Source organism: Hippoglossus hippoglossus, chromosome 2 (genome assembly GCF_009819705.1).
Source record: "Hippoglossus hippoglossus isolate fHipHip1 chromosome 2, fHipHip1.pri, whole genome shotgun sequence".
Taxonomy (NCBI): Eukaryota; Metazoa; Chordata; class Actinopteri; order Pleuronectiformes; family Pleuronectidae; genus Hippoglossus; species Hippoglossus hippoglossus.
In genome coordinates, this window is record NC_047152.1 from 2,352,704 (window position 1) to 2,424,792 (window position 72,089).

The 72,089-nt window shown below is 40.4% G+C and overlaps 3 protein-coding genes across 3 annotated transcripts in view; 2 read left to right on the top strand and 1 right to left on the bottom strand.

Moving 5' to 3' along the window:
* Positions 1 to 1,501: 1,501 nt before the first annotated feature.
* prkx (protein kinase X-linked) lies at positions 1,502 to 28,696 on the top strand. The gene is made up of 9 exons (XM_034611739.1): positions 1,502 to 2,261; positions 6,965 to 7,133; positions 8,400 to 8,663; positions 15,047 to 15,166; positions 19,854 to 19,949; positions 22,107 to 22,164; positions 25,083 to 25,160; positions 25,748 to 27,330; positions 27,361 to 28,696. The coding sequence occupies exons 1-8, from the start codon at positions 2,114 to 2,116 to the stop codon at positions 25,871 to 25,873; spliced, it is 1,059 nt and encodes a 352-aa protein (XP_034467630.1). The 5' UTR covers positions 1,502 to 2,113; the 3' UTR covers positions 25,874 to 27,330; positions 27,361 to 28,696.
* A 9,842-nt stretch (positions 28,697 to 38,538) lies between these two features.
* Positions 38,539 to 59,774, top strand: mxra5a (matrix-remodelling associated 5a). The gene is made up of 9 exons (XM_034614202.1): positions 38,539 to 38,608; positions 46,515 to 46,658; positions 48,041 to 48,245; positions 48,513 to 48,642; positions 49,536 to 49,926; positions 50,115 to 54,020; positions 55,678 to 56,596; positions 56,711 to 57,037; positions 57,544 to 59,774. Exons 1-9 carry the CDS (start codon positions 38,539 to 38,541, stop codon positions 59,132 to 59,134), a joined length of 7,683 nt encoding a protein of 2,560 aa, XP_034470093.1. The 3' UTR covers positions 59,135 to 59,774.
* Positions 59,775 to 64,635: 4,861 nt separating this feature from the next.
* The window catches only part of gyg2 (glycogenin 2), a 9,350-nt gene continuing 1,896 nt past the window's right edge, over positions 64,636 to 72,089 (bottom strand). The window contains exons 3-10 of the mRNA XM_034613776.1: positions 71,886 to 72,024; positions 71,539 to 71,713; positions 69,895 to 70,057; positions 69,012 to 69,138; positions 68,081 to 68,264; positions 66,744 to 66,860; positions 64,989 to 65,108; positions 64,636 to 64,779 (exon numbers count right to left, since the gene is read on the bottom strand). Of these exons, the coding sequence (XP_034469667.1) occupies positions 64,654 to 64,779; positions 64,989 to 65,108; positions 66,744 to 66,860; positions 68,081 to 68,264; positions 69,012 to 69,138; positions 69,895 to 70,057; positions 71,539 to 71,713; positions 71,886 to 72,024 (1,151 nt within the window). The 3' untranslated portion in view covers positions 64,636 to 64,653. The remainder of the gene's footprint in view (positions 64,780 to 64,988; positions 65,109 to 66,743; positions 66,861 to 68,080; positions 68,265 to 69,011; positions 69,139 to 69,894; positions 70,058 to 71,538; positions 71,714 to 71,885; positions 72,025 to 72,089) is intronic.

The window sequence follows — 72,089 nt, forward strand, 5'->3', positions numbered from 1 at the left end:
CTACTTAAAAGAGACTTGCACTCTTTGGGATCGGTGTAAACTAACACTGAATTGAAATCGGCAAAAAGAAAGCCAGCGTTTAATCAATATTTTGAATAATCCACAGTGGACCATATTACTGTGTGTGATGTGAGATGTCAAACTCACAGAGAGTTATCACCGATTTTGCCGATACTCTCAATTCAAAACAGGTTTTTAGACTTTTTTTACTTCAATGTTTTGGTTTTATGGCTCAAAGCTTTACCATTCTGTTTCAGTTTCAAAGCTGTTATCAGCCTTTGTTGCAGCAGTAGCATCAATTGTTTTCCGGTTTTGGGAATAAGAATAAATTGAGCAAATCTCTCTGCAATCTGAGATTATTCTGATTATAAAATATCCTTTCTTCAGTGCAATGTTGATATTGAATTTTGAGGGGGGCACCAGAAGAAAGCTCATGAAGTATCCACATTTAATATGATTTATGTGCTGCGAAGCTTTATTCTTCTTGAAATACTTTGTCTATGCTTATTGATATTCTTGCTTTGATTAAAGGTTTACGCTACAACTATGTAGACTTCGCAAGTACTTACCTCAGTACTGCTCTGTAAGTATTGTCTTAATTGTCTATTCTACTAAATTTCTATTCTAATATTTTCCCTACATTTATTTGAAAACTGTGTGTACTTGTTCCTATATACTATATATATTTGTGTGTGTATTTATCGGTATTTATATAAATAGATAGATAGATAGATGGGTAGATGGGTAGATAGATAGATAGATAGATAGATGATAAATTAACAGGCAGCAATCAGATTAATCATTATTAAAGTAATAGGGTTATATAATATAGTTATAGATACATTTTCACCTAACAACTTAGTAACTAATTTAGAAAATATTACTAGATTAATCCATAATAAAATGTATTATTAGTTATACCAAACAGATGCCAACTTTTATAGTAATAATAATAATGGCTTGAATTTGTATAGCGCCTTTCAAGAGACCCAAGGATGCTTTACATGTGTCCGTGGGGACAAAAGAGAAGAGTAAACCTATTAGTAAACCTCCTTACCTATTAATGCTTAAGTAATAATATTTTAGTCAGTGGTATAGTATTATATAGTTCATATCATATTGCATATATTTAGTAGAGTATTAATTCAAGTTTTTTTTCTTTTGATAGTTTCAACACATTGGAGTAATTATACTTAGATAACCAGGTTCATACCACATTGTAGAAATTTCACAGTTTTAAAGTGTGAATTTGAAATGAGTCGGGGCGGTTAAGGTCCTGTCTCTGTTGTCACGCCCTTCAGCACACATGATTGGCTAATGTCCCGGGACGGCGTGGCTCTCATTGGCCACGTTTTGTCAACATGCAGCGCCTGTCTTCCAGCTGAGTCAAGACACAAATAGTCAAGTAAGGAAATACAGGAAGTGTACCATTGTCGCACAACACATGAATCTAAATCCCGAGTCCAGTCGCTGTTTTCATTATAAAACCATTGACTTATCTCCGTGTGGAAAACGCTCGTCCTGAATGGACACAGCGGCACTCTCTCGGAGTCTTTGATTTTCTCAGTCACGCCGGCTGATGTTTTATTTTGAAAACCGCGTGAAAACCGAGTCTCTCTTCCTGGTCGATGTGGACAGAAGGAGCCTGCTGGGTGAGGTCTGTTGTTGGAACTGGGGAGATCATGGAGAAAACCCCGAAAAGTTGAGAGCGAGAAGCCCGCGGGACTCGTGGCGTTAGGGCGTCTCTGAAAACCTCCTTTCACCCGAGGAGAGCTTCATGTGGACCCGGCTTTCGCACCTCGACTTCCCCACTAGCTGCCCATGGGTTGCTAGCTGCTAACGCTACATGCCGAAGCACCTGTCCCCAGCCTCTTTGTTTGAGTCACGTCGGCGGCTTCGGGTCCTCTTGTTGTCAGTCCTCTGAACTTGGTGTGGCAAATATCAGCTGTCCTTTCCCGGTCCCTCTGTCACCGCTGTCCTACCTGCCCCGCCGGCCGGATCCGGACAAAGAAGATGGACTGATTCCTGCCTCCGTCCGGAAATGCCTGACACGAACCCTGTGTGCGCCCCGTTGGATGTTATTAATAAACCCGGATACCCCCTCCAGTAAGGCATGGCGTCCTCTAAAGCAAAGGCAGGAGCCAACAGTGAGACCACCCCCCTGAAAGACAGCAAAAGCAGCAGCATCGGTCCACCCGGGGACGCGGGTCCCAATCACCGGACATACAGCCTGGATGACCTGGAGACCGTCGCCACAGTCGGTGAGCTACAACTCACAACACGTGCAAATGTTAGCAGGTTGGAGTGAACCTGGATACGTGGCAATGACCAGACTAATAAAGCATCTAAAAAGATATTCATATATATATATATTTATATCACTTTTCAAACTGCTTCCATTCGACAAACACCATCTGTAAAGATATATCGCTCTTTCTTTCTCTCTCTCTCTCTTTCACTCTCAATCTAATATATATACATGTATGACAGGGTATGAACCCATATGACAACACTATATTAATATAAGGCCAGCTTGGTAAATTGTGTCGTTTTAGGATATTGCAGTGATGGTATCCTTGTGGGGAAAGATACACAAACACACGTGTCTTAATCTGACACGTTGGCCTGATTAACTCTCCAATAATCCTAACCCCCCCCCCCCATAAAGTTTTTACCATCCTCAGGAAGAACTAACTATAATTCTGGTCTCATCCCAAATTCAGTGAAAGACTATGACTATTCAGTACAGCTGAAAGTCATGTTCCATAAGTCAGAGGCGTGGACCCCAGCCTGTCAGTGAGAAAGTCCTTGTTCAGGCACAGACTTGCCCTTCAGGGAGTTAGTCATTACTGTGCGATTTATCCACGTAATAAAAGTTTGAGTCACACCTACATCATCGGATTACTCAAGCATGCAATATGGTGAGGAAGAAAACAGACGCCTTAGTTTTCCTGTGCGAAAACAATGACTGTTCTAGCTATCATGGTTTTTATTTTAAATTTATTTTAACATGATTATGCAATCTACAATCTCCAACAGCCAGTTTGGAGCTGTCGGAGGTCTGTTTTCATGAGGTGAACTAAGCTAGGATAGTTTTGATATGTGTACTGAAATATGTCTGTCTACTAACTAAAATAAGTCCATAATATTAGCATACTTTGTATGGTTGAGTTGGCTCTGAGACAAACAAATGAATGATTAATGATAATGGTTGCGCTGTTATTGAGTATGAAACACTAAAATCTGGAATCTTAAATCTAGTGACTACAATAAACACCAACAATTTATAACTATGACTTCTTATCTTTTTTCATTCATCAATCGGGGGTTAGGGTTAGTTATTTTTAAAAAACAACAGAAAAATGAAATGCTCTCAACAAGGTTGCAAGCTGTGCTATTAAGACAAAAAAAATATCGCCTTAAAGGTTCAGTGTGTAAAATTTAGATCGGGAGCGGGTCCTCTCTATGGAGGCTGCCATGTTTTTTATAGCCGTCCAGTCTGGACATACTAAACACCTTTTGAGTTTTTATGACAACTGAAGGCTACCACAGGTTCACTTTCAACTTCACCACTAGATGTCACTAAATTCTACAGACCGAAACTTTAACTATAAGAAGTGAACGTTTGAACCAATGCTTTCTCACATGGGGCAGGAAGTGTAGCCTTATTTGATAATATATGGGTTGTAATTATGCTAATTAGCTCAAAAATGTACAGATAGCATTCATAATGTTTTGGCAGGTCATTTACACACTTCTGAAGTTAGACACATTTGTTGAATATGACATGTCATGTTTGCACAAAATGTATGATAAAAATACAAAAATCTTTTTGCCTGAAGCCCAATACTTCTTTGTGAATTCAGTTCAGGTAGAATTTCAGAAAAATCCCAAATTGTTCGTTTGATTTGTTCTTTGTTTACATTTTTCGAGGGATGCTGAATCATTGGATTACATCAATTTAAATAACAGCTGAAAAAACGGAGGTGTTTTTAAGCCTTGTAAATGGTGTAAATTGTCAGTGATAATATTAATTATAAAATGTATTAGTTATACAGTAACTTGCATTTTAATTTGTTATAACAAACATTCTTAGGAGGACCTTTTGTTACGTGTTTTTTAAGCATATTTGCTGTGTTAGAATACTTAAATACGTAAATAATTAATTTACAACTTAAATCATACACACGCAGAATAGCTTAATTGACAGTGTTATGCAAGTCATGAGATGTGTGGGTCTACCTTTGTACAGAGATCATTTTATGTTGACATTAAAAAGTTAAGAAAAAACGTGTATATATATATATTAAAATTTTCATTATTTCATTATTTTTATTATTTATCTATTTATATGTGTGATGCACCTTAAAGTTGTTTACAATCTGTGAGTCGAACAAGAAGAACAGAAGAACAATGACTTCAACATGTTTTCTCTTCAGGTTTATACCAACGTGATGTTGTCCTGCCGTGCCATGCGGTCAGCTTTGCACATTTTGCTCTTAACAGTCTTCTTTGCAGGCTTGACTTGTCTCTGCTGTATCGTTAGAGGAGTTTGTCTCTGCCATTTTACAAATGCTAACAATGTGCCCATAGACAGTGTGTAATGTCCATAACAACATACCTAATATTCATAATCGATTTATAATCAATAAATAGATTAGTTGTTGCAGCCCTAGTGTGACTTTTAAACCTATCTTAGGATCTTCTGAGAATTATTTTCTCTCAGTTTCTGGCTCTGGAAACCTTTTTAATACTTTATTTTGATATTCCCTCCAAATATGGTTTCAGTGCTAGATAGAGATGAGCTGAGTGAATCTGAGTTGCAGGCACCTCTCTAAGGAAACTGAAACACCAGAGACAAGCGACCTGGTTATTCATTCATGAGCACTTGCTGGCCAGTCAATGCTGAACCAAATGCTTCCCGAGGCTTCGACCATTGCCATGATAATGAAAGTCCAAATCAGTAATCAAATACTGTGTTTTAGTTTTTTTCTTACTGGGATTATTTAATGTATTACCCCAACAAATAGCCCATCCCATAAGAAATAGTAATTCAGTGTTGTATATTAAACATTAACATTACGGAAACAGGACAACAATAGTGTTAATGCTGATTCGGTAAGGATATTTTTAATCTTAACGATAGTGTCTCGCTGACATTGTTGAGACGTGACCAGAGGCCCAGATATGCCAAAGGAACATGTGCAATAAAGGTTTAATGAGTTCTGCAAGTCATCTGAAAACAGTTTTGCAGCTTAACTGCTCCCGATGTTAGTGCTACTTAACAAAATCAAAGTTAGTACAAAAGTATAAGTGTGATCTCCCAACTTTTAATTAAATGTATTTTTGTAAAAAGCAAAACTAAATCTCTGCGTGAACAGTACAGATATAACGTTATCTAAGGATACATCCTTTCAGTCTTTTACATTAGTAGAGTAGTGCTGTGTTATTGACAGTGTAATGGTGGCACATACTGATCTTAAAGGCCAAATGGTGATAGCTGAAATGATAGCAAGCACTAGAGTGATGACAGTGCATCCCTCAGACCTTTTTCATGAACAGTAGTAGTTGTATTTTGCAGCCAGATTTAACATTGTGATTTATCATCTGATGCTGTGTACTTATGGAGGACATCTCAATAGTATGCATTAGGTTACATGCAGCGCAACGAAGCCTTAACTTAATGTCTGCCAGGGAGGTGTGCAGCAGGGAACCACATTTATCCTGTGCTGTTGGGGGAAAGCTCCAGTCTTATGAGCCCCATATATAAATCCAATTTGCCCGGGCCATTTTGACTGATGAGAGGGATTTGCTGCCTAAAACAAATCAGCTAAAGCTCTTTATCTGTCCGCTGTTGTTTCATTGTCATTGAAATCATGAGGCAAATTCTGCACCACATGATTCATTTGCTGCTGTCACATGCCTATATGACCCGCAGAATATCAGTCAAAGTCAACTCGAACTGGAGTCCTCTTACAGCAAATACATTTTTTCATCCACATCCCAATCCGAAAACCTAACATTGGGATTTGGTGGTGTGCTTTGTGTGAATCTGTTACTCAAAGTTGCATCCTGCAAGTACACCGGGGAGTTTCAGAGTTGTGTGCGGCTTGGTTGTTTTGAGAGGGGTGTAAATCACTTACAGTATATTACTTTCTGAAATCAATGGTCTTTTTTTTGGGTTCAGTCTCATTTTCAGTCGCTTTTTTCCCTGCATGGATTCTCATAACAATTTTGACTTGGGTAATAACAATGAAGCAGACCTGTGTAACATAATTAAGTGTAAAAAGAGATTAGCTTCTTGTTTTTTTCTTCTACCCTTTGTGTTCAAATATATAAACTATGTAGTCCTTGTTTCGTGACAGGGTTGTTGAACAAGGTGAGGTTTTACAGCAGTTTAGTGCGCTGTTCTGAAAAGCAGTGGGGTTCGATACCTGAGAGTTAATTCTAAAGAAAAGTCATAGTGAACCTATGAGTTGTGTTGTGTATTTCCAGAGAAGGTTCATTGTAGGTAAAGCGGAGGAACCAGACAGTCAGCATTTCTTTAGGAAGTTGCAACAGTTCCGTGTCTGACTCAGAGTGGCTGTTATCATGACGCGAAAAATTGAAATTAATTTATCTTCTCACCACTAGGCTGATGAAGGGTTGGGTTAAGTGTTTGAGTCCACAAAACACTTTTGGAGTCTCAGGGGTAAGCAGGGTTGCAACCGAATCCAACACAATTTAACTAACTGTTGACTCCTTCTTCAGATGTAATAAACAACAGAAAAAAACACAACATGCCTCCATACTGCTTGTGTGGTGTCATCCAAGCGTCTAGAAGCCCTGATATTCAAATTCGAAACAGCGTAAGAATTGGAAGAACTTTAATTCAGTCATTTATTTTTTGCTTGCAGGGTTAGGGTTAGGGTGCTGTGGGTTCCTGTCACGGTGGCTAATGCCCCTCCCTCCTTCCCTTTCTCAGGCACAGGAACTTTTGGCCGAGTCTTCCTGGTCAAGGACAAGAAGAGCAGGGCCTTCTACGCCCTGAAGCAGATGAAGATCCCTGACGTGATCCGACTGAAGCAGGAGCAGCACGTCCACAATGAGAAGGAGGTGCTGACAGAGGTCAACCACCCTTTCCTCATCCGACTGTGAGTCCACAGGCAGTCTTACTCACCAAATCCCTGGGGCCCGGGGCCTGGGGTATAATCCATTGGGTGAACCTTTCCAAGGAAAAAGGTCAAAGTTCATTGTCTGCTGGGAATCCCAACACATATATGATAAAGGCAGATCCATACTTCTGAGTAATTCTAATGGATTGAGCTTAATTACATTGAGATATACTATATCAATTAGATATTAACACAATGTCTAAACAGATTATTTCAGTAAATCACAAATTATGCCACCAGTCATGATCCAAACAAGTTGAATCCCTCCGGCTCTCTAATGTTGTAGTATTCGTCCAGTTCAGCTCAGTAGCTGGTGGCATCACAATCACCTTATAGTCATCCCATAACTCAAAACCCTGTTTACTGTTTTTTAACGTTGTGCCTTTTGTTTTACACTGTATACACATCATTTTGACAAATGAAAATGATTGAATGAGTTTTTCCCAGCTTCCTCGCATGACAGATTTTTTTTACTTTCGGCTTTTCAGTTACTTTCATTTATTTGTTACTGTAAATATGTAAAAAGCATTTTAAGAGATGGCACAATGATGCTTCTGAACCAGATCACCTACCCTGCCTATAAAGGACATAAGTAGCTTGTGAAAACTAACCCAAGACCATTATAATACCAAGCAAAGTGACTTCTACAAAGTACAGAATTAATGGTCCAAATATAAATTAATACTACTAATAATTGAGCTCTTCAATTAAAAAGAAATAACAAAACATGTTTTCACATCAACATCATAAAACAGACTAAACTATGATGATTTTTCTGATGTTTGTTCTTGGGTGCATAATTCACCAATACTGTATATCTGTACCATATGTTAAGAAATACAACGGATTGCAGCGAAATTGCTTTAGAAAATAGAAAATGCAAAAGGAAGTATGGAGACAAATAGCAGTGGAGCCGTAATTGTCTTTGTGGCCAGCAGCCAGCACTAATGGAAAACACTGGAGCCTCCTCCATCTTCATCAGTGACAGAGCTCTCTTGTTTTTATTTCTCTGAAGTGCCCTTACAGCTGAAGTAGTTGTTACATACTGCTCCAAACCACACTGGGGGATAAAAGATACAGCCTCTGATTTTATCTGATTTCCTCAACTCAACAGACAGTACTTTAGCACTTGTAACCACCAATGGACATGTGGGACAACTGTGGATTGAAGAAGACTTTTCCTTATGTTTAGCCTAAGACCAACTAATGTTATTCCACCTGTATATCTTGTCTATTGTTTCTTAGGTTCTGGACTCACCATGATGAGCGGTTCCTCTACATGCTGATGGACTATGTGCCAGGAGGTGAACTGTTCAGCTACTTACGCAGCCGCGGGCGCTTCAGCAACAACACAGGCCTCTTCTATACGTCTGAGATAGTTTGTGCCATTGAGTACCTCCACTCCAAAGAAATCGTCTACCGTGACCTGAAGCCTGAGAACATCCTGCTGGACAGCGAAGGGCACATCCGCCTTACTGACTTCGGGTTCGCAAAGAAGCTCTCTGACAGGTAATAGAAATAATATCCGTATCTAAATGAACCTAAAAATGATCAAATTGACAATGAATTGAGTTTAGGTGTTGAGGTATAAAAAAGGCATATAAACCAGTAAATTAATCAAGTAAAAGAGTTGAATTTAAGACGTGAAGATGATGCTGATTATTATTTTGAGCTCAGGCACATCAGTCCTGAGTCAAATCTTTTCACACTAAATGCAATGTAATTGTAGGAGTTGCGTTACTCGCACAATTCAGTGCTGCAGGATCACTTGTGTGTACTCGCTCGAGCAACACACGTAAACGAGGGTTAACACAACCTGCGAATAGGGATGTCAGGATATGACATGTTGGTGCCTTGATTAATGTCAGAGGAAATATCACGGTTTCACTGTTTTCACGATTATCGTTACTATAGAAGGAAAAAGACACCAACAAGCAATATATAGCTAATAATATAGCTGATAAACTAAAATATTCAAGACTCACAAGAGGAGATTTCACCGCACAGCGCACATGCAAATAACTTGAGAAGATCTCACCGCACGGCACACACACAAATTACGTGACTCAGTAATGCAGGACTCCATAGTTTGATACCGTTATTTTTTACAATTTTTACGGTTATGAATCTGAAACCGCGGTTATAGTAAAATCGGTTAATCCCAACATCCCTACCTGAGAATATTCACCTTTTTTATCCACAAAAGAGGAAAGGAGAACCACTGGCTGAAGCAATTGCAGTTACTACACTGTATCTGATTGACCCGTGCGACATTGTGTCTCGCTAACTTTACACTTCAGTGAAAATATTTCAACTCAAGCAATTGATGCAAATTATTGCGTTGCTTGGCAAGACAAATGCGAAATTCACGTCTATTTGTGTCTGTCTGCGACTTTGCATTGACTTTGTATGTAATCTCATGGAACAAACATTTTGCGTCGCATTTGGTGTGAATGAACTCGGGATGAATGTGTTACTGGTTTCACAATTAACAAAGGTGAAATTCCTGATGGTTAGTATAACCGTGCTAAATTTAATTATCATTAAAACCGCGGTTGATTGCCACAGTGTAAAGATCATGGTAGAAAGTTGTTGACCTTCTATAAATAATCAAAAATACAATCATCATTTTAAATGATTTTACTATAATTTTGTATCAGTCATTTGTTTTAACTGCGGAGAGCAGAGAATTTAAGGAAACAACGCACAAAGAAGGAAAAAGCCTTTTAAATTTGTAAAAAGCATTTACACAAAAGAGAAAAGTGGATCCCTGAAAATGTCAAAGGAAGAGGTTGAAGAACATTTCATAGACATTCAACCTGACAGGCTACAATAAAAAGCAACAATAACAAATCAGGTAAAACACTACTTCCAGGATCTGCAATTTTGTCTCGCATCAGACTTCACCACAGCTTGGCAGCCACTGGATGTAGGCATCATGGTGGGGTGCTTCATCTCCTCATTGGCCTTAACTATGGCAATGGAGCTTATTATTATTATTATTATTATTATTATTATTATTATTATCAGAGCCTCAAAATGGGTCATGAGGCAAACAACTACAGTTTGGTCAGTTGATCCACCAATTCAAGCCTATATGGAAGACATAAAACTGTCCCCCTGCACCGAGAGACTTCTGAAAAAGCTTTATCAAAACATCACATGGGCAAGAATAAAGATCAAGCCCAGCAAGTATAGAAGCATTAAGTCACAGATCAGAGATTTCATATTGACGGAACACCTATCCCAGCTGTTGCAGAAATGCAAGCAAAGAGCTTGTGCAGATGGTATAATGCAGTTTGAACAATTTCAAAAGGATACCCCCACGTACATGACTTGCATCAACAAGACCTTGCTGCGAGGAAAACTCAAACTGTAGTGCCACCAGTTTGGCATTTTCCCTAAACTCATGTGGCCATTAACTGTATGAAATTCCCATCACCAAAGTGGAAAAGCTGGAAAAAATTATCAGCGCACATTGGCTTGGACTTCTGATGGGGGTGAGGGGTCGCTCCCTTTTATCAAGCAATCAGATCCTTGTCAAATGCAGCGGGAAAAAAGCAGCAATTGGCTTTGGCTCAAAAGGAAAGACAACAATTGGGCTGCAGGATGAAGACAGGAGGGCAATCTATGAAGGAGGGTGCCCACCTGATGACATACCTCCCCTTTTCACCACTCTAATCCAACTGCTGACGTCAAGAGTTCGAAATGACCACAGGGAAATACCAAGTCCTTTTAACCTTAACATTTACAGCACATTTGAACTATAATGCTAAAATACTGATAACCGCGATAATTCTGTTCACTATAATGGTGATGCGTGAAAATTGTCACACTGTTTCATCTCTAAAATGCACAATGAGAGACCCGATTGTGACCTGTTTCTGTGATTTGTTTTTATTCATAAGCTGAATTTTTATTTGAGTTTGTAATAGCAACATGTTATTACTGGATTCATTGTGCATGTGATTTATGATTCTTCTGAAATGCTTTCTTATTATAATACATTTAGATGGCATAGATATTTGCTCTTTTGACATTACTGCTAAACAATGCTTCATCCATCCCTTGTAACAAGGTTCAACAAGTTAACCCCCCCGTCCGCTTGTTTACTAACTATACTCTTTGCCATCCCCTCCTCTGGCCTTATCTAAATGTAAGTGAGAGCTTTTCGTCAGTATGAAAGATCAGATCAGTACACACTGATCTGATCTCATACTGTACATTTCCTCACAGGCTGTGCGTAGCAAGCTACATTGAATTCAGCTTCAGTCAGTAAAGAAAGTCGTAAAGTTGAAATTGAGATGGGAAGAAAAATATCTGGGTCTTTGTGTATTGTGGATCCTATCTCACATGATTCATTCTCACGCCGGGTTCACACCGGCCGCAGAAGCGCCCCGAAGTGCCGCGTCAATTCTCATGCGCGCAGCCGCCTGGCTGTTCACACTGGACGCGCATTTCTCTGCGCCGGTCAGCCCGCGATTCTGCTTTCTCCGCTGGTTGTTGTATGCTCCATTCAATGTAGGGGTTCAGGGGTAAATGATGATGGTCTTCATCATATCTTGTCCACATGTCGACCAATTAGCGGCTGTGTTTCTGACTGGGCATGTGTGTGGTAGCTCTGATCTCAAACACTGAATTTATTTTGTGCAATATGTACCGGCAATTGAATATGAGCTTGAACCCATCCTGGTATATATGGATTAGTAGTAGTAGAAGTAGTGTGATGTGGCCCTCTGTCTCATTGCAGCTACAAACTGCTTTGAGGCATCTCTTGTTATAAATGAAAACGAAAGGACACATCTTGAAAAGATGTGAATAGTTTTTGAGATTAAATTCTGTCCAAATCAATTCTGACAGCCCTGGCACAGTCATATGTTTCTCAACCTTGAAGTCAGGTAAATATGAGGGGTCATGAGATGTTAAACAGGAGAAAAAGAAAAAATGCAGCTCTTCTATACAAATGCATTTTTCTTTGCATTTCTTTCTGAACTTTAAAGATGTTCTGATTACTCATATGCATCATCAGAAATGGATTTTTGTGGCTGAACAGTAATGGAATGTTGGTTAATTTTATTTATTAAATCAAACTTAAAAATGTGGGGCAGGGTGTCTCCTTGGTTGGTGCTGTGGACAATTCACCTGGAAGGTCAATGTAAAAGCAAATTATTACCTATTGAGAAACAGATAAAGCAATATCAACGTCACATTCCCTGGACAGAAGAATATTATAAGAAGATATATTTTGAACAGAGAGACAAACCACTTAAATGCTGAATAGAAAAGTATGGAATGCTGTTATGCAACCCATAAAACCACCACTGACACGAATCAACAACAGAAGACCTTAAAAACAACTCAAACCATTGGATTTTGGAAGCTTTCTATTCTGATCCTATTGAGGACTTTTTCGTCCAACAAAATCTTTAGCTCTGTAGCTAATGCCCAGCCTCATGTGGCTACAGTGTGTAGTCAGTTCCTGGATGACCAAGGCATGGATGCCATTGACTGGCCCTTACATTTCCCTGACCTTAATCCAGTTGACCCCCTATGTATCGGTGTGTCCGATGCGGCCAAGTGGTGCCACAGACTGATCCATGTGTGGAAGGAGAACCCCCCCCGGACACCATCCGCCGACTCATTAGGAGGATGCCCAGACATTGTCGGGGGGGAATACAGACAGACGAAGGCCACACACACACACTACTGAGTCACATTATGAGTTGCCGTGATGACATTCAAGCAAGTTGGATAAGCCTGTGATTTCAAATTTTCATTTGATTTTTGGTGGGGTTTTGAATCCAGCCCTCAATGGGTTGATGATTTTGGTTTACATTGACCATTGTTATGTAATTTTGTTCTCAACAAATTATACAATGTACATCAGTAAAGATTTTTAACTTGAATAATTCTTTCATCAAGATCTGATGTGTGATTTAAGTCTTCCCTTATTTTTTTGAGCAGTGTATTCGCTGGATCTGGTGTCTTCACTTAATACTTATTGAATTTGTCCCGGCAGCTCAGGACACAGTTAATCTTCACATTTTACTACTGTGAAACTAGGAGTGTTTAACAGTAGAGAAATGAGGAGGACCCATCCTCGTTTATCCATCTTTTGTGCGTGTGTTCAGTGTCCTTGAAAAGCTCATATTATCCTCTGGGAATTTGAGGGAATCCTCTCAACTCCACGCAACAATGGCTGATGTCATTTACTCTGAATTAGATACACAGCGGGTGAGGCCTCTTGGTGACCATTCCAAAATTGAAAAAGACACACTGTAGAGTACAAGAGACACCTTTCCATCTATCCTACATTCTCACCACTGCATCGTCTCTCCCCAGTGTTTCACCCAGCGCTGCGTTGACCTACGCTGCCATGTAAACAGCGAAGCAAAACAGATGGGGAGTAGATACATGTCTAATGTACAAGTGACCCACTTATATAAATGGAGGGTAGCAGAATTGCCTGGGATAGGAATACAGTAACCTCACTGCTGCCAGTTCTCTTGTACTTTCTATGCTCAGGGTGTGATGGGGTGTCATCAAAACTCGGCCCTCCCAATGCTACCACAGTGTCCCCTGCTGGCAAACACACTCATCGACACATGTAAACATGAAGCCATGTATGATATCGCACAACAACAACACATTATTTCCTCCATGGCCTTGCCTCTGCCTATCTAGTACCCAGGCTTTATTCCCCCGACAGCAACAGCCTCCTAATTCTACACCAGGACCAACATCATTTCCATACAAATCACCGTTGCCATAGCAACTGGCCGAAAGAGGTCATTACCCAGGTGATATCAGTGACAGGCAATGAAAGGCTGGCGCTGGGCCAAGTGCTCTTCATCAGAGGACAAGTGTCTTTGAGAGAGAGCAGTGTGCACATTTGTTACACATGCAAAGTGTCAATCAGCTGCTCTGTCGGCCACAAGCCAGAGACGGAATCTGCTTTAGACTCCACCAGTCATTCTTCACTTGTCTTCCAACACTTGTATCTGGGCTCAAGCCCTAATTAAACGTTCATCCCGTGGCTGCCCAGCAAGTAGTGACTGACTCTTCCAAATCCATTACTGTTGCTGCATCCACAGCCCGGTCTTGTATCCTCACCGTACTATAGAAGATAACAAAACCAGGTCGGATGACACAGGCAGATCACTTTGCCTAAGTGTGTTGTATTACCCATGCAATAAGAGCCTCTCTTCTTACACACAGTATAGAATGTGCAGACGTATGCCGAGCAAACAGAGATCACTTATCACCTGTGAAACAGTAGTGGCCACATCACACTCACAACAATGTGGAGGATGCTTATGTTTTTACATAGGGACAGGTCTAAACATATTAATGTTGGCAGCCTACCTTTTAAGAATCATTTTAGGAAAGTTGCCACATTGTTCCTGGCAGTTATAATTGTATGTAATTGTTAGAATCTTGAACACAACAGAAAGTATATATAAGATACATTGACGCACCAAACATTTACTTACTGTATATACTCTTTGAGCACTTAAGCTGATGAGAAATAAATCACCCACATTTGTGATAATATCCGAAATCTTAGAAAAAAACTATTTCATTGTATCAAACTATTGAATTTGTGAATTTTTTTAACAAGAAAAGAAATTGCAGCTTAATTAGCAAAGGAAATAATCAGTAGTATAGATCCTTGATACAGTCTGTCAATTTGTATACACCTGCTGATTCATAAATCAAAAATCATTCAAAAATACTCAGTAATGCATAACCTTAGGCATTGGGCTTCCAAAAATCTGACAAAGACTCCTGGAAATAAAATGGAATGATGCTCACAGAATAAAACTTTACTTTATTTCAACAAAGACACTTTGAAACACACATTTCAAAGTCATCTGCTTCTGTCTGATCAGGACCTGGACTCTGTGCGGAACTCCTGAGTACCTGGCCCCTGAAGTCATCCAAAGCAAGGGTCATGGCCGAGCAGTGGACTGGTGGGCTCTGGGCATCCTCATCTTTGAAATGCTGGCTGGGTAAGTGCTTAGGGATGTTGCAGCATACACCAGACTCCACCCATTCGAAACATCGGGGGGCGCTCTCCTCCACCACAGCAGCAGAGCCAGCAACAAACACTGACGAGTGCAGGAAGGCTTTGAGGTGGTTGACCATTTATTTTAAAGGATGTGGTAACGTGAAGGGTGACAGACTGGAAGTTGCTGCTGTCTCTGAGAAGCGAGCCCTGTCTGAGAGATCAGAGAAGTGCGTCCAGATTTTTTTTAACCACACACACATAAACACACGAGTGACACACAGATTGTAACAATTAAATCTGAAAAGGGGGAATAACATTAGAAAATCCAATCATATCTAACTCAGAACCCTGAACAACTTCCCTGGAGTAAATCCTCCAGTTGTAATGATCAGTTGTTTAAGGAGGCAGAACCCTGTTCATTTTAGACCGTTATTGTGTTGCACTATATTGTGTTATACAGTAAGTGTTTATAATATGTTGTACATTAACATTTAAATTGATGTGTGTGGTTGAAATACATTTTATACAAGATAATTCTGTAAATAATATTTGTGTAGTATCAACGACCTTTTATTCACGAAAAAGAAGGTGACTTTTAAAGTGTAAAGTCACAATAGAATACATGCCACAAAATGGAATTTGCAAGGTAGGTATATTAAATGTATTTTATATGCTTTGGATTATTTCATTGTTGTTTTGCATCATTATTGCATGTAACACTGGGAATTAATGTGGCAGTCACACAATACAGCTACCTAAAGTAGACGGATCTCCCCCTGATAGCTTTGTTTCGTCTGACAAAGAGGATGCAGACCAAGTTTTCATTGACCCTTTATTTCCCGCAGTTAGAATTGAAATGAGGAAACCCAAAGATAAAACTGAATTTGCAACATTTTATTTTTACATTTTTGCTATGATTTTGCATTTTTCCAGATGTAAATCTGCTATTCTCTTTTCAAGTAAAAAGTTGTTGACAAATGAAAATTAACACTAGAAGACACGGGCTAGTGGATACAATAGCAGATAAACTATAGTGATGCAATTCAACGTACCAGCCTTGTAAGAGTAAGTCAGATTATTCTCATACTGCATGTATTTATATCCTGTCTTTACACTGTATACTAGTTTAATTACATTCATATTTTTATATTTCTTTTTTTTTTAATATTCCTTACACATAAGTATTGCATGTTACTTATTACTTCTTATCCTATCTTATCTTATAAAGAGTAGAACAGGGGAGGAGTCTGTAGTGGAATGGAGGAATTATCTATTAATAGAGTCACTGTTATTGTATCAGTGTGGTAAATCTATCCATTGCATGCTTATAGGATACTGCAGAGCTGCGACAAATTAATCCGTGAATGGGATTCATTGTTATAGATGGAGAACAATGACATTGATCCCCTTGAGAAAGCACTCGAGTTTATTCTAATGTTCTCCGTCATCCGCAGTGAATAATGTCTGTGCCTCGTTGGTGTCGAAGAGAAAAAGCCTGAAGGTTGAGATTGACTTTGATTGATACTTTGTTATAGGGACACAACAAGTGATATTCTGAAATCAATTAATCGTGCCAGTACAATAGCATTGCCCTGGCTGCAGATTGTATTCTATCCCTTGGCAAAATTCACCAGTTTTGTTTTTATATTGACTTTTTTCATACATAAGAATAAAAAAATGGTGTTTTGCCGCTGCTGCTGGAAACAATGATGGTGAACTTACTTAGAAAAATGACTGACACACTGGTCAATAATTCCCATGATTATAAATGAACAATTCCATTCATCACACATAAACCACTTATCTCCAAGACATTACTTCACTTTTTTTTATCTGCGTCACATACATGCATTTTTTTCATGATTAGACAAAAAAGACAAATAGTCAGTAATAAACTGAACAAAAGCAATATCGAAAAAGTCAATAAAAAAACATTTCCACATTTTGATTTCAACAAGTTATGTGATCGTCATTTACATTTCTCTTTGTGAAAGGTCATCTGATGGACTTAATGTGGTTCGATGGTTCGTGTAATTAATGACGACAGTTGATAACCAGCTTCGTAGAACAGGTTATCTCGGGTGATTCCTGGAACCATTCAGTAATAGCTTAGCTAGAAATTCACATTTTTTTAATTAAAATGTTACGGTTTTCTTGTAGACATCCAGGGTTGAGAAATTCAGCTATAAAATTTAATCAAACAAATGTCTGCCATCCATCATGTAGCCTTTGGTCAAACATTATTGCTTTAACTCTTGAATATGGAGCAGCTTTCTCCAGTACTGCTTAAAGGTCACCTGTGCGCGAGCCCAGCCTACCATCAGCCTGACATCCATCTTCTTTATACTATGGTAGGGGAAACTGTGGCTCTGAATTATTTGTGGTGCTGTGACCTTTAGGGGCAGGTTTTGAAGTTTTTGCAGTACTAGCAGAGATTGGACCCTTGTCCTGCCTTCAGCAAATTACCAGACATGTCCAGGGAGGGGCAGTAAAGTAAGAGTTCTGCATTCTTTTAGGTTACAGTCTACACACCATCATAATTAAATACATAAATAAATAGACAAGTATAGTTAAGTTTAGTACAGAAGGTAGAATGGCCTAATACTTGAAAGCTCCACTCTGGGATATTATTTGGAAAGTGAATAGTTTTTCTTTATTTTATCTCCAGTTCGCTCTGAGCGCCAGATGGCACAGTCACGTTCACTGCAGTGATTTGATGGTGCCCTCACAGTATTAGAAGATGGTATTAAAAACTATTAATGACTCGGCTCTGTAACTCTGCTGTTTAATGGAATCTCAACGTAATTTGCTGTAAGATGTTTTAAATATTTTGCAATTAAAAGGTTTGTGTGGAGCAGATATGTCGCGCGAGCACAACTGAAGCTGTTGATTTTAATGCCAATGATGAAGTGGATCAATATTCTGGCTTCAGATCACCACCTCACTTCTGCATCGCCGCTTTCCGGTCTCCAAAATCACAGAGAGGAGCAAAATTAAAAACTGAGACTACGTCGAGGGCCAAACAGGGTCAACATTTATTAAACATGATAGACAGGATATTGGATAAAGTGCAAAAAGAAAACATATTTAGGTAGGTTTCATTCTTTTTTTATGTATGTGCCAGAGCCAGATGTTTGGCATCCTTTCTTGGCTGCCGAGGCACTGGGATCTCTAGAACGCTGGAAACATATTTTAATAACACCAAATACTCGACAGGTGAGGAGGGCTGCTCGCTCCATGTGCGTCTAGCGGGGCATTGCGCACCGTGGCTAAGTTAGTGGAGGCCGTAAATGCCACCTGGCTCTCTGTCCGGAGCGAGTGAGCGAGTGGAGAGGAGCACTCGCTCACTACGTGTGCGTCTAGCCGGGCATTGCGCACGGTGGCTCGGCCTATGGAGGGGTTTTTTTCACAAAGAATACTGTGCATCCTATATTCCCGACTGGCCAGTTAAGATAGACATATGATATTTTATCGCAGATTATAATTGTACCACAGGCCTTGAGTGACATTTATGGTCTAGATGAACAAGACTCAATGTGCCTTGACCGGTTGGGGTGAGCAATTACAAGGTTATGTCAGTTAACCAAACTGTTGACATTTTTTGCCTTTACCAAAACTAATTTGCTTTCCAGTGCTCCACACTGAACTGTAAAGGGCTGCTTAAAAACTTTGTTTTGCACTACACTTTGGCTACCAGTATCATTAGAACTTCTCTCTGCCTTTCACATTCTTGATTAATGAACAGACTGTGAATAACAAAGATGTCCCAGCAGTCAGGTGTAGCTAGGGGGTTGTTTACATTTATAATATCCCACTCTAAAAGAATGTAAGGAGATATTTTGTTCAATGGACGCAGTTTGTACTGAAGGCAGAGAGAGTTTTAATATCCCATTAAATTCTTTTTCCTATCCAGCTATCCAGATGATAACAAATTATGATGAATCATGAACACATTCCACCATAAAGTACTCCTATGATTGTTTAGTGTCAGTATTTGTCACGCAATACTTTCTATTCTTTCATGGACCGTCAGTTAAAGTCAACAAATGGTCATGTGTTTTTGTCTTCCCCCCATTTTGCACGAATGACCCAGATTCTTCAGCTATGACAGCATCCGTTTTGAAAAAAGAAAAAAAAAACATACATGAGGGCAGTCTGTGGTGAAAAGCCAGCTCCCAGACACCCCCCATCCACAGTCTACTGACTACGGAGCTTTTTACTAGGAAGGCAAGCAGCGTATGACAAACTGGTGCGATTATGGGCCTGTCTGTTCTGTGCGTAATGTGTTTAGTGGCTGGTCCCATTATGTAATTTGTGGGTAATGACTTGTCCAGGCCAAAGCAGAGGGAAGAACAGGAGAGCTGGGAGAGCACTCAGTGGAGTGTAGCAGCAGAGGGTCTGTGGGTGGTAGAAACACACACACACACACGCATACAATTTGTCAAAATAGCTGTAAACAAAGGCTGCTCTGTCCACAGCTGAAAGTTTTTATAACACCCCACTTCAAATGTTGACCTCACCACATGTTCACCCTCCATTTTGTTCAGACTTTTACAGTTCATTGTGTGGAAGCGCTTACCTGCCTTTCCTGTTTGCTTGCATCATGCTGAGTATAAATTAAGTCTGCACACTGTGGGTGTGCAGCTTCATTGGGACTGGCTTGAGACGACATTTATTTCTCTCCACAGGTACCCACCCTTCTTTGATGACAACCCATTTGGAATCTACCAGAAAATTCTGGCTGGAAAACTGGAATTTCCTCGCCATCTGGATTTCTATGTCAAGTAAGTGCTGGACATCAATATGTCTATTTTCATATATATGTCATTTATGTCCTTGCATGTATGTATCTTTAAACACTGTGGTTCAAAGCATGGAATTCAAGTATGACTCTGGTTTTGCAGCTGGGGGAATTATTACATTTCATTTAGCTGACGCTTTTATCCAAAGCGACTTACAATAAGTGCATTCAACCATGAGGGTACAAACCCAGAACAACAAGAATCAAGAAAGCACAATGTTCTTCAAGAAAGCCAAACTACAGAGTGCTATAAGTAAGTGCCATTTAAGTGCTACAACCTTTTTGGTTTAAACTTTTTTTATTCAAGTTATAGTCGGAAGAGATGTGTTTTTAGTTTGCGGCGGAAGATGTGCAGACTTTCTACTGTCCTGATGTCATTTGGGGAGCTCATTCCACCATTTAGGAGCCAGGACAGCAAACAGTCGTGAATTTGTTGAGTGTTTCGCTCGCAGTGAGGGAGCAACAAGCCGATTGGCAGATGCAGAGTGGACGGGCTGGGGTGTAAGGTTTGACCATGTCCTGGATGTAGACTGGACCCGATCCGTTCGCAGCACGGTACGGAAGTAGTCGTTAGTTGCAGCCCTACTTGCAAGTATGGCTTTGTGCTCACTGATACTGTTCTGTGCATTCTTATCATATGCGTGGGCGAGGTTTTTATGTGCACCAATTTTGAGAAAATAAATGCTATACTCCCACTATTCTCACCAACCATTAGCCCAGCTGGACGGTGCTGGAATTTTCAGACTAAAGGCCAGTTAGTTGGGCACAGCTTGCCCTATTGGAGACAAAAGGTGTCTCCTCAATTAGGAAAAAGTGGGAATTTAATGGCCCGCTTAAAAAAAATTGAGTGAGTGAATTTCCTCTCAGTCATGACAGAGTATACGGTGTCCCCGGAGAGGCCAGACACACTGCTTCCCCTGACAATTCAGTGAATCCAGAGCTTCACTGTTAAGCCATCCATTTTGTGTCCAGCAAGATGACGGATTTTTTATATATTTCACCATTTGCATTAATGTTACGCAGTTCCACGTCACACTCTTCCATCCATCAAGAAGTGAAATGCCTTGCTGAAGACTGCAGGCAGTGTCTCCAGCAGCAGCGGCTGCCGAGCACTGGAGAAGTGTCCCAGGGTGACCCCACCATAAAAGTCTTGTAATGCATTACTCATAAAATTAGCTGCTAGTTAAGTAGTCAGAGCAGTGATCACCAATCATCAGTCACATTAGAAATAAAATTCTACAGAGGTATTTAAATGCTACATTTACATATTACATTCATCAGAGTAACATTTTGCATGTGCATTTTCCAATCAGCCAGTTGTGTGGCAGCAGTGTCTTACAGGTAATGTTCACATTAAACATCAGAGGAGAGGAAAACTGTGGTTGAAACATGCTGGTTTGAGTGTTTGTACAAGTGCTCATCCCCTGGGACTTTCACATATACATCACAAGCTTTTACTCCAAATGGATCCATCCTGTGAGCTGCAGCTCTGGACGGGAACGTCTTGTTGAGGAGAGAGACGTGTCAATGGAAGAGCACAACCAAGCTCAACAGAGGTAACTTTGTACCTGCAGCTTTTGCGCTGCTGAACAAAACTGATACAAGGGATGCACCTCACCCTGAGCACATTGACCACTTCAGGCTCCTGTAGGAGGAGCGGGTGCATATGGGCGTGGTAAAGCACTCTGTCATGGCTGTGTTAGGTTCCATTGCTCCCTGCTGTATTGTGTTGACGTCTGTTTGAGAGTGTTTGTTTTGATGCTTTATGAGTTGATAAGGTGTGATGTCCTCTTTTTAACTCATGTTCTGTCTTTTGTTTCCTGTTTTTAACTTTGGATTGCTGTACCCTGTCTGCATAACAAATTTAGCTTCGGGTAATAATAAAGAAACCTTGAACCTAAGCATGCCATGATTTAATGTTACAGTAACTGAAAATTAATTTGTATGTAAAAAAGATCCCCCTCCCTTCTCCTATTTGTCTTTCTTAATGAAAACCATTAAAAGACATACATACAAATATTTCCCCATGGGTGCAACCCTCTGGCAGATTTCCTTTTGACAGAGAGGGAGGGAGAACACTTTTCAAAGATCTATTGTACAGCTGTGGATTCACTGACTGCTTCTCTCTCTCCCCCCCCAGAGACCTCATCAAGAAATTTCTGGTCATCGATAGAGCCAGACGGCTAGGCAACATGAAGGTGAGTAGGTTAGACTTTCTGTCTCCTTGAGCCACGTGGCAGCTCGCCACATTTCGTATGTAGTCTGACGTCAGCAGACGACCAGATCAGGACATAACGGGGTCAACAGCGTGGCTGAAGCTCCAAGTGGTTCCAGTTAGTCATAAATGAAGCGAAATTATATTGTCAGACTGTGGATGCTGATATTTATAATATGTTTGACTTGTAATCTAAATATTATTATTCCCTAATGAGAGTAGCATCCTTACTCTCTTACAATGCTCAGCAACACAAAGTTACATAAGCCCACAGAGATATACTGCATCTGCAAACCCTTCAAAATTTGACCTCAGGAGACTCACAACCCCATCATTCCTGACCACCACCCATAGCTTCAACTGAGGATCATTCAGTCTTTGGGAATGATTCACCTGTAATACAAATTGCATGGCACATGGCAGTGAAAACCGCTGTTTATCATATACGTATCATTTCATGTATGCGGTGGTGCTATTGAAACTTATTCACATAGTGCTAATGTAGTTGACTCTTGGTAAATCGAAGCTACAGACTAGTTAACATACAAGTTAGCAAACCCATTAACCCAGTTACATTACACTGTCCAATGCTTATGCTAACGATAACTATGATGAAGTGACACTTACCCTTCCAGTGATGACGAAGCTATCTTTAGCCGGTAGACTCCACAGCTGAATATTCATCACGAATCAAGATTTCGTCTATTTCTACACCTCCAGGCTTTTGTAAGCTTTCAAAGTCTCTCCAGAGTAGCACGATGGGAAGTTAATCAGGTAGTTCTAGATGTTCTGGATACCGCAGGTCAGGAACATTGTCAGTTGCGGCTGTTTCAATACTAGTGAAAAGCTTGATCGATCAAGTTTCGCAATATATCGTTTAAGATCCTTGGAACTAAAGTGCACAGTGAACTCTGACAGCTTGGAATCAACGCTGGCACCATTCATTTTGACTCAGGCTTTTCCTGCCAACATGGCGGTGTAAACAAAACGAGTCACGTGACGCCTGGAGCTCCATTGCTTGCAGTTGTGCTCTCAGGCTGTACAGAGCTGCAACAACCTCCCCAGTCAGGGAGGACAACCAGTGAGTAGACTAAGAGGTAAAAGCCAGGGACACTGAGGTCTTTGTACTAACATTTTTATCCATTCCTCTTTTCTCATGTGGGAATTATGAGAGTTAAGGGGCACACTTAAGGGAGATTTAATCAGGAAATCAAACGTAGCCTCACTGAGTTAAATAGGTATCCCGTCTTTGAGGTAAATAAAAAACCAGATGTACCACACAAGTTAGTAAACTTAAAGAAGGCACAGCCAAACAGGATAACGGTGGACCTTCACACTTCACACTGTTTTGCTCTGCTCTTAGTCTGAGGATACAAACACCAATGGAAAGCTCTAGCACTAGTTCTGATCTGATTCCCTCTTGGTCCTCTCAACAAAATATTCAGACTTTGTTAACTCGACAATCGTTGATAAGATTGAAGAAAGCAACACTATTTTTTTCCCCACGCCTGATTAACCTCAAACTCACCCTGACTGTCAGAGTTCCACTTGCTGCTTCAAAGTCTCTGAGGCTCCCTCAGAAAACTGGTAAATAGCTTTTCAAGAGTGAATGAATCTCGACAGGGATATTGAAAGACGAAATTGTTTTGTTTGACTTTCTCTGCAACAGCAAGAATGCATCAGCAGAAGTTACCCAAACACAAAAGCTTTGGAATGTGGAAGAAAAGGATTTGACCAAAGTCCCTTACACAGCTTCAGTTATTTCTTCAGTAATATTTTGTAATAAAGACAGAGTGGAAAACGCTGTATTTTATGCCTCCGCGCCAGTGACAGCCAGTGGCCGGAGCCATAATGTTTCCGGGTAGCCCGTCCGTCCCATTCCTGTGAACGTAATATCTCAAGAATGCCTTGAGGGAATCCTTTCACATTTGGCACAAACATTCACTTGGACTCAAAGAACTGAACTGATTAGATGTTGGTGGTCAAAGGCGAAAAGGTCAAGGTCACATGCCCTTGCATTGAAGTCAATATATCACAAATCCACAAAGGAAATATTACATGTGGCACAAACATTTACTTATACTTAGGATGATCTGAATAGAATTTGGTGGTCAAGGTAACTCTGACCTCACAAAGCACATTCTTTTCTTCGTGAATGCGATATCTCCGGAATGCCTTGAAGGAATTCATTTAGTAAACAATACCAAAAGACAGTTTGGTGATGTCATGAAGTATTATGGGATCAAGGTAGGTAGTTAAATTCACCATCATTTGCCGTCATTGAAGTCAGTCTCTCCCAGTTGGGATTTCTCCTGTGTCCATGTTCAGGATGTATAAAGCAGGAGCTGAATTCTCATTCAAATCATCTCCGAGCTGCTCACCCTCTGTCTATTTCTGTAAACATTTTGCAAACTTGCACTACTTCTAAACTATTTAAAAACTAGATTTTAGCTATATTGTAGAGCAACTCATTCATTTAACTTATTCTGACAGTTAATCAATATCACTCTTTATTACAGCCGATACAAAAATATCGATATACAATTTATCTAAGGTAATGATTCAGAGGGTGTAATTACATCTCGTGCCCACATCAGGCTACATCGATTGCATGTAAGGAGGAGGTAATGCATAAGATGCCTCTGATTCTAGAACACTGCCATACTCTCTAAAATCCCATTGAGATGGAATGCTGTAACTGATTGGTGGGCATAGTTTAGAGGACGAGTATGGTCTGGAAGTCCCAAACTGTTAGAGGGGCTCCAGCAGATTCCAGGAACAATAAGATATGTCAGTCCTGATAAAAGTCCATAAACAAAACAAAAGATCCAAACAGAAATCTTTAAAGTCTCAAGAGTTCACAACTGGGTCAGAGTCATGACGCCATGTTTTCTCTTTCAGAATGGAGCAGATGATGTGAAGAAGCACCGCTGGTTCAAAACAATTGACTGGGAGGCAGTTCCTCTAAGGAAACTGAAGGTGAGAATTAATAATAAGTGTTAATATCTTATCTTATAATATCTATCATGAGGATTCAGTAGATCAGTCACGTGGCAGCTGTGATGGATGTTAGTAATTCTTGCTTTTCATTCCAAAAAATCTCTTAATAGTAGGGTTAGGGTTACAGGATTCACAGGATAGAACCATTACAAGATGGTTACATTTTCTAAAATGCCATATTTTCTATAAAGCAGGAGTAAAGAAAACCATATCAGACATAGATTATCACACAAAGCAGAGAACTTTATTTGTATCTTAAATACGTGTACAGGGGATTGTTATAATTCTAAGAGCTTCACACATAGGCCTCATTTTTAACATCTTCCAGCATCTTTTGTATTTGCTTTAGAATTAGTACCCTCGGGTTTGCATCTTAACGCTGGTCTTTTTACCTTCCAAGAGTGTTTTTTGGGTTAGTTTTTCCCAAAAAATAGAAATAGAAGATGTCGTACCTTGTTATGAGACCAAATGTGATTTGTCTATACTATTGATTGGCTTAACAACCGTCATTACAGCAATTATTTCAGGCCAGCACTTGAACTTGTACTGTTGTACTGTGTCCTCAGCCTCCTATAGTGCCTAAAGTTTCCCACGAGGGTGACACCTCCAACTTTGACGTTTACCCAGAGGACGACTGGAAGAAAGACCCTCCTGTGCCTCAGAAGGACTTAGAGATCTTCAAGAACTTTTGATCAGTCTGCCTGGTTTATTTATTCGTGGAACATCCTGAGAATTGGCCCAACATATTCTAAATGTACTGTTGCAGGGAGTCACATTTTATCTGTAATAATGACCTCCCTACCTACCAACTCCAAATGATTGATGCTGTGACCTGTATCATACCACAGAGATGATTTGCTTTTTATATGTTTATTTATGTGACCTAAGTCGAACTTTTGCTGTTTTCAATTTTTATAATTTTTTTTCTGAGCCTGCTCATATGCAAAAGGTGTGGTTCATTTGAAACCAAAAGACTGTTACTTCCTAGGTTTAAAAAAAGAAAATAATCAGGTCTGTTTTTTATATTGTTTTATATTTTCTCTCTTTCTCAAATGTTCATGTCTTCATATTTAATGACTCAAGACTGGTGCTGTAAATGTCAGCTGGCAAGTGGTTACTAATGTGCAGTTTGGGACTTACTATACTGTGTGTAGTCATGAGTCAGACACTTTATTTGAAAATGTGTGACCAGTAGCACTTGTAAAAAGGTGCCTTACATCACAGTTTATTGGGCATGATGTCTTGCAATTCCCTAAAGTTCACAAGAAATCTCTCTGGCAGTACTAATGGAAATTGAATCATGGGACTGTCAGCACACGCGTGGTGTTGCTGAATGTGCCGTCTCGTCTTCCACTGTAAAAGTCTTATCTCCCAGCTCTGTTATTTCCTGTTGCACCTCTAAAACTGCTTTATTCACAGTAGGGACTTTCTTATTACAAAAGCCATGTGGAGTGAAAGGTGCTGGGACGTGGGGCCCTTGACATCTAATTTCTTCTTTGTAGAGCTACATTAGTCGACCAGGTCAGTTTTCATCCACATGTCAGTGTATCATGTAGTCAAGGCTTAAAGCATATTTATATAGTTATATTTCAGGACATTATTGGCCTTTAAAATAAACTGCATACTGCTCTCTCCATTTTATAGGCTGCCATTGAACGTGTTGGTGAGGGAGTGATGTTTCAGGTACAGGTGACACCAGTCATATACTGAGGGCATTTTGGCACAGTACTGCTCTGTGATTGCTCAGCCCTCCACCCATTACATGTGTCAACATGCGTTTAACTGGAGGAAATGGTTGAAGCACAACAGATACTGCAAGGTCGTGGTTAAGCACAAAGAAGCAGCCGTGATTTCGCAGGAGTTAACACTTGAAACAGTTCTGTGTGTATTGCATGTTTACTCTTAACAATGCTTGTTAAACTGTTCAGCAGACACCCTAAAACCGTATCACTCTTTATTTTTCCTCATCTGTTATTTTAATCCCCCCCCCCCCCCCCCAACACTACATCTATGTTATTTGGTTTTGTTTGCGTTCACATTGCAAACTGTCATGTATTATCTGTACCAAAGGACTGAAATGACCCTCAGTACTGAACTATTTGGGGTAATGTCAACGTTTGCCATATGGACCTATAGTGCTTTTTTTTTTGTTAAGTAATCAAAACTTTCTCCAGTCAAGTTTTTTTTTTTTCTTGTGCCTACATTACCCACAATGCTACTTGACCATAGTTGGGTAGAGGAATTTCAGAGGTGTGTTATGCTAATTGTGACTCATACAATTTAGCCTTCAGGGGCTCTCTGCTGACATGAATACCTAACTAGGTAGTTTTGTTGCCTAAATCTAAACAAAGTCTCCTGTTTGACTCTTTACATGTGGACAGTCTAGCTCTTGATTCTACCTCACCTGATTTCTTAAAGCCTCTTCTGGCAGAAAGCCTTGAAGGCCGACTGCTCCCACGGCTGCTTGTAGCAGCTGATGTATCCCGCAGCCTGCAGCGGAGATGAGAGGGGTTGAAGAGGTCCGGTAAGTCCACACCCCCTGATATCTTTACTTTCAACCCCCTGATAACTTGTAGTATTCAGATCCAACCAACGTGGACTCAAGTGACATTACTTGAGGACGTTTCTCAGACTACAGATGGCTCCCTCTGGACACATGAAAGGCACGTACAAGTGTTTTCACACATGCATTCATACTGCCCAACATCTGGAGAACTCCTAGTAAAATGAGATACTCACAAATACAACCCCAGAACTGTATACTCAACTAATATAAATGTCAAATAGCATGAGGTGTCTTTCCAAATCATGTCCACACAGAGGGACTTAAAGGGTGCAAGAACATAGTTTTAATACATTTGCAGAATAAATCTAGTTTTTTGCTTGCTTGGCATTTAAGGGAATTGAGTGTCGAATGTCGCAGGATTTCTTGAAAGTTGAAAAAATGTGAATACTTTATGATTGCACTGCAACACATTTGGCATTTCTATACTAACATTTCTGTTCACATATGTCATACTCCCTTTACAGAATCAAAAGTGTTCTAACCTATTAAACCGACATCAACGTGGCTGATGAATCAATTTGAGTCCACTTATGTAAAATGGTCAGATTCAAAGTATCAGTTCCTGACAACTTCAGTCCAAAAATAGGAATGCTTTTGGAACATGTCTTGATTTAATATTAATAAGAGAAACATCTTATTTAATTCAGCATCTAACTCCTGCTGCTGCATCACGGTACAAATGTGAAATGCCACCGGTTTGTCTGCGCTATATGTAGATGTATAATAATATATGGCTCATTCTACTGTACCTAACACACTAGGTTTTTTATTTAAGGGTTGTTACACAGTTACTATAATATTGATATGAGAATTCATATCACATACACATCAGCCCCTCCCTTCTATAATGAACATTTCATATTCACTTCTGTGTCTCCTGTTTGTGATGTAAATTAAGAATCGTTGCTCTTCACCCTGCCCATAAATTACACTCCACTCTGTATTTAAAGCTTTTGAGTTCTCATCCATTTAGAACAGTTTTCATAGAATGTCTGTAACCTCCAACCCAAGCCCATGTTGTTTTACAGAGCAATATGTTTTATAATTGTCAGCATTTTCCTTGACAATCTTTGTTTTATTGCCGCAGCTATCCATAGTTTTTTGTACCTGAAAAGGTGATGCCTTTACAGTAAATATACAGTAACCCCTATTCTACTTTTAATAATGGAACTGTAAGCTACGGCACATGTTTCTGTGAAAACATTGTTTCAAAAAATTAAATGTGACAACAAAAAAAAAAAGAAACAAATTCCCTTTTCTCCTCAAGTCACCGAGCAGCTGCTGGGGGTGATACTTCGGAGGTCAGCTGCTGGCCGGTGTAGACAATCAATGCTTTTATATTGGCAAAATGTAAAAAGGGTGACATTTCGGTTAAGAACACTTTATTTCGGAGTTTTACATAATCTTTAGCTCAACTTACAAAATGTGCAAAGGCTTAATAGAGAAAAGCATCAACGTACGCCATCATCGACTGACCATGGCCTCTGCACAGGAAGTCACAACATCGTGACAACTTGTGACCTCCACCAACACAAACTGATTTTGTAATAAGATACTGCTAAACATGTGCCAAAGAAAAAGGACAAGCATTTTGTCTTATTCAAATTCTCCTACTAACACAGTGAGTATGAAGAGAGAGGTTTTCAGTAGTGTCTCCCAGGTCCCAGAGGAGAGTGGGGGTGGAATGTACTAAATGAGTTATTGTGAATTCATGTTGCAAAATGTCATCTTTGTTGCCAGAGCCCCAACCCTCTGAACTGTTCATGTTAAGGATTTAAGACTTATAACTAATATCTCTCAAAACTCCTTCTCTTTTACCATCAATACTGTTTTAAGTTCAAATTTTGTATTATTTTATTTGCTGTATTTGATTTTAAATTAGATTGTATTATTTGCTTCATTCGATTTGTTCTCTTGGTGAAATACTTTGTAACAACGGTTTCAAAAGGTGTTACTATTATATTATTATAATAATAATTATTATTATTACTATTATTGTTAATAGTAGTTAACAGCTTGATCAGTATGTCACTCCCTTTTCCTGCTCTCCATTGGTCCGCTGTGGCTATTAACTATCCTTTAAGACCGATAGAAGACAAGTTTATATTGTATAGATTCTGCGATTCATTATAAATATGAATTCCTGTTTATACAAAGCATCTCATCCATGTCCTGCCATGATCTTCTTCACCTTGAGTCCCACATTTCACAGTTTCTGGATAGCAGTGGCTCTTAGGTTGGCGTCTCTGTCTCGCTGCACATCATGGGTTACATCTGTGACAGCTGGTTTACTCCCAGGGGAATGACGACATGCCGAAAGCTGCCGGTCACAGCTGTTACCCTCCTCGGCTGAAGACAGAGGGCTTGTACCCCAGGTGGAGTTATGAGCTGGCATTTATTTCGAAAGATCCGACCAGGCGCAGGCGATTTCCTGGCTTCTCAAACATAGCGGCCCTCCAATTTTCTCTGTCTCTCGCCAGTGGGTCTTTAATGATATTAATGCCTGTGAGGTGGCATCAGATTTGAACAGAGTCATTTTGTCTTTGGGGTTGTCCGTCCGTCTGTCCGTGCGTACCATTAACGTGAACACGGCCTCTCAGGAATGTTCAGTGAGAGTTGCTTCAAATTTGGCACAAACGTTCACTTGGACTCGAGGATGAACTGATTTGATTTTTCTGTCAAGGCCCAAGGTCACTGTGACTCGCATCCGTTCTAATGAACACAACACACTTTAAACCACTGAGTATAGGACACTTGTGTGGTCGTCACATTGTTGTGTCGATGTGCATTTCTGTCTGCAACAGTGTCTTTGTCATCCCCACACAGTGGTTGAGGGAGCACTGTTGACTTGAAAGGAGTGTCTAGAGCACAGGTGGTTACTTCTTCTCTTCTCTTGTATGACTAAGAATACATTTCTTTGGTTTTGACCACAGAATGAATCTGCATGTCAAGGTGGAAAATCTGAGAAACTAGAAATTGCTCATATATTCCTCCTGACTCCTCAGAGACTGCATGTCTGTGCGGTTGCGACATTGTAACTACACTTGAGAGTACTGCAGTTCCTCTTATTGCCATGTGGGGCTGCCAGTGTCTGACCTTGCCCTCTACTGCTTTGTGTTTTCAGTGCTTTTCTGCTGTGCACATTGATAATAGCAGGAAGGTTTGGGGATAATTAGGCTTTTTGTTATGTTAGGTTATGTTACCTTCATTAGGTTTAAATTCCTCGCTTTAATTTTTAAATCTAAAGGTGTAGGAGTTGTGTTGAGAATGGTTATTATGTTTACAATGGAAAAGTGAGTCATGATTTGTCTGGAGTCCATGCAAGTCTACTCTAAGTGATGACCGTCAGAGCGAGAGCTGCACAGAGTTAATAGCCAGCTAATAAATGCCTTATGAAGTGCTTTCAAGGTGAATTAGGTGGAATGACAGCAGAGGCTGTGGGAGAGTTTTTTTTTTTCCCAGAAAGCCTCTGTGACAGGAACAATTTGATATCAGGAGGTAATTAAAAATTCATATTAGTCTTCCAAAAACCTGCATTTACCAAACCTTCATTCCTCTTCTTTTTTTTTTGAATGAAAGTGGCCCACCCCACCCAGACTACCTTTTTTATCTGTATGATACATTGTATGTGTGTGTGTGTATGTGTGACATAAGGTGACATCCATCAAGTCATTTAATGCCGATAACTTTCCTGCTTTGTGTTGCACTAGATGACAATAATTAGAACCGAACACAAACATGTCCCCTGGTATGTCAACGTGTTACCTTTTTCTTACCGAATCAGTCAAGCATGTGAAATAGAGTCAAAGTCAGCGGACTGATGATGTCAGTAATGACAGGAATCATCGAAGAAGCTGTTGCTGAACAGTACACACAAAACTATCACATTTGTACAGGTTGGACCCAGGAAGCAAACAGACTTGATAGGATTAACAGAGTCTTAAATTATAACAATTAAGTGTGCTGATTGTGAGAGTGGGGGTGATTTCGGCAGGAGATGCCAGAGTGGTTCGGGTTTAGTGAGCTGCTGGTGGGCTTGAGACTTGGCAGGGCAGGTAGGCTGGCCAACTGCACAGACAGAGTCTTAAATCAGATTCAGGCAAACAGGTTCAGAATCAGCTGGCAGAATGACTTGAAGTCTATTTCAATGTGACAACAAACCACTGTACAGAGAGTTGGTCCAGCACGGACTGAAGATCAGTACAGAGCACACATACTGGCAGGCCAGACTGAGCTGACAGAATGCAGGGGTGGGGTCAGGAAACAGACAGACTGACAGAAACTCTTACACAGCTGGCATTATGACAGAAAGTGATTAATGGGGTTCCGCAAGGTTCTGTATGAGGATAGATACTCTTCAGTTTATATATGCTTCCTTCAGGTAACATTCTTGGAAAGTACCACATTCATTTTCATTGTTCCACAAATGACACCGAGCTGTATTTGCCAGCTCATGTGAGGAACCTTGGAGTAATGTTTGACCAGGACATTTGAGTCACACATAAAACAAGTCTCTGGGACAGCCTTCTTCCAACTGCGTAAACATCCTGTCTCAAAAGGATGCAGACTGCTAGTTCGTGCATTTGTTGCCTCTCGACTGGATTATTGTAAATAAATCTGTGAAAAGCCTCCAGTTAATGCAACATGCTGCAGCGCGGGTGCTGACAGGAACTAGAGGAAGAGATAATTGCATTCTAAAATTCAGAATCAAATAAAAAATCCTGCTCCTCGCATACAAAGCCTTAATAATCAAGCCCCATCATGTACTGAAGAGCTCATAGCTCCATATTATCCCTTTTACAGATGAGCTCCTGTAACTAACTTTAATTCCCCTGAACTCTGCATGCAAATGCAAGCTGTGAACATGCCTCTAGACTGCTTGTGTGGTTTCATCCAAGTGTCCTTAAGCCCCGACATTCAAATTTGACTCGAAACTAAAAGTCTACTACCGGAAGAAGCGATGCTAGTACATTTAGTGATGCTAACACCCTGCGCGTGCCCCTGGGCAAGAGCTTGTGTGCAGTGTGTGTGTGGTGATTCCGGTGTTTGCATGGGAACGTGAACGCGGCTTCGAGGATGATATCAGAGGACTTTTTACAGGACACTTTACTTAAACGACTGTATTACAATATCAATTTACAATAGCTGAGAAACACAATTACATTTTCTGGCTGCATGATTCCATTCAATCAAAATACCGCACAATAGACCATACATTCATCTGATACAGTATAATATTAATGTAGGAGCTGCACTGGAATGTAAAACAAAGATCTTTTGACATCATGACTCTGGTAGAGCAACCAGGGTCCTGCAGGAGGTTAAAATAGAGTCATGGATTACTAAAGGTTGAGAAAAGGGACCTAATTCAACGGTGTGTGATTAATGGTCCTCATTGCAACCATCACTGGCTGCCTTCGAAACTGCCTTTCAGCAATGAACGCCAGACTAGTGATACTCCTGTCGATACTTACTCTTTAACACAGTGTCTATGCAGTATAATGTCCGGTCTCACCACACTGAAGTGAATACTGCACTCAGACAGCCAAGAGAACATTTTGATTGTTTACGTTTGGAGGTAGAGAATGAAGAAGACACCGACTGGCTGACATTCTGACATTTAAGGCAATACTGTAAATACACAGTGATCTGACACTGTCTCGGGAAGTCTTTTAAGTGTCATTGGCTCAGTGAAGCCCCACCCGACCTAACGACAGGGTGTGCTTGTTTACATGCCCTGTGATATTGCTATAATAACAAGTCTGCTCCGAGGTCATGTCGGCAGTGGTCAGCTGGCATTCCTCTCATCAGTACAGGTTGTGAATGCACCACACCTCTCGCTGGGAAAAAGGCAACACCTAAACACACCATCCCATCCCCAACCAGGGGGTGTCCCATCCACCTGCACTTGTGCTTACCCTTGTAAATGTCCTGCTGATGCACAGCACAACTGGAACTCTCCGTGAAAGGTGGTAAGGCTGCCTGAAAAATGTATCGACGTCAATTTATAGATCCAAATTTATATTTGTCTCAAATACCTCGAATGAGCTTTTCCAGAGTTTTCAACATCATCTCATCGGCAGATAGATTTGCTTAAAATAAATTCTCCAACTGTATTCTTGGATTCCCGAATTATTTTCAACCTTTATTTTAATGTTTGCCCTCACTCTGATTATATATAATATATATCTGATTATACTGTCTCTTATGTAGGCCTGCTGCCATGTTACTTATCCTATTTTCTTGTGGGATTGTTTTCAATAACAGTTACATTTTGTATTGATTTTTTTTTTCCCCATGAGTCTTTTCCGAAATCTTTGAACTATATTTAGTTTTAAAGCATCAATCGGGGGAGTGCAAAGTTAAAGAGACTCCCTGAGGAAAACATACAGCAAACTACATGGCTGATGTATACAGCTTCAGTTCCCATTAGGTTAGTATTTGCTGAGTGCATTAAATATGTGTTTACTGTCTGCTAAGAGGAGGTTGCTAGTGTTGGGGAAATATTGCGGCGTGTCCCGATGGATCTACCTTAATCTGTTTCAATTAGAAGGCACAAGCTGTCGGAACAAAGTGTGGTTCACTTTAATTAGAGAGGCAGTTCCTGGTCCTAATCACTGATGCCACACTGAGGTCATCACAGGCTGCACACCCCTACTAGGTGCCTGAGTACACTGAGACATGATGACAAACTGTCAGCAAGGCAAGTGTTTTACTCTATAATATTTCAAATAGCATGTGATACTTTAAAGTCACAAATGTATAGTGATTTTACTTGCACTCTACAGTATAATGTAAAGTAATTAAATAAACAAAAGGACCTATAGATGTATTACTTTTATACATGATATACAGTTTACCTTTATATTGGTAGAAGTATACTATATACTATAATATTTTTACTGCAAATATGCATAAATATATACAGTAAAAATATTTGGTTTTGTTTTTAAATAGTAAGACGAAGTTGCATTCATTTCCAATATATATCTCCATTTGAAAATGTGTTATTTGGATAAGCCAAACCTTTGATAACAAAAATAGGACTTGATGAAGTTACTATGTTTTTAACCTCCTGGTTAGCAAGACTAAACTCGCTATAGATACTTTTGCCATGACATCTGAACTGACAAATATTATCTACATTTTGTATTTTTCCATGTCTGTTCAGTATTCTTCATATGTCAGGTTGCACTTTGCCAAAAATGTAAAAGACTGCAGAGCCAGCTTGTGTTGTAATGTGCTGCTTCTCACATCTAATACACATCCGTCAGCACAGCAGCTCAACAGCTGGATGTGATTGGGGTTCTTTGCCCCATCTCTAAGCCCGTTGGAGACACCCACCCACACACAGTCGCGAGTCTCGCTGTCTCTATCTTCCCAGCATTCTCTCTCACATCAAACCGAACCTCTGGAGAAAGCCCATTTTAAGGAACCAGTAGGAGGTTAATCCCCCAGGCTTCTTTCAATAACCTCCCATGTGGTTTGAATGTATTCCTGAAGTTGTTCCATTTCATCGATGGATTTTCATATTAGCCTCCTCTCCCCCCCCACCCCACCCACCCATGGACACTATTTAGCTGTTTGTCCATGCTTGTTTGCACATTAAGCCCACTTAGCCTTTTGACCCCCTGAAGTAGAGCGTAGAGGTTTTGCTTGTGCCCTGGTGCTCAGCAGAGTCTCTGCTGTTCGAGCCTGATGTGGGATTCAGTGCAATTGAAAACATCTTCTTGGCACTAGAGAAAGGAAACATGATGCACAAACTGATGGCTGTAAGACAAGACAGATGGGGAGATACAGAGATTCATCATTGTGCTGGCCAGGAACACATCCAAACACTACTGCCTAGTTCACTTGGCTCACCACAAGTCAATGAATCATCTTAATTCCTGACGGTTAATGTGTCTTCTTTACAAAACTGCACATTTTAGTCATGCTGAGCTGACTAAAATGTGCAGCTCAGACCAGCTACTAGACTGCCCCTCTCCCCCATCTATCCCTTTATACATAATGAAAGGAGTGATTCAAAGTGTCCAGACATCACCTGTTCTCATGGGAATCTGGATGACTGACTGCCATTTTACAGTGGGTTATGTGCTAGGCTGTTTCGTGGTAAGGTAGATGAACTTGCTGTGGCCTCCTCTTGTTGTTCTGACTGCTTAGTGCTGACAAACAGTCTGCCACATGAGAGTGAGCTACTAGCTGGCTGGCTGTAGTTTCATATTTAGTAAAAAGCCAACAATGATTGCTGTGGCTCAGCTGTGGCTTCCACAATCTCTCCCCAACTCTGTGTTGTCTTTGTTGTCTTGACGCCAGAAATGGTTACGTACTTTCCAAAACCTTCTCACAGAAAACCTTCGTAGTTTTGCACTAATTTGTTCAGACAGAAAGAGTTTTGTAAGAAAAAGGAAAGAGTCGCTGTGGCAGTCGACCATGCCACCGGGGTCTCCCACACACAGCCAGAGACGAACATGGTGCTTTTCAGCACATTTTATTAATCACGCATTCCAAACATAACTTCAGAGGACTCAACTCGAAAGTGTCCTGAGTGTCTCTCTAAGGCAGATCTGCTGCAGCCTTTTGTACCAAAGGATCAGTCAGCTAACGGCTCTCACCTGCACTGAATAATCCTCTGGTACAGGTGGAGGTGCTCTGAGCCGCCTCTGTGCCCACAGACACCAGCTTCACAAGACATTTTTCTTTTGAGTTTTGATTTTATCTCCTTTTGTGTCAAGTAATAGAGACAGAAAACCTCAAGCAAGGTTTTTTTTTATAAAACGATCGTGTTCGACAATTACTTCTGACAATAATTTTCTCTTATAATTATTTTGTTGCTTGGTACTAGGTGAATATGGTGGAGTGTCCTTAATTTGCAGATTACTTTATTCTATCTATTAACTAGTTAAAAACTTCAAAATGTTGATTTTAGAACATAAACAAGGAAAAATATGACTTACTGTCACTTGCAATTTTGATTTTGATCAATTCATCTTTTCAAATTGAGAGAACTGGTTGGTATCTTGGGTACCTGGCTCTGGTGTGTCATGATTCTAAACCTTTTGGGAGCATTTTGAACGCCGGTTTTGGATTCTGTTTGAAAGACTTTCTGATTTATGTTACGGACGTTTACCTTATTTTGCTTGTGTTTGGATTTCTGGATCTATGTTTGGTTATTAGTTTGCGATCGGAGTTCTTCATTTTGTTATCTACTTTGAAACCCCGCTCCTTGTGTCACTCTTGCTTTACCTCCGCCCCATGTGATCTCCAGCACCTTTCATAATGTCTTTCACCTGTGTTCAATTACCCTACATCCCTTGTGTATATAGTCTCCTTGTTTCCCTTTGTCTTTGTCAGGTCATCTGCTCATGTCTCTGGTTGTTTTCCAGTGTTTCTGCTTTTCTAACATAATCAACTGACTTTGTTACTTTGCTTTGAGTTTTGGAAATTATAGTTTGTCTACCTGTGAGTCTGTTTATTTAATCAAACCATTTTTTCTTAAACTCATCCATTGTAATCTACAAGACAAGCCTTGTAATAAATTCTACAACATGAAGAACATGTCTGACACATTACACATAGTTATTTGATTTGATATTTATATTGATAAGTGAAACTTTACAAGAAAGGAGCAAAGGAGCTCCATTAGTGGCAGACGTTGTGCTGAAGGGCTCTTCAGAGAGATTCCGGAAATCCTTTTCAATGAACATTATCTTTTCTCTCTCACTGATGATGATAGTGATCGGATGCTTAACTTGATTAGGGAGATGGTTGTACTGAGGATTGTATTGATGTTGGTAATTATGAATAAGTTCGTATAATATTGATGGGTACCTTATTAGGAGACTCTTCTCTGTCGTCAGTCCCATGTGTAAGGCGATATTTAGTTTCCCCCTTGAGGGATTAATACATCTTGTATGATATATCATATTTTAGCATATGCTACAATTTCCCGTTTCAACTGAGCTTGTCAGTCTTTGCCCAACATGAATATAACTCTGTTTTCAATCATCGTTGATTGGAGCATGATAACACAAACAGGCTTCTATCATCACATGAATTGTGATTAAGCCTGAGCTCAGCATGTCCGTCTGGCCTGAGCAATCGTGTGGTGTCTGGAGTTTTACAAGGGTGGATTCCCAACTCTGAGGTCACTGTCTCTCACAGTGACCTCATATGAGAAGCATTTTGTTCACTTTCAGGTTATGGCCGTGGGACAATCTAATAAAAAGACATACTCATCTACGTCCATTGTGTATGTCTATACTGTACATCCAATCTTCTACAGTGCTACTCTATGTTGCACTTTTTCTATCCCAATGCCATTAACATGCTGCTGGCTTAGCCGTCAGGACCAATTTGGGATTTAGTATCTCGCCTACGGAGACTTCAGCCATTGTACTGAGGAGCCTGGGATCGAACCACAGACTTTATGGTTTGTGGACAACCCACTCTACCTCTTCAGCCACAGTGGCCCATTTGAGAAATAGAATCTTCATTACCCATCTCTCTACAAATTAGGGAAATATTTTCTGTCCATACTAATGTGTAAAAACACATAAATGTATAAAAACACATATCACATGACCACTTACACTGGGTATACGTGCCGTAAACGCCTCTTGGCAGCTCAGCTCTGGCCTGTGTCAGTCTCTCCCACGTCTATTTGTGGCAGCTCTCCGCCAACTAGACTCAACTGTGCCAATTAAATCTGCCTGGTTCAGCTGGAGGTGCTCTCTTAACCACGTCCTTGCCCACATACCCCCATCGCCGAACTCAGGACCTGGCGTCAACATGGCAGCCAACTTGGATCTAGGAACAGGGCCAGGTGTCGGCTTCACCGCTGACGGGGAACCAGGACAAGGTTTCAACACCTTTTATTAAAACCGGAGGAAACATAAATTCAAAAAACTAAACATAAAAATTGTCCAGCAGTTTCTGCTGGCCTCTTGGCAGCTCAGCTCGTTTGGGAGGACCCTGGTTAAGGTGTAGCTAAGCAGCACCTTATCCTTCAATTGGTCAAGCATAGGGAGACAGAGAGAGAGAAAAAGAGGGACAAGTGATTAGTGTATCTTGGGGGTTCCCCCAGCAGTCGAGGCCTATAGTAGCACAACTAAGGAATGGTTCAAATGTCAACTGAGTGAGCACCGACTATAAGCCTTATCAAAGAGGAACGTTAAATATAGAAATGGTTTCTGACTACTGGACCCAAACTAGGAGCAGGTTCCATAGGAGAAGAGCATGGTACCTTAAGGCTCTACCTAACATTTTACTCTTAGAGACTCTAAGAACCACAAGTGGGCCTGTATTTAGTTTGGTTAATAAGGGATCTACAGTTGTTAATTTCAAGAGAAGGATTTCGAATTCTCAAGCCTAATCATGGAAGCTATAATAGGGAATAAAACATTGTTGTAAACATGCCTGTCTGGAATGGGCTGTTAGCTGTGGTAATGCTTCAGAGCCTTCTTCAGAATTTACAGTTTATCAGTTAGTCAATGTTTTACTTAAATGAAACTGAATTTACATTATTATTGTTCATGTGTGTGGCTTTTCTATAAGTTTGAATAATTTACTTAAAAGGTAGTTCACCAAAAAAGGAAATTTTATTCATTATCTACTGACCACTATGCCAATGAAGGGTTGGTCGAAGTGTTTCAGTCCACGAAACACCAACCATTGAAATGCCAATGTTAGCAAATCGACAATTTAAATTAACTGCATTGCTTTCTGTCCACAACAAGTGGTGGTTTTCAGCAAACCCTCATTCATTCATTCAATGCAGGTATAATTGGTCTAAATACTGGCTTTCAGTTTGCTCCTCGGCAGTGTAACAGCTAGCAGCTCTGTGTGTTTCTTTGCAAACTCTAACCCGAACCCTAACCCTCCATTTGAGCCACTTCTGGATAATGCTCAGGCTTATTCTCTGGAGATGGATCCATCTGTTGATGGAGACAAATGGGCCTGGCTGAATTTCCTATCCCCAGCTGAGGAAACACTGTGGCTGGCTCAGGCCCCAGGGGAATGGATGCTCCCGAGAGCGAGACGCTTCAGGGAGAGGAGATTGGAAATGAGTAGACGTGCCTTAGAATTTAAGTTTTACTACCTTATATTGATAGCTCCAAGGGGAACGTCAGGAGCAGGGATATCATTTTAGAATCAGTTTTTCTCTGTGATCTGGCTAAATGTGATGCATTCAGGTCACAAGGGCAACGTTCATGACATGAAAGTAAAAACATGCTGTGAACCCTTACTCCCAAGTCATCAAGAGCAACTAGAATAGGACCTCTTGACAAAGAAACATTAAAAAAAATGCATGCAGCATCCTGTTCAAAAAGAGATGGTAACAAAACAGCCCTGCTCTCCCACATCAAAATTCCCATGCATAGTTTCCTCATGATCCAACTGCCTTACTCATCTTTGTGCTATTTACAAGTTATCTGTTGCTCCCTTGAGTGTGCAAAGACTTATCTTTATGGAACCATCCCCAGTTCCTGTTTTGGACTTCATCTGATAACAACTTATCTGGATGGAAGTGGTTGATGGCCGGTAGCTTGGTTAACAAGTATTGCAGCTAAAATTGGGAGGGAAGTCTTATTAGATTAGTGTCCTCTGAAACAGCATTTTGACAATATGTAACAAAGCTCCTGTCCATGAGATGGTGAGGTGTTTCAGTGGTGGACCAACCAAGTTTCAGAAATACACATAAAAACTTTCACTCTTTTATTTATGGCATATGTGTGAAATTTTATTCAGCTCTACAATAAATATATATTATACATAGTACAACTGCATACATTCTTAAAGTCTTGATGACTACTCAAAGCGCTTTACAGTACAGGTTTTACCATGTACCCATTCACACACGTTCGAACCTCCCACTAGCTACCTAACTGTGTGTGTGTGTGTGTTCGAGGGGGGTTGTGACAACGTGCCTGTTGGCATAAGTGTGTGCGTTTGGTGTGACCCCTTTCCCAATCCTGTAATTAGTGTGTATGTTTAATGACAGCCAGGCTCCCGGCACCTGGCAGCCAGTCGCAGTCTGACCTGCTGCTCCTCTGTCTCAGGTGGTTCTGTGTGTTAGCGACTGCTTTATGAAGGCTGGCATTCCCTTTTTTTTCGACCCACCAGCCAGAGGTGTCTGCAGGGTGTGAGCACAGCTGCAGCACAGCAGGCGGGGGGAGACTGTTTATTCTCTCAAGTGAGGCTGCAAGCCAGCAGAATACAAAAGACAGAATAAGGCTTCCCTTGAATGGAGGTACTGACCTACAAACCTGTGACTGAGACACTGGCACATTATTGTATCGTGTACTAATGGAAGTATGGGGCCATATCAAAGTTCTTTAGTTTAGTTCTTTAACTCATCAGGACGTCCCTGTAATGCACCACCTCTGATAACCAGAGAGAATCTTAACAATTTATAATCATGTATAATTATAGTCGTAATGGCCAGGTATTTATTAATGGATTGATAACATTCATATTTCCATTAATATTAGTACTATTATTATAAAATATAAATTATTAACCCTCTAAAGGATTTTTTTACAAACTTGAAATCTAATGTAGTTTTTTCAGTTTACAACTGATCTATCCACCATTCCTAAATGAATACTTGACCGGTAATGAAGCATACATTACACCAACCATCAACAGTGACTTGACATAATGTTCTACTGTTCTGTGATGAGTATGTTTTTGAATGATAGACATGCCAGCAAAAATTTGAATTTTGTTCTCTTTTTCTAGCTCTCCACAACAATACAGACACATATGTCTTTCTGATACATACTCCTCACAGTCTCACCATCACAACTTCACAATGTGAGAACTCTATTGACAGAACACAGTGCAAAAAGTATCTCAGTACCTTATGTGGCACATCGTATTAAAATAAAGTAGACAAAACTATGAAATAAACAATGAATTAATGCATATTTTGGGACATTTTAAGATTTTATGTTTACCAGTTGCATATCTGATTTTAAATACCTTACATCGAATTATCTATTTATTTATTGATTTAATTACTTGTCAATGTATCAGGAAATCAAGAATTTATGAAACAGTAGATACACTTTTTGGACACAGAATAAATCACATCAAAATTTCAAAAAGCAAGCCTAAAGATGAAGCAAGATTTAAAGTGTCTTCAGCAGGTGCCAAATTGTTGAAGGGGACTGGGGGGGGGGGCCATGGCCCCCACAGTGAATGAAATAGGAAAATGTGGCTCAGCCGGTGTGTCTTTCACTTAACAGAACGACTGTGGTTTGATTCCCTACATGCCAATGTGTCCTTGGACAAGACACTGAACCCTCAATTGCCCCTGATGCCTCTGTCAGAGCGATAATGATGTGTTATAATACAAAAGGTGTGGCATATAAAAGCATTGTGTGAATGTGACTTGTAGTGTAAACTTTATTAAGACTAGAAAAGCACTAAATGCTAAATGTTCGGTTACTACCATTAGTCGCCCTTCAAGATAAATGAAAGTTCCAATTGTCCTCCTCAATATTCAAAGTTAAACAAACTCCAAAACTCGAATTACTCAACTTCCCCCGCGTCGTATCACTTTCCACTGTCATGCAGCAACACTGGACACAACAGCCGTGAGTCAAGCGATAGGCAAAATAATCAGTGAGTTACGGGAACACATCTGGATAGAGGTTTTTTAGTGGAGGGTGTTGTAAGTTGCAGGGGATTTTTCATAAAACCATATCAAATTACATATGAATGGTTGCATACATTTACTCTGACACATAGCCCTTGTGTGTGTGTGTGTGTGTGTGTGTGTGTGTGTGTGTGTGTGTGTGTGTTCTGTGTGTTCTGTGTTTAACTGAACATTCAACACCTAGCCATACTACATTTAGAAATCTGTAATTCAAAGGTTTTGAATTTAGTTCAATTTTAAGCACCAAATCATAACATAATAAGGTCAAGACCTTAACATTTATAGAGAAACACAACCGTTCCCACAATGACCAGCACTTTGGTGACTGTGGAAAGAAAAAAACGCCCTCATTAACTGGAAGAATCCTCCAGCAGAACCAGATTCAGTGTGGGCGGCGGCGGGGGGGACCAGGAACAGTTGTGTTCCATCACATTTGAGCTGTGTCAGCAGGGCGATTGTAAATAGTCAGAGCATCCTGAGGTCCAGGGAACGACTCCTGTGTCAGAGGCCTGTCCATACCTGGTTCTAGGCTTCATTATCTGTTTTATTGCCGTATTTGTTTGTCACCCTGGCAATGTTGGAGCCCTAGGCGAGATTTCAGATTGGCGCCCCCCCCAGGCTCCCCAACCATCCATTGTGAGCCGCCGCCCGCCTGTTTTTACTCAACTAAATACCTAATCTCAAAGGTAGCAAAATGGAAGATAAAAGGAATAAAGGAGTTAAAACAACCAAATATGTTTTGAGCAGTGATTTAAAGATAGGCAGCGGGTTGGCGAGCCTAATCTCGTCAGGCAGGGAGTTCCAGAGCAAGCACAGGCTGGCCGATCTCAGATTGCGACTGGGATTGTAGGGAGTCAAGAGCTGCGAAATGTAAATAGGGGCCAGCCCATGTTGAGCTTTAAAGAATCTTTCTGGAGTAGACTCCGGAGCTTTTAACACAGGCCAAGCCCACAGGCTGAAAAACAGTGAATCGATTTGCATACATGCTCCTGTGAGTGCATATCCCTAAGACAAGTGTGACAAGCTGCAGTGCCCACCTGGTCCACTTATAATTGAGTGTTGACAGCTCGAGGCTTCTCACTGTCAAAAGTCACCATCGTGGCTATAGAGTCGAATGGGAATGACCATCAATAGCGGTTACACACAGTCAATATAAAGTTTCAATTTAATGGCAAGTGACCAAAGCAGCCTGGTATTTTTGTGGGAATCAATAGCATTCAAGTGTTGTGATCTCCATGCACAACAGACGTGATTGATATGAGACAACACTTCCCTGTTAAGATGCATGCACTACACCCGAAAGTTATATATATATATATATATATATATATATATACAGTGTACATCTGAGTGTAAAGCAACCAAATTGAAACACAGTGGATCATGTGAAATGGTGTGTGTGTGTTCACATGACGGATCTAGGTCCAGTGTTCCCTCTCTTTTTTAGCTTTGTTTTTGGTGTCTACCCAACCCTGAGGGAAATATCTGGCTCCTAAGTTGCTAACTTCTTCTCTATGGCTACCAGTTAGTTTGCTGTGTCTGCTCTCTGCTGCTGAGCAGCTATTTGGACAGTGGGTTCTACAGCTTTCCATCTGAAAACATCTGCTGCTGCTCAAAACAAGTGACGAGAAAGCCAGGGCATTCAACTTGTGATCAAGGTACATGCAGCTGAGGGGAACTCAGACTCAGATGGTAATTGTTCTTCATTCTAATGTCTGCTTCATATTGCCTCAAGAGGTATAGGGGAAAAGATCAAGGAAACATTTCAAATTACCCCAATGAGTTATGAAATTGAACTGCTGGAACAATATGCTGTCATCCACTGTGGGTTGCACATGAGGCCATGCTGTGTGGGGACATGTAAATCGTTTTTTTCTTTTTCCATTCCTTGGACTTTAAAGCCATGACTCCACTATGACTTTAAGTTCAGTCACGCAGTGTTACATACTGTATTTCTTGACCTACTTCCCAATATCTGCCTTGGCTGTTACAGAAGAAAATGGTGTGGGCATGTGAATACATCTTGTGGGATCAAGCTTCACCTTGTGCTGCCTCTCTCACTGAAAACAGTTTGGAGCTATGAAGAATGAAGTGCTAATCCTTTTACCTTCTGCTGCCTCGTCACCCTTGAACCCAACATCCTGGGATGCATTTGCAGATGTTGAGGATTTCACCCCCTAATTTTCCAGGCATTATGCTTCCCTTGGTGTTTACGTAATGTCAGAACTGTATCCAGACACTCTCTGGCCTAAGCTCGGCTTTTTTCCAACCAAATCATCATTAGATCACAGAAAGTCATCCTGAGCACATATGAAAGCCATATGTCTGAGTGAGATTTACAGCGTGTGTAAAAGCAGGAATACTCACACCGATTCTTTTATTGAATTTTCACTCAGTCTCTCTCACATACAGAGACACGTTCAGAAGTTTTTTTTTATTTTTCCAAGTGTGTCATGGTAGCTGGCTGGGTAAAGGGGGTCTACTCATCCAGCTATTCCTCAACTAGAACAGAGACGACACTTGACTGGTGGATTTATTTATAGAACTATATATGACAAACCGTATGATTTTAAAATCCAAATTTCCAATATATCAGGTACATTTTCATCTATGTCTATTCACAAAATACAGTCATTTTCTAGGTAGTCAATAATGGCCCACAGCAAATTTTTGCTGCAGGACCACCTGGGTTAATGCAACCATGATGGTTAAAGGAATACTCCAATTATTCTGTGCACTAGAGCGCAGCAGAAACAAGCGGTCAAACTTTCTCTGTCTCTCTATGCTGCTATTCAGTTGTTATTTCGGTGTATCGCATGACCCACCTCCACCGAGGCACCACTTCCACTTCGGATTTTGGGATGCCTGTTCATCATAACAACTGTTTCTTCCTCCCTCTTCACCACCACCAGTGTCTATGCTCAAGGGGAAGTCTCATTCATATCCAAAGCCCCTCATTTGTAGGATTGCTTCTTGCGGTGTTTTACTGCTGATGCCTAAGCGCCAAAGTCTATTCCTACTGATCCCGATAAATATTTATGTTGAGGTGGCTCAGCAGAGCACAATTATATATTTCAATAATATCATTTGATTCCCTGTAAGTCTCTCTAAATTAATACTGTGAACATTTTGGAAATGTTTATTTTTATTTGTCCACTGTGGTAACACTCAAAGCTGTTAAAACAGACAAATGATGAACATAAGTCCAATATTCACTGTGATAAAACGTGTCTGTCTGTTGTGCAGAATCTTGTCCGAACTAGTTTCGGACAAGATTCAGATATCTCAAGCTGCTCACAGACCGCATGTAGAAGAAAAATCTTGGTACAGACCATTGAGTAGATAAATATCTTAACTAAAACTGTGTTATTTTATCCCAATTATATACACTATTACAATATATCACATTTTCAACTAGGTTGTTCTGGGAGTTTCTCTTTCGCTATGTAATAGCATTGTTGTATTTGATGACCACGTTATTCAGATCTCTTGAGTGATTACTATTCTAGAGCCTCCTCTTTTTAAGTATTGGTGTATGGGGAAAAAAACATTTTTGAGCATCATGTGATGGAAGCAGAATTTGCTGTGTGGCCACTATGCCTACTGATGTCTCCTCTTTCTATGTCTGTATTGTGACCTTTGCTGTGTTCCCTTAAGAGTATTCTACGTCTCCCTTTAAACTGCCTACCTTATTTATTGAGATCCATTTGTATGGCGATATTGACAATTGTTACTTAAACAAATTGTAAATGCAAAACCTAGTGATCAAATGCCATTATCCAGTGCTTGTACAAGCTATAGTTGTCACGGTGGTAACCATGCAGGTGGTATTTCTGTTTTAATAAGAGAAGACTGGCCTAAGGGAAATTTGAAACTGGAGTTTATCCAAGAAGTGAATCTCACTTGTATTTTGAAAGAACTGTAAGCTGAACATGTATTTTTTCAGGAGCTCTATGAAATATTCATTCTTAACAGAAAGCGATCCATGATCCTCTGGTGTTCCATAGAGGCTGGCCTTGAATCTGCCACAGGGCACAGAACGTCACTGACCTCACTCCCCTGTGGCTTTGGTACAATTATGCTTTCTGTGACACCCCGACAGGTGGAGGACCTCAGTACAGCAGCGGGAACAGGAGGCCCTCTGCTACCTTACCTCTGTTACCTCTGACCTCCACGTTGTTCCAACCTAAACACTGTCACAAAGCTGGAATTCAGCAGCCACTGGCCCCTGGACTGCAGCAAGTAGGTGATGGAGACTTCCAGCTGAGAGGAGAGACCAATTTAACACAACGCAGGTAGTGTTTCATGAACTGTGATGAACACAAATCCAACATCAACATATAAAAGACCAACATACAGTCTTATTACAACTCTGCAGCAACAACTTACCTCATCTTTCCTTCTGTTTGTCCAGAAGTTTAGCTGTGTGTGTGTGTGTCAGTGCATGATACTATATTGTGAGAGCTTTTTTCTCGCTTTGATTTGTTGAGATACTGGATCACCATAGCATTGTTTATTCTATTATTAAGTTTATTTAGTAGAAGCACATAATCAAATCCAGTGTGTTGATTTTATTAGTCGTATTTTTTTCTTAGAATTTATTTCACTGTAAGATCACCACTTGACTAAGCATTAGCCAAAGCTGGACCAAGGCACTGCCTTCGAACCAAGAACCAGCAGTTCGAGCCTGTGGACATGAGGGAATCACAACATGTGCGTTCTTTAATAAAATTAGGAACAAAAGTTATGCTTGAGTGTTAAGCATAACAGGCAGCAATCATTACTCTCAATTACTTTTCGTTCAGTGTTTCCCACATAATTCACTAAACTTTAGATCTCGTCCTGCATTTCATTCACCCCGATTGGGGTTAATCTATTTCCCATGGTTTCAATATGGCTCACCTAATGTATTCCAGCCACATGAACTTACACTCACCAGCGTATGTATTTGTCTGTATCAGAGTATCATATTCTCAGTCAAGTGCAACTAAAAAAAAACTCCCACTGAAACTCTCTCTTCGAAAAACGTGTGGCTCCTCCTGTTGTGTCTCCACGGTGCGCGTGAGAGTCTCCTTGTCTCATTTCTTACAGGAGGTCCGCAGCGCATGCTGATCAAGCGCGTACCTATATTTATCAAATCTGTGCTTATTTACTACTGTATGCGATTTTTTTTTCATTTTCTGTCTCGTAACGCCAACTTTGTCTTCCTCGTTCCCAGAAGTTTCAGTTTCTCTCCAATTTTCAATTCGACTGTGCGGCGTTTGTGCGTGTTCGTTTTTTTCTCTTGATCCATGTTGAAGAGGAATATGAGGATCTTCTTAAAAAGAATCGATCAAGGGTTTGAGGTGAGAGCATTTATATTTCATTACAATGAATACGCCGTTACTTTAAAAAAAAAAAAGGCAGGGAGCACTTTGGCTGAAATCCCGCTGCAGCGTAATGTGCGTAATTTACCGGATTTCATCCATTTATGAGATGATGAAGGTGGAGAGCCAAACGGAGCTTGAACCAAATTTAACTCCACCTCTCTCGGATGGATGGTACCCGAGGATGTTCTGTTGGTACAAGACAACAACAACAACAACAATAACACCGCCATTGTACTGTTATAGGGACAGTTGCTGTGAGTTCCCCTCCCGCAGATAAAGATGGACCCTGCGGTTGTACGCGTCCTCCAGACCATGCTGGTGCTGATGATTTTGCCCCCGGTCACCTCTGTCTCCTGCCCGCGGCCCTGCGCCTGCCCCCAGCCTACTGAGCTCCACTGCACCTTCCGCTCACTCATCACCATCCCAGATGCTGTTCCTAAATACGTGAAGCGCATGAACCTGGGGTCAGTCTCTGGCATTGTTTCAGCATGCCTGTTAATTTGCTACAGTTGTAATATAGTACTAAACTGTATTGCACTATAAACTCAGGGATAACTTATATAACTGCGATAACATTCTGTCTGTGCACTCAGCTCACTGTGATATATTCTATACATTGTATACATTATTTCTATTCTAGGTATATTTTATATTTCCTTATGTTTAAAGTGTGTAAAAGAAAAAAGTACAGCAAGTATTGATTTTTTTTAAAATTTGTTTTGTTGTTTCAGGTTCAACAGCATTCATAAGATCACAGATAAATCACTGCTTGGTCTTCAGAAGTTGGAGCTTCTGATGGTTCATGGAAACGATATCCAAACTCTACATGATGGAGTGTTCAGGGACCTTGTGTCACTACAGGTACTGGCCGAAGACAGGAGAAAACTGTAACCTTGGAATATATTAATAACTTACTGCTCAGGATGAAATATCCCTGGACAGGACTCTGACACCCCACGAGGAACTGTTTGTGCTGGCCTCTTTTAAGGCTCTTTTAATTTTTTACATAGTCATTTGCATGCTTTGTTTATTTTATTTAATAGTTCTGATAACATCATATCTAGGCGCAGTGTTGGCCTTACAAAGATATGAAAGATACTGTTGGTATCTGTGAAATCTGGGGTTGTTTTGTTAGCATGAAGTAGCTTTATCATTGATACCGGCTTTGTGGAAATGTATAGTTTCTTTGTTTTGTCGACATTCAGTTGCTTGGTCTTTGAATTGTGTTTGGTTTTGGAGAAAATTGTTATTATGGGTTATTATGAGCTTCTTCCTGTAGTAAATTTTAACCTTTATCAACTGAACTTTGAGCTTGCTCTTTTTAATTTTGAACTTGCACAACATGGTCTAGGTTCCCTTAAAAAGTTTACCAAGTTTACCAAGATAAAGACAACGTGCTAGAAATCCAAACACTTGGAACTGGTTGTGTCCAACTTTACTTACTATGGTTCCATTGTGTTTCTAGCATTGACAAGTGTTCATTTGAATTGAAAGTGAGATGATACCCTTAAGGTATCCTTTAACTATCTCACTCACACACACACACACACACACACACACACACCTTATAAACTCAGCTTACTAAACAATTAGAAATGTCTTCAATGTGTTTTTGATTTCACCTCTGTTAAGAATGATATGCATCTCATATCGGCTGTGGTGAATGTCTGTGAATGGGTGTGGCAGGGTTGAAGAGATTCATACTGTTGTGATTACTAATGATGATTTTCTTTCTCCTTTTCTCATTGGTTTAGATGTTAAAGATCAGCTACAACAAGCTGAAGGAGATCAGCAGACATACCCTTCAGGGTCTGTGGTCTTTGTCCAGGTTACATCTAGACCACAATCAACTGGAGTTTATCCACCCTGATGCCTTCCAGGGTCTTACCTCCTTGCGACTGCTGCAGCTGGAAGGCAACCAGCTTCAGCAGCTGCATCCAGCGACATTCACCACCTTCACTCTCATGAGCCAGTTCCATGTGTCCACTCTGAGGCACCTCTTCCTGTCAGACAACAGACTTACATCGCTGCCGTCTGGGCTGGTGGCGACCATGCCTCAGCTCGAAAATCTGTACCTCCATGGGAACCCGTGGGCCTGTGACTGCAACATGAATTGGCTCCATGACTGGGATAAAACCTCCCCAGGTTAGTCATTTGACGTCTTTATGCAATCTCATTCAGGCCTTTCATTATTCTTGAAGAGAAAAAAGAATGACCTCAGACTTTGAGTCTTCATTGTCCATGCTACATTTGAGCATTTTATCAAATATGATTATTCAAGACTACTTAATGTACATATTTTGTAATATTGTTTTTACTTTCTTTTGATTTAGGTGTATTGAAATGTAAAAAGGACAAGGCCCTTCCTGGTGGCCAGCTGTGTCCTATGTGTTTGTCTCCCATGCACCTTGAGAAGAAAGAGCTCCTGGCTCTGGAGAACCTGGTCTGCAGCAGCCCAGTCATCCGTTTTCCTCACAGGACTTCCCCACACGAGGACACTGAAACAGAGGTCTTGACTACAGAGAACTTCATGGAACCATTTGGAAACATCTCCCTGGGCCTTTCTGATCAACATGGAAATGAGGTGGATCTGGAGTGTTGTGTTGGCATGCCAAGAAACATTACCAGGATCAACTGGGAGCATGTCAACCAGCTCCAGCTGGCCTCCAATATCACTTTTTCGGTGGATCTTGAATGTCCTGTTGATAGAGAAAAGTATGAGCGACTCTGGAGGCTAATTGCTTACTACAGCAGTGTGCCAGCCCACTTAAAAAGGGGAATCATGCTCAGCAAAGAACCTCATCCAACCTATGTCTATGAACAGGACTCTGAGAAGGATGCCCGCTACTATACAGGCATTAAAGTCAACGTCATGGCCCAGCCGGCGTGGCTGATGCAAACATCTGCTGAGCTTCAGCTGAACCGACTTCAATCATCAGCCAAGAAAGTGAAATTGATCCTCAGCACAGACCTCTCAGAGGAAGTGGAAGTAGAGCAGTTGCGGAGACAACAAATGAAATGGGTCTTAATTGAGTCAACAAATTTGACTCGTAAAGTGTTAAGTGCTATCCTGGGAAGTCAAAATCAAATGTACTGTAATGTGCACAGTTCTGGGCAAGCAGTAGTTCACTGGATGCTACCAGATGGCTCCAAAGTGAAGGCACCATACAGCAGCCCAGACGACAGGGTGTCTGTGTCCAATAATGGAAGGCTGGTCATTAAATCTGTCAGCCACACAGACACAGGAATTTACTACTGCATTGCTAATGTTCATGGAGACCTGGCTGTTCTGTCATTTCACCTGACAGTGCAGGAATCTTCCAACCCTCCCCCCGGAGAGGATTCCTCGAATACACCCACGGAGGTAATTGCAGGAAACCCCTTATCCCTTCCTTGCAGGACATCTGCCTCCCCTGATGCTGAAATTAACTGGATTCTCCCAAGCAACAAAATTGTTCATTGCCAAGACAAATCCTCCAGAGCTTTGGTCTATTCCAACGGCACTCTACATATCCCACAGACTCAGTTATTAGACAGTGGCTATTATAAATGCATTGCCATTAATCAACATGGTGTGGATACAGTGGCTGCAAAAGTTACTGTCATCAGGCGCAACGGGCTCATGAGGCCTTTGAGGAGGTTTCCAGCAAGACCTCAGTCAGCCTCAGGGGTCAACACATACATACATCCAGAGGAGGCATCAGGGGAAGTTGCGATAAGTCAAGAAATGTCCCCAGTTAACCGACAAGATATTGTGAGAAGAAGAATTCCAGCAGGTGTAGCCCCAGGGAGGAGGGGCAGCCATCCATCAAAGAATATTGGGCAGAGGCCACCAGTGCTTCGAAAACTAACAGAAGACAGGAAACATATAGTTGAGAGCAAGAGGAGAATTAATGTGTCAAAGAGTAAAATAGACCCAGAGAAATGGGCTGATATTTTGGCAAAGATTAGAGACAGAAATACTCTGAATACTGTAACATCACTACCAGTTCAGCACACAACAGAGAGGAGACAGATAGAGCAAACAACACAGCGACAAGACATGATTGAAGGGTCATCAGATGGCATGACTGTGCCGGAGAAAGAGAGACAGGATTACCTAACAACCCAAAATAGTCCAGTACAACATACACAAATGGAAACTAATGAACAAAACAGACAAAGTCAGGGAACCCATGTCACATCTAACAGTCAGCACACACACATTATACATGCTACAACAGACTCACAGACAATGCAGACCACAGACAATGTATGGTGCACAACCCATGACACAAACTTGGATCAATACACAACTTCAGACAGCGTATTTCCCCTTTCACAGACTCCACCTGTTCCCCTACATGTCACTGTCTGGCAGGCGAACACAAACAGTGCCAGCAGCAGCACAATTTCTCCAAGAGATAACTACAGCACAGATACAAATGTGAATGCAGTCGAAACAACTGATTGGACCGACACATCTGAGAGGAGTGAGAATACAAATAGGCCGAATGTTGTTGCCAGCTCTAATAATGACAGAGAGCATTCTTCCAGTGGAACTGAAATCATCTCTGTAGTCGAACGAAATGAATCAGAGACAAGCCAAGAAGAAAGTGGAAAATATCTTCGAGAGGCTACAACAATATCAGAAAAGTATACTCAGGCAGAGGACACGACACTTGATGATTTGCACTCTCAAGCAATGCTTACGACGTCATTTGTGGCAACTACCCTTGTGCCCACCACTGCAAGTAGTTCAACCGCAGCACAGTTCCTGCGTCTCGACCAGCCCAACAACCGGAGAAGGAATGGGAATCGGAGGAAAAGACCGAACAGAAGAAAACAAAAGCTGAATGAACCCACCCAGTTTACTGCCACCACACCTGCAAATGCTCCACTTGCAACAGCCAGGACGACTGCCTCCACACTGCTAAAAATAGAACCATTAGAAGTTACAAAAGCCAAATTCAATACCACTGTTCCATTCACCAGAGGCCAAGCAGCATCATCAGGGGGACTGAGTCATAAAGAAAACACAGTCTCCAGGCATGACATTGAGTCAGCCACCAAACCATCCTCGCTGCCAACTTCTCTCCCCAAAACGAAGGACCCCCTTCAACCCCTGGCCAAACCACTATTCAAAAGCACATCAGCAGCACCATCGTTTCCAACAGCCTCTCCAGCAGTGGGTCATGGAAAGACAAGTTCTCAAACAGCCTTGAGAGTCTCAGAGAATGCATCTCGAGAGCACTTTGATATGCTCACATTAACCACTTTGCAGACATTAACAGGCAGACCTTTTCCAACTTCTAGACTTTTAGAGACAGTCGGAGCAAGTATAACAGAAGACCTTCGACATGTGCCATTTTCTAACAATTCCACTGTGGATTTTCAGACTGTAAGTGTGCAAACAGATGCCAAACAATACCCACCCATTGAAATTGATAGTGGAAAGATGCTTGTGAAAGAATCTGGGATGCATTTTTCACCGCTGCCATCTCTAACTGCCTCATCCTCTCCCCTGATTGAGCAAGCATCCAAGACAACATCTGAATACACTTCTAGTGACATAACTACAACTCAGAGTTTGCTTTTTGATGGTCATTTGGAGACAGAACAGGTTACCAAGAGATATTATGATATAGTCAGTCAACATAACACCCCAAGCAGTGAATCAGAGGTAGAAACTGCAAATATTGATATTGTGAATCCTTCTATCGCAAGTACCACCCTAACAACAGCTCCGTCTACCACCTCATCAAGTCCTGATCCTTTGATCCCATCCCAAGAGGTGTTACATGCCACAACACCCCAAACATATTCCAAAGGAGTTAGCGTGGGACCAAAGACCACTGCCCAGGATGGCCCTAGGATCACAATCCAGCAAATCAAACCTATCATTACCACAAAGCCTTGGGGAATATCAGACTACCCTTCTGCAACCCAGTCACCTGACCACAAAATGACATCCTTTGCCTTAAAACTCACCAGTGGGCGAATACATAAGCAGGCCACTCCTACCCCAGCAATTCCTGCAATTCAAACTAATCAATTTCGAGAGGAACTGTTGACAAATACCCAGGATGTGTCCAGTGTGCACCAGCTACCTGGAAGAGGATCTATTTCAAGAGGGAAGCCAAGGATATCAAAGAGCAATTTCCAAACGTTCACAGTGAAAGCTGAAACAGATGCTCAACTTCCTTGTGAGGCTAATGGAGAGCCAAAGCCATTCCTGTCATGGACCAAAGTTGCCAATGGTATGTATGATTCAAAATCAAAACTTCGGTATACACACATTTTAGAACAGTCTTTGCAATTCCTTTTTTACAAACACTCTAATGGAAAATGGAAATAATTATTGTGATTATTAATGATTATTAACATGAATGCTTGGGATTGGTTGTTTGCTTGGCCTGTCGAGCTGGTTGCAGCTTTCTTTCTGAAATTTCATTTGTGAATAATATGTATTATAATTTTAAGAATAGCTTCTTTGATACACTCAGGGGCCTACTTCAGAATGATTCTTTTTCATTAGTGAGCACTCCTCAAACAGGCCTATACTGTTCCAAAATACTTTGTAGACAAATTGCTTAAAAGGAAGTGATTCTATGAATGCTCCTGCCATGATGGAGATCAGCATCCCAAACACCTGTGAATGTCTTTGTCGGTCCGATACGGTCAAATAGATATTGTAAAATTATCAAAATAAACTGGACAAATGTTATTGCTGATGCATTACTTTTGGTCTACCAGCAGTAATGACAACTGTAGAACAAATGTATTCTGGATACATAGAAGAATACATGCTCAATTGGGTCCACAGACTGACTGTTAAGCCCCAGCCCCGCTCGTAGCAATGTCCTGGTCACCTGTTTATTCGATTTCTTATATTAATATTGAATGCATTCCGTGTCCTAATCATGACAAATTTAACACTGCACTTCCTTGGGCCCTTAACAACACACATGCAGAGGGAGTTGAGAAGCTGATAAGTTGAGTGGAGAAATGAGATACGTGTTTCACAGACAGAAAGAAAGACAGACTGACAGACATTTCTGTCATTTAACGATATTGTTATTATTATCATCATATTTTTATATTATTATTATATTGTAAATATATCATAATTTATTTTATATTATATTGTTTTTCAACTTTATATAATTCAATCAATCAAGCATCTGTTAGCTGCATGTTATTGGGTCAAACAGTATGTAACTATCTTATATCAGATAAAATAAAAGATGTTTGAATGGAAATGTTTACACATGCACTTTGTGTAAAATACGCGTTTATATCCTTGTTGTTAGGTTTATATCATGGTTGGACACTCAACATAGGTAAAAATAAGTTTTCATGTTCACAATTGGACACGAAAAAGGATGTGGATGAGAATAATAATATATAATATGACACCACATTAATTTTTTTATTTGGTTTTCAAAATATTTCATTATTAATTGGATGAAGTCTCAAAAGTCTGAACACATGTAATATGTGCAAAATGATACAGTCAGCTCAAAATATAATTACATTTGATTCTAGTGTAAAGTATATACAACCTTGAAAAAACAATGTGAAATACAAACATGACACACAAACGTATTAGCAGTATGTATATGATACAAAATGAATAATCAAACACCAACGTTTTCAAACTCTGATAGAAAAATTTACAAAATAAAGTTAGTCAAGCTAGTGTATGTCTAGTTGTGAGGATGATTAGTAGATCAAGTAATTCTCCTTGATCATTCTAAGATATACGGACCCACACAATGATTTTTCACGCCATTAAAAATACTACATTATTTCACCTAGAGCATATTGTTTTTCTTCTCTTTTCTTTACAGTAATTCTTCACCTATAATGTATATGTGTGTTATATCTAAAATATCTGTCTTTCCACTCATGCAGGGGCAAGCATTGCGCAGAGCACCAGGGTTCACAGGTTTGAGGTCCAACCAAATGGTACATTAATCATCAAGAACACACAGCACATGGATGGGGGTCAGTACCTCTGCAAGGTCCAGAACCAGTATGGTACAGACAAAATGGTGGTCAACCTTGTGGTCCTGTCTCAGCATCCTCGGGTGCTCCAGCCTCGGAACAGAGACGTGACAGTGAATCTCGGTGGCAAAGTGGATTTGGAGTGTAAAGTAGAGGGGCATCCTATGCCTAAAGTCATATGGTTGCTCCCTAACCATGTTCGCATAGCTGCTGCCTCAATTGGTATGGCCCTTCCGCAGCGTGTGGCTGTTTTTGGTAACGGAACCCTCCGGATCAGCCAGGCCAGTTACACAGACAAAGGTATTTACAAGTGCATTGGCAGCAGTGCAGTTGGAACTGACAGTGTCTCTGTCCACCTTCATGTGTCAGCATTGCCACCATTGATTCAACAGACACAAAATGAAAACCTCACTCTTCTAGAGGGCAGCAATGCCTACATCCACTGTACCGCCACAGGTGTCCCTCAACCTGTCATTCACTGGATCACATCTGATGGCGTGCAACTCGCTGCTTCCCAGTTTTTCACTGGACACAACCCCTCGGTCTTTCCTAATGGAACCCTCTACATAAAGGGATTGGGCCCGGGAAATGCTGGGAGATATGAGTGCTCAGCTAGTAATGCAGTGGCATCCAGCAAGAGAACCGTGATCTTGATTACCAAGAAGAATCCATCCTCTTCCAAGGCAAGTATCTCTTCATCATCCCCCCAAAGAACAGATGTGATTTATGGAAGAAATTTGTTGCTCAACTGTGTGGCAACAGGAGAGCCAAATCCCTGGATCATCTGGAGGACACCCTCTAAGAAGCTGGTGGATTCTCAGTACAGGTAGTAAAATCACACATTATAATTTAATATTTTTTCTACATCCTTAATTAAATGTTTAAATAAATGCATTTATGTAATATCCTCTGAATGGTACTTCTTCTGTCACTTTTGCAGTTTTGACCCCAGGATTAAGGTCTTCCCAAATGGCACTATAATCATTCATTCTGTGACCGACAAGGACAGTGGGGACTACCTGTGTATGGCACGCAACAAGATAGGCGATGACTATGTTCTGCTGCGGGTCACTGTACTGACAAGGCCAGCCAAAATTGAACAGAAGCAGCAGCGATCCAGTCAGGAGGTGGTTTATGGTGGAGACTTGAAGGTAGACTGTGTGGCGTCTGGGCTCCCAAGCCCTGAGATCAGCTGGGCACTGCCGGATGGCACCATGGTCAACCCAGTGAAACAGAGGGACCATGTCAGTGGAGGACGCAGACGCAGGTATGAGCTGCTGATGGCCTCTATTAAGAAGTCTTTCCTGTATGTGTGTAAGACTATAACAAAATTATTTCCTTATCAACTTTGCAACCTTTTCCCGATGCAACTTTCACTGAACATGTAGTTGCATCCCATTTATCATTTTTGTGTTATCTTATTTCCATTGCTGATACAACTAAATACAACAACTTTTTTACATTTTTATTCGAGTCCAATGCGCCACAGTCTTCAAATTCTGTATTAGAACACAGGTGTAAACAATTCTGCAGTTCAAGAACATGCATGAATTTGACATTGAGTTTTCTTAGGAACATTCATTTCAGGAAATTCTAGAAAAAAAACGAAAGAAGATATTGGTGAATGCGGCCCATTCATGATGATGTAACTGTATATAATTACAAATAATTAATTTCATTTATTTATGGACATAACTTTAATCTGAAAGCTCAAGTCATTAAAGTCTTAAAACAATTTGTGTCCCTCTCCTTCCTCAACTGCATGTGTTGTAGGTATCTGGTGTTTGACAATGGGACGCTGTATTTCAATGATGTCGGTATGCCAGAAGAAGGGGACTACACTTGTTATGCTGAGAACCAAGTTGGCAAAGATGAGATGAAGGTCAGAGTTAAGCTTAAGGTTGCAACTCCTCCACCACAAATCCTGGATAAAGATCAAAAGTTTGTGCGGGTTTTCTATGGTGAGTCCATTACACTTAGATGTAATGCCAAAGGGGAACCAATGCCTGTCATCACATGGATTTCCCCAACAAATAGAGTGATCGCCTCTGCATTGGACAAATATCAGGTCCTGGATGATGGGACATTGGTGGTTCAAAAGGTCCAACGTTTTGATGGAGGTAACTACACCTGCATGGCCAGGAACAATGTAGGACAAGACCATAAAGTCATCAGGCTGGAAGTCCTAGTAACCACTCCAACGATCAATGGCCTAAGAGAAACTGCCAGTGCTGTCAAGATAACTGCTGTCCAGGATCAGCGGAAACTGGTGGACTGTGTCGCAAAGGGCACACCCACCCCTCGCGTCATGTGGGTCCTAACAGGAAATGTGATCCTTCCTGCACCATACTACAGCAACAGAATGACAGTTCACCAGAATGGTACCTTGGAAATCCGGTCAATCAAGAGGACAGACTCAGGGCAACTGGCTTGCATCGCTCGGAATGAAGGAGGGGAGGTCAGACTGTTGGTCGATTTGGATGTAAAAGAGGTTGTTGAGAGGCCACAAAGTAGAGGTCCCGAAACACATAGTCTGTCACTGACTGTGGGGAATGCCATGACTTTGAATTGCTCCTTTGACGGCTCGACACTCCCTCACGTCACTTGGATCTTACCCAATGGCATACCATTGCTAAGTGGTGCTCGATTCTCCAAGTTTTTCCATCAGCCTGATGGATCTCTGATCATCAGCAATCCATCTGTTGGTGAAGCTGGTATGTACCGCTGTCTGGGGCATAATTCTGGAGGGCTTGTGGAACGAACTATCACATTGTCCCCAGGAATAAAACCAGAGATCAACAACAGATACAACTCTCCTATTAGCATCATGAATGGGGAAATACTATTGCTACATTGTCAAACCAATGTCGAACCCGTCAGACTAACATGGACACTACCCAGTGGGGTTGTCCTCAATAGACCACAGAGAGCTGGACGATACTCTGTACTGCCCAATGGGACGCTTGCAATCCAACAAGTATCAGTCTATGATCGGGGGTCCTATATATGTCGGGCTGCAAATGAGTATGGAAGTTCTCAGCTTTCTGCAGCAGTAATTGTGATTACATACCCACCTCAAATTACAAATGGCCCTCCCTCTGTGACCTATGCTAAACATGGAGTTGCTGTGCAGCTGAACTGTGTAGCAAATGGGATTCCAAAAGTGGAGCTTGCATGGGAAACGCCTGATAAAACCCGCTTGGCCGTCAGTGCACAGCCACGCCTTTTTGGAAACAAGTACCTCCATCCACAAGGTTCCCTCATTATTCAGAACCCCACAAAAAAAGACAGTGGTATCTACCGCTGCACGGCCAGGAATGCCATTGGCATAGACTCCAAAGCTACATTTCTCAATGTGTACTGATGAATTTCACTTTTCATCGTGGTCGTTCTCTCTTTGTTTGCCCAAGCAACTGCCTAGTTAAAAGCAGCTAATGTTTTTAATGATCCAAATGTAAAAACTGCTGTGCTCAATATATTCATATTCCTCATCCCTGGAAAATAGCAATGGGCCTTACTCCTTCATTGTGCAATTTAGCTTGAGTCTAATGACTTCATCCCCTCAGACAGTATATTGGTCTTTACCTAATGTGTCCACTTCACTAGAAATAACACCTGTCAAATTATTGTTTTCTCCTACAATGTAATAGCATGACGGAATAGTTGTAGTTACAGTTTGCAAGTTCTAACTCTTTGGCGTATAACAAAAGGAGGAAGTTCAATCATCTAAAATCAAACGGCACCAAGCGTGTTACAGGCTTAACAAAACCAAGCAAAGTCAGATAGTTCTGTTATTAGATCAAGTGAGAACAATTACACACTTGTTTGATCATCACAATGTACAGTATAATACACCAAATAGCACTTGTTTGGTGTTATATCTTATCTTGTCTACCATGTAGTAAATTAATTCGGGACCCCCATTGATGAACACAATTTACTTCAGTGACATTTATTAATAGTTTTCCAAAAAAGAATCAGGAAATACTTTGACTGGAGTTAACAATTGGTCCATGAACAATATTTCATTTGAAGCTGCTATTATCGCTACTGTTGATCCTGGTTGTATTATTAAGCACTAAATGTGTTGGTGTGTAGGTTCAGAACACAAGTCCCAGATGGCCCAACTGAGTGGGGGACATCAGGATTGCCCTCACAATCAGTTCAGATATGAGGCCAATTAATTGTATCATCTCAGTCTCAGGTGTTGATAGTAGTAAAATTCAAAAAGTCAATGTCATTTTACTGCTCTTCGTATTATGCAAATTAGCAAAAAGATCCATCATAGTGGCCTTTATTGTCCTTTGCCTTGCCTTTGCTAGTTTATGGAAGAAATTGAGGTGTATTTCAGGGCACAATTTCAAGCCATACAGGCTCTCTGCTAAATTGCTGCCTTTTAAAGTTCTTACTTTCTTGGCTGTTATTTATATTGCCATCATCAGACCAAGTCAATTTTCTTAGGAAGCATTAACCCGTAATTATCAAACAATGTGTGAAGTTTCAGGAGACAAAATATAAAGCTATTGACAAACAGGCTACACCTACATTCAGCGATCCATATGGCACTTTGGATCTCACTAAAAAAGGCAGAAAAACACATTTGAGCAAAATGGATATTGTCAATAGATTCTTTGGCTCTGCAGCATCCTGAGCAGTAAATTAACCTTTGTTGACATTGTACAGTTGCTTCTGATAATGACAAATAATGTCAAGCTGTGTCAACGGTCTGTTTTTCTAACTCGGAAATATTGTTTAACTTAATTACAGAATTAATTGAAAATGTGTAAAACGTAGCTGGGATTGTCTGTTTTAGGGCCTTATTTGAGATAATTATTCATATCCTGTGCCTTTCCATTATCTGAGTCAGATATTTCAATAATGTTTTGATCCTGTTCTCAGCAAGTTCTATGTCCTCATTTGTAAATAATGTCTTTGATAGACTGTAATGAACTGCAATTTTCCCATAGTTTAATATAAGATTTCCCCTCCTTTCTACTACTCGTAGTCAAAAACAAAAACCTTTATTGCAAAGGCAGGGAAAGCAAAAGATTGGAGAAATATGTTTTAAGAATGTTTTCAATTTATAACTGTAAAATAACATCAATGAGTGGGTGTACTCTTTTGAAAAGAAAAGAAAAGGCTCAAAATAAATATCTTCAGCAAACATACAGATGTTTGTGTCTTTTCTGTTGTGATGACTTTATTAAAAGTTTACTGTTTTTTTTCAGCCAGCTTTTGAGAACAGAACAGATGAAAACCTGCGAAAATGCTCAACTTAGCATTTTGGACGAAGGAAGTAGGTCACCATTACTCACAGAGAGTAGAAACATGCAGTCATTGCACTGGGAATGTAGCCGCAGTCTTGTCTTCCAGAAGGAAGGAACATCTGGAGCCATGAGGAAATCTCCCATTAGTTCAGCACATTCAGCCTAAAAGAGTCACTCTTTGGGAAGTTTTAGTATCAGTGACCCCCCCCCCCCCCCTTTCAGGGCACTGAGGTCAACCAGTGCTACACTGTTCCGCCTCGTCCAATATTCACAGAAAAGATCTTTAGCTTTCTTCTTTCAGATGAAGTTAGCATTTTCCACTCTGAGGATTGATTAGACTGCAGTGATAAATGTTTCTCCACATGTGAATAAACACTCACATTAATACCATTTGGAAAACTCCCATCTTGTGCTCATCAATTGCCCTCGTATATGAATGTGTTTTACTCTCAGTACTGAAAGAAACAGTCATCAGTATTAAGTTCTGACACCTTTTCAAATTCAAATGCCACATGCTGTTCATATGAAGAGTTACTTTCCTGTGCTTATCGGCTCTGATTTCAGATGGTTAAAGAAACTGATGTTGGAAATTGAAAAATAAGTCTCTATTATAGGGAGATTAGTTATAATCATATTATATATATATATATATATTAATCAGAGGCAAAAAAAATGAAGGGGATCACTCAGTGAACCCACTGTGATCTATGATTTGTCCATAGATCTGCAGCTGATTGACGAATCAAAGACAGAACAAGGGAGCCCTAGCTGTGGAGAATTTGTGTCCTACAGCAACATGATCAATACATCTGAACATCAGAGCACTTTATGTCTGAGCAACCGAGAAACTGCATTTGAGGAAAAATTTTAAGGACGCCATCAGAGGACATGGGCTTCAGTGTATGAGAACACGGTGTTTATGTGGAGATGCCTTGGTAATGAAATGTAAGTTAAACCCTCTCTTCCTCTGTGGCTTCTGCGATGTTGACAACATTTTCATCAGTCCCAGTAAATAAGCTGCTAAATTGAAAAAAATGTGAGAGAAAACATTTGTTGATTGTCGCATGCTCAGTAAATCTGACTGCTGAAAATCAAATTAACAAAATAATCAACTATCTAAAACATTATGATTGTTTTTTTTTCCAGATAATTATTTTATTACACCCTCTGCTTTGTGTCAACTATGCAACCGATACAAGACCTTCCCAGAGAGTCTCTCAGGTTCCACCAGCTGTACAGTAAACTCTGAACATTTGGATCACCCCCCCACTCGAGGAATTAGGAATGGTCACATCTGCCTGTAGGCCATCACGGTGCTGAATTCTATTCAATTTATTCTGCTTGGGTTCAATAGGATTCACAGATATTACAGCTAATTTACAAGTTCTGGACACAGTGCCAGCCTCAACAACTGCGAAATCCTCCTCTAGAGGGTTATCTCAACAAATTGACCTCAGATGTTCCTCAGTTTGCAGAATAGCAGAGAACTCACTGGTCTAGTTTTGAGAATCTGGTCTGTGGCCCAGTCTTGGTCGACTTCCTGCTGCTGCGAGGACCAACTCCACCTAGCTACTCCACCCCATCAGGAGCTTCGAAATGAGTGCACCCCACATTCCCTTCCACAGCTGACTGCCATTACCCTCAAGTCCCCAATTAGCCTGATCACAAAAATTATGGGTCATTAGAATCCAAAATCACTGGTTGAACCGCTGGTCAAATTAGCCGACTGGCTTTAAGAATGAATCAAAATAGTCATGCGATGTCCACCACACACATGCGGAGTAGGCGGTTGAGTAAACCCTAAACAGGATTTTATGAAACTTACCACATTCTCTCTCACGTCCACACTTTATGGTTCTGAAGGTTATCACAGCATGGCTTAAATGATATCTGGGACTGACTGGCTTGGACATCTACACTCACACACAACTTCTCTCCTTTTTTTCCCCTTCTCACACACACACACAAACACACACAGCCTCATCCACATCCACTTTAATCACCGGATCACAAACACTCCATCAAGCAGAAAGCTTGTGTAATCATTAACACACAGAGGAGTTCCAGATGGGGACATTATCGAGACTATTTGTTCATTGAAACAAACTCAAAGAAGTAGGAGAGGGGAAATCACTTATGTTGAAAATAAAGAATAAACAGTAGAGGGGAGGAAACCGAACAGAACCCAGGTGCTTGATCTAAACCAAACAGCTTGGAGCTCTGGTGATTTGACCAAGCACAGCATTCAGTTCCATCTGCCTTGAGATTTGCACCTGACAAAGGTGGAATTTCTCGGAATCACATATAGGTGTCGGCCCCCTGTCTTTAAAACAATGCAGCCAACCAATCGATGTCTTTAATTATCTGAGACTGCCATACACTTTGTCAAGCTCCTTATATTTACACGAAATAATACACAACAACAATGCAGGATTGCCCTCAAGTCTGAAGCTCCTGGAGCTGATTGTACAGATATATGCACATTCAACTCCGCTGCTGTAAATCTGAGAGAATAAAAATGTGTAGATATGTCTAAAGATATATTTCCCTTATGTTTTCATTTGGGTGAGGAGCTGTGTTTAACTGGATTATTTTTAAAAGAATGTCAGTGTCTGCAGGGACTGATCTCAGATTCCTTTTTGCTTATTTTAGAGCTTAATAAATGCGGATTGGTGCTCACTGTTTAATCTTGATGAATCAGAGTCAAGATGGAGCCGCTCAGCCAAAAGCAGCAGTGTGTGCCAGGTTGTCTTTCGAAAACAGTCATCACAAGGCCTTCTCACTAACAGCCCGAGTTCTGCTGAGCCTGAGCTCACCTCCTGACATTTTGCTTTGTGTTCAGCACAGTATCTTTCATTGCTGTCACAACATTATGAGAGAAATGCCTATGAAAATTACATGCACTATGTGCCCATTGGATAAGGATCACACAGCATGCTGTCAACTGCAGTCAAACATCTATTAATCAGTTTCCCTGCTCCTCTGATTTGCTGCCACAATGGAAAGAGCTCAGATAGAAGAACCACAGTGTCACCTAGTGGACAAATGAACACACAACCGATTTTAGATTTAAGTTTTATGTCACAGAGTGGTTAAGTATGGGGAACGAAACAACTTAGTTAGATTTAGGAAAATATCATGATTCGTGTTCCTTTCATAGCGTTTCACAACATTGGGCAGCTATTTAGAGAAAATGCTGATGCTTAAAAAAAAAAGATGAAATTACTTTGTGCAGTGTAAGTTTTGGGGTTTTCAGTATTTGTTTAACTTTGACTTGACAGTGAGAAAATTATTATTTCCATTGGGGGAAAGGGTCTGTAAATTAAGATTCCTCTTAAACTGAAAAAGTTGTGAAAGGTCACTTTCACTGTCATCTCTCAAGATGTTTTCAGTAGTCTTAGTACATGATTATAAAGTGCTCAGTCATACTCATTTAGTTTATTGATAGTTATCATGTGGAAAAGAAGATTTTAATCTTAAGAAATGTGGTTGTATCATCATTCAATTTGCTTGATAGCATTGGTTTTATGTCGAAAAATAAAACAATCCCAGTCCTCAAGAAGAAACACAGGAATGGTACACTGGTAGTCACGGAGGGTTTCTCATGTGCGGGTTTCTAATCCAGGAAACAGTCCAGCATCTTCTGGATGTTTTGGAAAGAGTCTTTGCCCAGATAGTCGGCCTGTCCATTCTCCCACAGCGTGCGGCGTTCCAGCTCCTCTTGCTCTCTGTCCGTTTCCCTCTGCCACAGTCAAGTGAGAGAAATCAGATCTTAATATAACCTCTCCCACTTTGAAACTAAAATAAATGCAGAAATTAGTTTCAAGATGTCAAGAGTGAGCAACTGGAGTGATATGAACTTATTCACATGACATATTGGGAATGTTGGAATGTATGTTTAAACATGAGAATAAGGGTTTTGAAGGAGTCAAAAAGCAAAACGTTACATACAGGATCCGTAGCAGTTTTGCTAATCGCTAAATCCTCTGCACCCTGAGGCGAGTCCTGGATCTCAGTGTCCTCGCGTGCGCTTGTGTCTTCTTCAAAACGTGTGTTGTCTGTGTGGGAACACTGCAGATAGAAGAGTTATGTTACTCATCAATACACAACAGCAACTGGTGTACACCGATGTAAAATAACCGACGGCTAAAAGTGTATCATCAGCAGAAGAAGTGTGATGTTTAAATATAAAATGGATCCGCTTCAGTTTTACTGTGCAGTGCTTGATACAACTCTTGATGTATGTTCATGGCCGATGTCATACTGAAGGGCATTTATTTGTTCATGCTAATTTTACGAGCTTGTATAAACACGGTGCATCAAGCTGAGATAATGAAACAGATAACAGAAATGCTACTTGAGGCTCATAGGCCTGTGGCAGATAATAGACTAACTTATTGTGTTTTTTGTTGGAGTTGGATGCAATCAAGCAAATTCGTACAAAATAACAGTCTCAACCACTGGAACTAACAAGGAGCTGCCTAATAACGAACCTTCATATTCACCGTAATGTATGATAAACAAAAGCAGCTATGTTAATAAGGTTATTCATTAAGTTAATTAATGGACGAATTAGCGAACACTCTTTACTTTTCTTCATCCTAAATGAACCTTAGATGAACTCTGTGTTTAAAGGAGTTAAGCTTTTCTTTCGATCGAGCTGAGGACCAGTTTCTTCCTGCTTCCAGTCTTTCTGCTACGCTAGGCAACTATCCTAACTATTCAATGTGGTTGCAATGTGGTGGTGGTGTGTGTGTGTGTTGGGGGGGGGGTGGGGGGATACACAGGCCTACTATCAGTAAGGCTTTTGTCAGAATGTTGGTTCAAATTAAAAAGTAGCTTCTGATGTTTTCCATGTTGGTGTAACTTTGCCACATCTCTCTTCAGTGTCCTTCATTTAATATACATTAATCAAAATCACAATGCCTCGCAATAATGTCAATTAATAGTAATGTCTTCTTTGGCTCGATCCTGGTCTTCTCCATTCTGCGTTCCAAAGTGTACTTGGACAAGATACTGAACCCAATCATTCCCCTGAAGGCTGAAGGGTCATCAAGACTAGAAAAGTGCCATATAAATACAGACCATTTACCATTGTCTCAAAAAGTATTTGTTTTAGGGTAAGAGGTTATTGGGGTTATTATTATGGATTTTAAATTAAGAGTTTGATGCCTTTATGTTGTAGTATTCTGAATATCAGACATGCTGTGGGGGGGAAATTTGTCAGGAGGGTGTATATGGCTATTTTATGGCAGTTTTTATGGCAGTTTTTGACCTGCAATTTTGTAACTCATCAATTCAAACAAAACTTGCGAGTCCAATAACTCACAAGTTATTGGACTATTTTAGAAAATAATCATTTGATCATATGTACTTGTTACCTTGGAGTCCAGTTCTACTGTAAGGAACCTTGAAAGGATTTTTGACATGTCGTTTGACTTGGAAATATCCCAGTCTCTCTCTCTCTCTCTCTCTCTCTCTCTCTCTCTCTCTCTTTTATCTATTTGATAGGTAAGAATTGTATTTACTTATGTACAGGTGCTTCAAATGTGGGAAAATAATGTTCCGACCTTTTTACTATTAAGTCAATAGACGTATGCACAAACACACTCATAAAGATACTACAGCAAAACATATATATATCCAACAGTGACACAAATAAGAGATATCATTTAAACAGATCAATATTTTGGTTTGTCAGTTCACCATCTTTGGTTCAAACGGTGGATGAAGCTCCTCAGTTGGAGGCAGAAGATGTGTGAGCGGGGAATTGGAGCTGTCCAAGTTTCCTCTAAATGGCATCTTGGCGTCTCGCTCTTGGATCTGCAGCACAAGAGAGGATGTTGAGTGCTGGCTGCACAGCCATGTGTCGCGTTTGGCTTCCAGTCTGCGTGTTTATGTTCCAGCCAAACTCTGCGGCAGCTTATGTGACTGATTAGCAAACCCTCAGCTGAAGAGGGGAAGTCATCAGTGAAATGTGCTATTGGAGTGTTTGGGGAGAAAACGTGCAGTGCATCTGCCAAACATGGCACATGATTGATTTATTCTGTATGGTTCAACAACGTGGAGTGTTGTGCTGAAAGTACATTAAACGGGGACCTATCATGCAGCTCTCAGCTTTAGTCTGTGGCTCCTCTATTGGAGCTTTGAGTAATCAATAGTTTAACTGCCTGTTATGCAACCTGTCAGAAAACCCTCTGACTAAAACAGGAAATAATTAGCTCAGGCCTCCTTAGGAAGCCTTCTGAAAAGCCTGTCTTCTTTTTAGCCTTTACCCACCTAACTATTTACCAACAGTACCTATCTATCTCTTGCTATCATCTCTTCTTTTAGTTGCTCACTGTGACCCTCGTCCACTCGTCATCTCCTTCACATCTGCTGCATTCTCTCCGTCCCATCACGACAACCATCACTGATATGTTTACACATCTATGAAACCTTCCTTTTGTTTAATATTGAACATCTGACATTGTATAAAACATATAATATGTATGCGACAGGAAAAAACTAAATAAGGAAAAGCATTATAGGTAAATTCTCACGTTCCTTTTCTCTCCTCTATTAACTGCAGATTCAAAATACATCAGTGAGCCACAATGGTTGTCGTGGTCTTTCATCAGCGTGTACCTTAAACTGTAGTTTATTTCAACTTAGTCCAACTGGATTTTCTGAAAGACAATGCCCAGCAGTGACAGAACCTTTAGTAAATGAAAATATATTTAAAAAAAAATATATATATATATCTAGAAATAATATTTGTAAGATGTATAGCCATTCATTTTACATGAGGATGTCTTTCTTTCTGCCTTTGGATCAAAGTGTAAAATATTAGTTAGCCCAATAGCTATGATTTTGACTGATAGTGTGGCTTTCGTAGTTTATTTCATTGTTTCCTCTCATTCCTGCCACTTTCCATTAAAGATAAAATGAAATCAAAATGAACAGACCTGAGTCTGCTGAAGTTTTAAGTTCATGAGATTGCATTGTCCTTGTGCTGTATCTTGATGGGACATAGAGTTTGGACATCACAGAGCTTTTGGTACCTGCTGTGGTTTATCACAGTCTTGAGCAGGCTGGTTCCCTGGTGGAGTTGCTTTTGTTTGACTGTGGTATTCCTTCCACCACAGGGACATAAACCGTTCCATGGTGTTGCTGCCACCCTTCTGACGTGAGCTCCAGGGTTTAATTGCTCCAAGGAAATGAACAATCTTTGCATTGTGGCCAAACCTGCAGGAAGAAATTCCAGCATTTTCCAATTTTGCAAATAAGAACTGTTCAATTACATATACAGTCAACGGAATTTAACTATTCAAATTAGTTGCAGTCAGTGCAAACTGAGGCAAATATAAATTAGTACTTTGCAAACATTTCACCTTGAACATGCTTCTCCAGAGGAAAAAGTAGAGAGACTTTGATAGTTTAGGTTTGGGTCAAATAAACACTAAATGTGTGCGAATAACACAAGATGCAAATTCTTGTCTTCTTCAATATGTGAATCTGAGATGTAATTTGCATGATCTGTTTTGTCCTTTGATCAAAACAAAACAACAATAATTATTGATTAATAACAAAGCTATCGCAATTTCATTTGTAAACACTACACTAACTCTACCATGGGAAATCTGTACATATAACGAGGTAAATCAGTTGTGTGACTTTTTTTTTCATGTAATTTAAATCAGTCCCCAATGATGTTACAATAGGGCTTTTGACACTGCCACATTACGAAAATGTAAACATTCTTATAGGATATATTCTAGAATATAAAAAAACCCGTAAAGTTTGACAATCAACTTTTGAATTTTTACTCAAGTTCAAATTACATTTATCATCATACATGTTCTGAAGATATGCCTTGGATGAATTTAAATGACTGTCATGACTAAAATTACAAAAAAGGAGACCTTTGTTGTAATAACCAAAAATGATCCCTTATTTAACTGTAAATAAATATTTAACTTTAAGCACACTCACTGTTTGAAAGCAGGGAGGTAACTGTAGACGGAGCTGGCACTGAGGTTGTAGACAAACGGCAGGTGCTTGGTGATGTCTGCCAGCGGCCAACTGCTGAAGAAAGAGTTCAACAGACCCTGGTCCCCTCCTTACAGCAGAGGGGGTGGGTGGGGGGGTTTGAGTAAAACATATGCAAATAATGTATAAATATAAAATTCTGCCTTCAGCACCTTGAAATAAGAGGAACTGTTTTCTGTGGTCTCCATTTTTGGGACGTATTTCAGATTTCAGGACAGATTACTTGGCACTGAGTTTGAAAAAAATTGTTTATTATGAATTAATAATTATCCTGAACTGTGATTTACTTCATACATGCCTAAAGACAACATCACAATATACTAACCAAATCTAACTCTACAGCAGAACTATGATTCATCTATATATGTTTTACTTTATTTTCATCTAATGGTATTTTTTGTGGTGAGAAGAGGAAATAAGAGAAAATAATTACACATTAACAAACAAATGATATTTTTAGAGATGGCAAGTAGCTTTTCTGTAAATATATTTATTGTAGGTATGCATATACAGAGATAAATAGGTTTTTTTTGCATTCGAAAAATGTGAAGGAAAATTAGCATTTGTCCAATCAACAATCCCCCAATTTTGAGTAAATAAAACTGAAACAAGCCAAATTTTCGAATGCTGATGACAAGCTATCGAATTGTCAAATGGTACTCAAGCTTCGTACTGTCAGGTGCCATACAGTGAACCGTGGATGATTTCCATTCGTTTTGAAAGAGACAAGACATGAACAGCGAATAATGTGCTTCTATTGCCCCTCTTCATTTTCATAAAGATGTTCAGTTGTCAGAATTTAGAGGACACGCAAATCATGTGTTACCATCAAAGCTCCCGTGCTGCAGGGCGTGATCCAGGAGCCCGGCGTGGGTGTGGAGAGATGGTCTGAAGACAAACACGCCTGAGTTGAAACAGTCAGGCCAGCCAGGATCAGGAGCTGCCGACAGCTCGTCTCTCTCAAACAGCTCGTCCACGTTACTCAAAACCTGAGGAGACGGATGATGTGAGGTGAAACAGTTTCATTTGAATGCGGAGCTGGTGCATGCGTGGGTCGATAAATGATGTAAGGTTAAGTTAATGCACTGTGAAGGCTGTTAAAGACAGTTTTAGGTTTGGACTTTCTTTCAACACATCACTCAAAACACATTTTGATTATTCCAGACAGTGATAATGTGATAATACATTTAACAATTTTAGGTTCCAATGCAAATGCTATAAGATTGTTGCAGAATAGTAAAGTCCCATGAATTCTTTAAGACAATGTTTTATTACAATGCCTTCAATTAACACAAATAGGAAAGCCCCAAACCCTGGAAAATGCCCATCAACTCAAGTCATTGAATACTGCATTGTTTGCCATCCCTGGACAATGGAGAGATAATATATCTATTTATGAGATGTTATATATATGTTAATTATATATATTATATATTATATATAATACTGTACAAGACTTTGAAGGAATTCAATTTAAAAAGTGTATTTGTATTTTATGTAACAGTGTGTTTTATAATAATAAGTATACGGTTTTAGCCAAAACATGTTATTTGAAGAGATAACAATGACCTCGACCCTTGAACTTTGACTACCAAATTCTAAACAGTTCACGTCAGACTTGGAAAAACAAAATCATTCAAATTATCCCAATTTGTTCAAAGAAGAGCAAAGAAATGATCAATTCAAGGTCCAGAAAAATAGTGACATTTGCTCACTTTAGATTTAGACTGTAACACCATTCTTGTTCATGTATGTGCGTCAGTGCAGGTATGACCCGAACACACTATCTCCATTTGTGTTTACTGAGTTCAGCCTTCAAACATGCCTGTTCCACCTGACATGAGTACATGTTTACACTGACCAAACAGAGATAGAAGCTACAGTCCCAACATCCTCCGATACATTGTCCCCCAACATCAGTGTTTTCATTGATTCCAATGAGAACAAATGTGGCCTTATTGACTGACAAAGAGACGTTGGCCAAGAGATGAACTTTAAAGGTAGACTCTGATCATCCAATCAGCCAGTTTGATCAGTTCTGTACATCCTGTGCATGTACAACACATGCTGTGTTTGTGCAATATCTGTTCGGGCATAGGATCTATTCATTTAGAATGAGCTCTTTGTTTTAAAATTCTAGGAATTATTCTAGGAATTAATGATGAAGACTATGGTTTGACATGTGTAAAATGTGGTAAATGGGTCAATCTGTCTTGAAGGTAAGCAGCTTATGTGCGTGACTGTTTCTCTGTGTTTGTTTTTGCTTGTAGGAGGCATCAACATGTCTGAAACTATCCTCATCGCTCTAGTCGCTTTTAGTACCATAAACATTTCTGCTGTTTCTTTTTTTGTATGATTTACAACATGTCACTAGTAGCTTATTTAATGGTTAAGAAATCATTTCCCGAAATAATCCTAAACATTTTCCACATGTGGCTTTAACCTGTGACTGAATGTTCAACTGACTCACCAGTGTGTCAGCGTCCAGAAAGACACACTTGCTGTACTGTGTCAAAGTCCAGCAATGGATCTTAGTAAAGGTGATCCCAAGCTCAGGACGTCCCAGCAGTGAAAGGTGGAGGTGGTCCTCGCTGTCCATCACATCCACCAGGAGGACCTCATCAAACACACTCTCAAGGCCAAGTCTGTTGGATAGCATTTCAGACAGGTGAATATACGTCTGAGGTTAGCCACTGTTACCAGTATTACAATTTGTTTAACAGCAGCATGGAACTGCAGTTCAAAAGTTGAAATTAAAAATAATGTAATGGCATATCTGTCCATATCAGGGGATCAAGGGATCTTTTGCACACCCACCTTGCCTGTTCTGAGACGTTTGGTGTGACCATGACAATGATGTTGCGAGTTGTCCCATGCCGCCGTAAACTCCTTGCCACCACTGTGGCTCCCTTGCAGTAGGAGTTTGTGGTGGCCAGGGTGATGAAGGCCTCATCTGCTGGAGAATGATCAGACAGCAGGTTTAGAGTGAGCCTGATATGTCTGCCAATCGTGACGAATTGA

Coding starts and splice junctions, on each gene's coding strand:
- mxra5a (XM_034614202.1), top strand. CDS start 38,539: ATGGCAGCCAACTTGGATCTAGGAACAGGGCCAGGTGTCGGCTTCACC. Junction 38,609..46,514: donor TGACGGGGAACCAGGACAAG/GTTTCAACACCT, acceptor ACACCCCGACAG/GTGGAGGACCTCAGTACAGC. Junction 54,021..55,677: donor ATGGACCAAAGTTGCCAATG/GTATGTATGATT, acceptor CCACTCATGCAG/GGGCAAGCATTGCGCAGAGC.
- prkx (XM_034611739.1), top strand. CDS start 2,114: ATGGCGTCCTCTAAAGCAAAGGCAGGAGCCAACAGTGAGACCACCCCC. Junction 15,167..19,853: donor ATCTTTGAAATGCTGGCTGG/GTAAGTGCTTAG, acceptor TTCTCTCCACAG/GTACCCACCCTTCTTTGATG. Junction 19,950..22,106: donor CATCTGGATTTCTATGTCAA/GTAAGTGCTGGA, acceptor CTCCCCCCCCAG/AGACCTCATCAAGAAATTTC.